The 71,617-nt window shown below is 34.5% G+C and overlaps 7 protein-coding genes across 20 annotated transcripts; 4 read left to right on the top strand and 3 right to left on the bottom strand.

The window, feature by feature from the left end:
• Positions 1 to 1,613: 1,613 nt before the first annotated feature.
• On the top strand, positions 1,614 to 3,002 carry LOC116105755 (flavonol sulfotransferase-like). 2 transcript variants are annotated; one of them, XM_031392176.1, is made up of 2 exons: positions 1,614 to 1,638; positions 1,931 to 3,002. In XM_031392176.1, the coding sequence occupies exon 2, from the start codon at positions 1,933 to 1,935 to the stop codon at positions 2,935 to 2,937; it is 1,005 nt and encodes a 334-aa protein (XP_031248036.1). In that variant the 5' UTR covers positions 1,614 to 1,638; positions 1,931 to 1,932; the 3' UTR covers positions 2,938 to 3,002. The 2 variants fall into 2 exon arrangements, with proteins under 2 accessions (XP_031248036.1, XP_031248035.1); XM_031392175.1 differs by lacking the exon at positions 1,614 to 1,638 and adding an exon at positions 1,717 to 1,789.
• Positions 3,003 to 7,703: 4,701 nt separating this feature from the next.
• Positions 7,704 to 8,693, top strand: LOC116105691. The gene has a single exon (XM_031392102.1). It carries the CDS (start codon positions 7,704 to 7,706, stop codon positions 8,691 to 8,693), a length of 990 nt encoding a protein of 329 aa, XP_031247962.1.
• Positions 8,694 to 23,631: 14,938 nt separating this feature from the next.
• Positions 23,632 to 24,346, top strand: LOC116105688 (protein DA1-related 5-like). Its single transcript, XM_031392101.1, has one exon. It carries the CDS (start codon positions 23,632 to 23,634, stop codon positions 24,268 to 24,270), a length of 639 nt encoding a protein of 212 aa, XP_031247961.1. The 3' UTR covers positions 24,271 to 24,346.
• A 3,315-nt stretch (positions 24,347 to 27,661) lies between these two features.
• LOC116105776 (transcription termination factor MTERF6, chloroplastic/mitochondrial-like) lies at positions 27,662 to 29,121 on the bottom strand. Its single transcript, XM_031392193.1, has one exon. The coding sequence runs from the start codon at positions 28,999 to 29,001 to the stop codon at positions 27,775 to 27,777; it is 1,227 nt and encodes a 408-aa protein (XP_031248053.1). The 5' UTR covers positions 29,002 to 29,121; the 3' UTR covers positions 27,662 to 27,774.
• A 1,600-nt stretch (positions 29,122 to 30,721) lies between these two features.
• Positions 30,722 to 37,069, bottom strand: LOC116105687 (probable manganese-transporting ATPase PDR2). Its single transcript, XM_031392100.1, has 8 exons — positions 37,028 to 37,069; positions 36,446 to 36,574; positions 34,315 to 34,380; positions 33,941 to 34,012; positions 33,662 to 33,813; positions 33,209 to 33,320; positions 33,012 to 33,128; positions 30,722 to 32,206 (listed from the first exon to the last, which is right to left on the bottom strand). Exons 1-8 carry the CDS (start codon positions 37,067 to 37,069, stop codon positions 31,121 to 31,123), a joined length of 1,776 nt encoding a protein of 591 aa, XP_031247960.1. The 3' UTR covers positions 30,722 to 31,120.
• A 6,593-nt stretch (positions 37,070 to 43,662) lies between these two features.
• Positions 43,663 to 54,457, top strand: LOC116105753 (probable helicase CHR10). Of its 13 annotated transcripts, none has more exons than XM_031392171.1 (7): positions 43,663 to 43,977; positions 45,705 to 46,214; positions 46,411 to 46,542; positions 46,912 to 47,092; positions 48,577 to 48,629; positions 49,386 to 49,491; positions 54,438 to 54,457. In XM_031392171.1, exons 2-6 carry the CDS (start codon positions 45,939 to 45,941, stop codon positions 49,479 to 49,481), a joined length of 738 nt encoding a protein of 245 aa, XP_031248031.1. In that variant the 5' UTR covers positions 43,663 to 43,977; positions 45,705 to 45,938; the 3' UTR covers positions 49,482 to 49,491; positions 54,438 to 54,457. The 13 variants fall into 13 exon arrangements, 7 of the variants coding, with proteins under 7 accessions (XP_031248031.1, XP_031248030.1, XP_031248029.1 ...); XM_031392170.1 differs by lacking the exon at positions 54,438 to 54,457 and adding an exon at positions 50,609 to 50,648; XM_031392169.1 differs by lacking the exon at positions 54,438 to 54,457 and adding an exon at positions 50,144 to 50,450.
• A 13,317-nt stretch (positions 54,458 to 67,774) lies between these two features.
• LOC116105686 (disease resistance-like protein DSC1) lies at positions 67,775 to 71,586 on the bottom strand. The gene is made up of 4 exons (XM_031392099.1): positions 71,485 to 71,586; positions 71,055 to 71,348; positions 70,095 to 70,961; positions 67,775 to 68,305 (listed from the first exon to the last, which is right to left on the bottom strand). Exons 1-4 carry the CDS (start codon positions 71,584 to 71,586, stop codon positions 67,775 to 67,777), a joined length of 1,794 nt encoding a protein of 597 aa, XP_031247959.1.
• Positions 71,587 to 71,617: the final 31 nt, after the last annotated feature.

Raw genomic sequence — 71,617 nt, 5'->3', positions numbered from 1 at the left:
AGAACGACTTATATGTACCCAAGGTTTATCGTAACGACAAGTTGGTACTTAAAAGATTTTGAAATGACAAATAGGTACTTTCCGTCATGTTCTGTTAGTGATTTCTGTTTATTACTGTTTATTAATAGTGAAAAGACTAAAATGCCCTTAAAAGTTTGAATTTTAGTTTTTTATAAATTTAAAATTTTTTAAAAAACCCCCTAAGTTTACAAATTTAACTAAATACCCCAATATATAAAAATTTTGTAAAATAACAAAAACACCCCCGCCACCTGCAGTGCCAGATTCCGGCCACCACCGCCGGAATCTGGCCGGAAAATTGCGTTACGACACAGACCCGTCGGATCTGTGTCGAAACGCGTCGATCTGGCCTTTTCCGGCCAGATCCGTGGCTGATCTGGCCGGAAAAGGCCAGATCTACGGCTAGATCTAGCCGTCGACGCCGCAAAACTCCATCTGCGGCGTCGACGGCCAGATCTGGCAGTAGATCTGGCCTTTTCCGGCCAGATCAGCCACGGATCTGGCCGGAAAAGGCCAGATCTGGCTGCTGCTTCGACGGCCAGATCTGGCCTTTTCCGGCCAGATCTAGCCTGAAAAGGCCACATCGGCCTTTACGACACAGATCCGATGGGGATCTGTGTCGTAATGCACTTTTCCGGCCAGATTCCGGCGATGGTGGCCGAAATCTGGCATTGGGGTGGTGGGGGTATTTTTGTCATTTAACAAACTTTTTATATATGGGGGTGTTTAATTAAATTAGCAAACCTAGGGGGTTTTTTAGATATTTTTAAATTTATAAAAAACTAAAATTGAAACTTTGAAGGGCATTTTAGTCTTTTCACTATTAATAAACAAAAATCACTAACAGAACATGACGGAAGGTACTTATTTATCGTTTTAAAACCTTTTGGGTATCAACTTGTCGTTACGATAAACCATGGGTATGCACAAGTCGTTCGACCTTATAACTATTAGTTACTCATGGGCTATGGGCTATGGGCTAACAACGGGAATTGAACCCGCGCATGGTGGATTCACAATCCACTGCCTTGATCCCCACATCTGCCCCTCTTAAAAAATTACTAAAAATCATCATTATCTATTTTTTATGGTACGTTTATACCCACAATGGTCGGCCATACTATTGCTATCAATAGGTAGAAAAAAAAAAAAAAAAACTGGAGATTGGAGGATAAAGGGTGACAATTGTATTAGAAAGAGAAATTATATATAAAAAAAATGGTATGATCTGACATAAAAAAAAGTAATACATACAAAATATCAGATCTTGTGTGATTTAAAGTTTAAACTATATAGAGAAAGATCTCTTTGTAAAAGTTATCAAATAATCGAAGGAGCAGGTTGATAATTATTCAAATCATTGTTCATCCATCTAACATTAGCCATTCACGGTCTAGTTTAGTGAGATTAAATTATATATTCATGATTTTCTTTTCATTTTTTATGCAAACAAATCATTCATGGTTGAATTCACATTCAACATGCAAAATAAATGATACAGAACGCATAAAATTAAATGCTAAAATTACATAGTGACTGTCGGTAGTACCATCTATAAATATAAGTTACCAAATTAGAAGATATTATATTTCTTATATACTATTTAATATAATTCAGGTACGACACTTCTCTTTCTTTCTCTTTTTCTTCTTTCATAAACTCTCAATTCTGGCCATAAATCTAACGCCACCGATTTCATCAATCTCTAATGTCCATACCCAGTTATCTGACACCTATCAATATTCTCTAATGTATAAATATATATACGGTCCGTTCATTTTCATTTATCCAGTCATAAGTATAACTTTAAAAAATATTACAATATCTCTTATCACCTTAGTGTTATATATATTTCTGGGAGCTGCATAAGGTAACTAATTAATTAGAGAAATGTATTTTCTTATTGCAGAAATGGAATCCCAACTGCCTGCTACGTCCAAACCGTCAAATGAAGAAGAAACCTCCCCTAAAACCCCAGAAACATACAGGAAAATCATTTCAACTCTTCCCAGAGAAGATGGCTGGAAGGCTCACGGCGATCTTTGCCTATACCAAAACTTTTGGTGCTATTCTTACTTTATAGAAGGCGCAATGCTCGCTCAAGATCACTACAACGCTCAACCCACCGATATTTTTCTTTGCAGTTTTCCGAAAAGTGGCACCACTTGGCTCAAGGCCCTCACCTTCTCCGTTGTAACTCGAACTCATTTCGACAATTCCACAACCCCATTGCTCTTCAAGGGTCCCCATAATTGCCTTCCCTTATTGGAGATAGATTTTTGCAGGAAAGGTATGAAGCCAGAGCCGGGATCTCTTCCACTTGTGGCCTCCCATTTGCCGTACGCTTCGTTGCCGAAATCTATAAATGATTCAGGATGTAAGATTGTTTACATTTGCAGAGAACCAAAGGATGCGTTCGTTTCTATGTGGCACTATACACGCAAGTTACCTCATGGAGTTCAGGAGCCGATGTCTTTGGAAGAGGCTTTTGAGTTATTTTGCAAAGGAGTTTCTGATTTTGGCCCTTATTGGGATCATGTATTGGGGTTCTGGAAAGCAAGCTTGGAACGACCTGAGAAAATATTGTTCTTGAAATATGAAGATATGATGAGGGAGACGTTGTTGTATGTGAAGCAAATGGCGGAGTTCATGGGATATCCTTTCTCCTTAGAGGAAGAGAACAAAGGGAAAATAAGGAGTATAGTTGAGTTTTGTAGTTTTGAGAATTTGAGCAATTTGGAGATTAATAAGACTGGAAAATATGCTCCAGATATTCCTGTTGAGAACAAATCATTCTTTCGGAAAGGTAAAGTTGGAGATTGGAAAAATTATCTTATGCGTGAGATGGCTGAGCATTTGGATGAAATAACAAAGCAGAAATTGGGTAGATTTGACTTATCATTTGATGATGTATAAGCGTAGACAATACTCTTGTAATAAAGGAAAATAAAAATGTTGTGTTTATGTAAGGATTTGTTTGATTTACATATGTGGGTACTCTCTTCACATTTTCAATTTATTTGTCAGAAGTTCGAGTTTGTATCGTGTCTTCTCTTCTCCCTTTGATTTCCTTTGATTTCCTCCTCTCCTTTCTTTCTTTCCTTTGTGGTTCTTCTCTACCTTTTCTATATTCTTTTTTCTCTCTCTCTCTCTCTCTCTCTCCTTCGCCTCATTTCCATGAGAAAAACTTACATAGACAGTCTTATCACCTCATCTTGATGACGTGGTGGGACCGTATAATAAAATGGTGATATATAGAGTTAGTTTTCATAACCATCAGGGTGGCGGGTGGTTAAAATAGTTATTGATCAGTTATACTAATAGGTGGATAAAATAAAAAATTTAGCATAAATGTGACAATACATACCACTATTTCATTATATGATCTCACCATCTAGATGAGGTGTAAGATGTCCTATAAGTATTTTTACATCTCCACCTCCTTATTTATATTGATTATAAACTTGGGCCTTTAGTCTATCAAATTCTTTTCATTGTTGTGTGGGCTTTAAGCCTTTAGAAAAGGATTCTATGCCCTTTTAGTTGGTCACCAAAACAAAAAAATTACATAGAAGTATTCTTATTCTTTCGATATATTTAACCATGTGTTGATCTTGGCCCAAAATTATAGTTTTTGGTAGCACATGGTGATCAAAGTTTTGAATTTCGAAACTTTAACTGCTTCTTACGGCCAATATAGAAGTCATTTGTTGATGATTTTTTTTTTATAATTCCCATGAGAGTTTGATGGTTGAATAGATCTAATGTTCTGAACATTTTCATATAAATTAGGGGTGTTCGGTTTCGGATACCCTACATTTTTTAAAAGAACCGGAACTGGAACCGATGGTTCCTTGAAATTTGGAACCAAAACTGGAATCGACAGTTCCGGTTCCTAGGTACCTAAAACCAGAACCTGTAACAATGGTTCCGATTCTGATTCTGGGTACCCTGTAAAATTCATGACCCCCCAAAAGTTTTTAAAATAGCAAAAAAACCCTTAAAAACTTACAAATACCCCCCCCACCTGGCACTTGTTAACAAAAATAAAATTTAAAATTTAAAATTTAAAATTACAAACTCCATTACTTTGTAAAAGTAGATTCTCAAAAGTCAAACCAACTTACTTTAAATGTTATGAAATATAAATATAAATGTATTCACATTATTTTTTCTACAAAAGTTTTTATTAACCCCCATAATCTTTAATTTTATTTTATATTAGTCTCGGTTCCTGGTTCCGGTTCCTAACTATAGGAATCGAAACCGCACAGTAACGGTTCCAAAAATTTGGAACCGGAACCTACCCATTGACAGTCGGTTCTGGATAGGAATCAAAACCAAATCCCGGGTACTCGCCGATTCCGGTTCCAACCGGTTCTTTTGAACACCCCTAATGTAAATGGTGTTGTTAGACTGACTCCGACAATGGTTGCTGATGACAATCAATGGATGGTGTGGACTTTTGATTTTTATTATTTTATTAAATCATTAATTCAAATAATCATAAATTTATTTATAAAATAATTTTATAGGTAAAATGTTATTATTACGTATATGTTAATTAAATTATATTAAAAGAAAAAAAGAAAAATGGGTAACTCACTATCTCGCAAATCCACCCAAATCTAATCCATTTTCAAATTTTAAATGATGGAGCGCGGGTGGGGTGGGTAAATTTTTTATTACTCGGGTGTTAAAGAGCTATGACTTTTTGAAACATTGGAAATCATTTTACTTTGGTTAACTCTTTGGGTGAAAGCAAGGTACGACTAGGACTTCATGAAGAGTCGATGTCTTTAGAAGAGAGTTTTTTGCTCTTTTGTAAAGGAGTCTCTAACTATGGCCCTTATTGGGAGCATATATTAGGGTATTGGAAAGCGACCTTGATATAGCCAAACAAAGTATTGTTCCTAAAACGTAAAGATGTGATTAAGGAAACCATTTTACGTGAAGAGAATGGTCATTCATGGGATATCCATTTTCATCTGAAGAAGAAAAAAGAAGGATAAGCTCAAGATATTATTCAAATTTGTAGTTTTAAACAATGTTTTGAAACTAAGACCAGAAGATGACTCGGTCAAGTGACCGGTTTCTGGTTTGGATGGTCCAACCGGTCTGATCGACAAGTCAGACCGGTGATATCATCAAATATAAACATATTTCCTCACATGTCATTTCATCTTCTCTCTCCTCTTTTCTCCTTTATATTTTTTTTTCCTCCCTCTTTCTTACCGTCCTCTCTTTCTTCTTTATATTTCTCACATGTCAGTACGTCACATCATCTTCTCTACTTCATCATTTTTTTCCCCCGCTCTTTCTCCCTGTCTCTTCTCTTTCTTCTTCACTTCTTTCATATTCTCCTCTTTTCTCACCTCCTCTTCTCTTTCTTCTTCTGCATCTTCAGGTCTTCTTCTTCATCTTATTTTTTTTCTCTCTTTCTCTCCGTCCTCTTCTCTTTCTTCTTTTGCTTCTTCAAATCTTCTCCTTTATCTTTCTTTTCTTTCACTTTCTAAGCCCGAATCTAACTGAAGATGAATAAAGGTGGAAGAGAAGATGAATGAAGTTGGATTGGAAGCCGGAGAAAGATGAAAAAACAAATGAAAGATTAAAGAAACGAACGCTGAAGCAAAAAAGGCAGGGATTTTGCCTTTTAAAACAATCACATCTGTTGGACCGGATTTTCATCGGATCCGGTTGGACCAGCGGTCTGACACTATTGTGGCGGTCTAATAACGGCCAGAAACAGTTTAAATAAAAATACCGGTTTTTAACTCTTAATGAACCAGAATCATTGACCAAACCCAATTGGACTAGTTGGACCGTCCGAACCGGTCCGAGTTTCAGAACATTGGTTTTAAAAGTATTCAATTATGTATACTTAGGCTGACGAATGAGTATTTTGTTTTCATGTTGATCTTAATTTTATGATTTTAAGTTTTATAAGCTCAATCCATTTTCTTATTATTTATTTCTTTTTTTCTTTTTTTATCAAGTTGAATATGAAGATTTGAACTTTAGATGTTTACCTTTAATAGTTTGTGTATGGGCCAAAAATCGTGTTGGGCCTGAGAGGCCCAACAGATAAGATAGACAGATTACAGCCCAACGCCTTAGCCCAATTCCAGTTGAGCCCACACTCCTTGCAAACTGCCCCTTTTATGAGTTGGGCTATCCTATAAGCTAAGCTGGGCTAAGCCCACTAGCCCACAACAGTCCATAACTAGGAAACAAAATCTTATTTTGTTTCCACTTCTGTCAAGATCTTAGATCGCATTCATAAATGTTAAGCTTAACCTGATAAAGAAAGAAGATCCAATCTTTTTCCTAAACTGCAACTACTTTACCTAGTAGGATTCAAAGTCCTACTAGAAGTCGAACCTCTTGGGTTCACTATATAAGTAGGGACAAATCCCCTCAATATTCATTCAGAAATCACCCACAACACCTAAGCTCTCAAAATTCTTGCTCCCAAGAACCACCGTATTATTGCGAATTCCTTCCCGCCTTTAGCCCTCACTAAAATACCTTCAGCCTCGCTAACTTGAGCATCGGAGTGTCTACAGTAGGCACACACCAATGCCTATCTAGCCTTCACATTCCCTTTTTACTCTTTCTGCAAGTACAACTGATTGTTAGTGGCTTACTTCATGTAGGAACAGTCCTTCTTAACTTGATCGTAAGTTTTACCATCTACAGTTTGGTGCCCACTGTGGGGTCCTAACAATCATTTGAGTCAAAGCAACCTGCTCTTTTTGTTCCTTTCTCTTCGTTCAGCCATCATGTCTGATAACACTAAAACCCTTGCGCTGACATGCTAACTTAGATTGCGACTCTCACCACACTGGTTCAAGAAAGCAATGACAAGTACCAAGCCCTGAAACTCAGAACGCTGCCATCTGTGTGGAGAATTAAGCTATTCAAGAAAAGGTACTTACTCTTTGGATTGGTCTTTGAATCAGCATCATGCATCCTTATCTCAGCTACCTATCCACCCCCGACAACTATTCGCCACCCCAGATCATGGCACCCTCTTGGAACCCCCCTTCCACACCATGGCTCCAACCACTAACATCCCCCAAACCGAGTTGAGCCACACTGATAGCACCCAACCCATTAACCTCTTAGCTGCCGAAACACATACACAAACTACCTTGTTCCAACAACTAAAGACTCCCTTTGCTCTTCCACTAATATATCCCATGCCTTTACTAGTTGGCGCCCCAGCCCAAACTATCCCGCTCGACTCAGCCATACACGTCAACTCCAATGTCTTCCCTCAATTCCTTAACAACTTATACAACCCAATACCAACCTCCCTTGAGCAAACATTAAACAAGCGGCTCGCCGAGTTAGAAGCCATCATCCAACACATTCTCTACATACCCACACCCCTTAAGAAGAGCCAACCCCAAAGTTATGTTGATTCACCCTTCGTAGACATCATAACAATCATGGAGATGCCATGTAAATTCACCTTCCCCAACATAAAGCTCTATGATGTGACCACAGACCCGGATGACCACATAGCATCCTATAAGCAATGAATGTTCACCACTGCCATACCTGGAGACCTCTAATAAGCATGCATGTGTAAGAGCTTTGGCCCTAACCTTGTGAGACCAACACTCCAACGGTACAATAACCTTTCTAACAACTCCATCGCATCTTTTGCCTAGCTCATGGACACTTTCATGGAGCAATTCACCAGTAGCAAAAAGTTAGAGAAGTTGTCGAGCAACCTTTACCGGATCCGCCAACACCAGAATGAGCCGCTTCGAGAATATGTGGAATGCTTCAACCATGAGAAAGTCTCTATCCCCTACTGCAACCAAGAGACCACGGTGAATGCCTTCAAGAAGGGACTCCTCCCTAATAGCGAGCTATACAAAGAACTCACCAAATTCAACTACACAACTATGGAAGATAAGCTGGCCCGCGTCTTGATAAAAATAAGGTGGGAAGAAAATGAGGTCCACCGAATCAAGCTTAGCAACGTCGATGACCACCACCCTCGTCAATCTAATAGATGCCATGACTCTAGACTAATCGAGTCATACCGAGTGAGGAGAGGTCCGATCCGCGATAATAAATGCCAACAAGAGCGTCACTCAGCTGGACACATTGATAGAGCACCTATCCAACCCTATAGATACAAGATGTCTGACTACAACCTGAACATCGAGCCCACAAAAGTAGTGGCATTGATGAAAGAGATGGGAAAGGTCGTCAAATGGCTAGCTAAGTTGCCATACTTTGGGGCTAGGCGAGATACTACTAAGTGGTGCGAATTCCATGGGGACCATGGCCATGTCACTACCGATTGTATCACTCTTTGCCTCGAGGTTGTGGAGTTACTAAAGAGAGGTCACTTACAAGACTTCCTAACAAATAAAGGGAAAGTCACCTTCGCAAATAAGAACCGCCAAGTTACACCCCCACTAAAAGCACCATCTACTGACAGGATGTATAGTGTGATCTCGAGAGGATTAGAGGTAAGTGAAGTGGGTTATTCCTCAGCCAAGCACCATGCAAGAGCCGCAGCCCATCCAATGTATCATTCTCACCAACCATTCATTCAAGAACCAACAAATCTGACAATCAAATTCGTTGACAATGAAGCGGCATCTCTCCTCAACCCCCACCATGATGCACTCATCATCACCCTATAGATAGCCAATATCCTCGTGAAGAGAATCCTCAGATCTCGGCTCTTTAGCAAACATTCTATTCCTCGACCCCTTCAAAGTTATGGACTTGGATGAATCCAACATCAATTGCCGCTTCACACTCCTCATTAGCTTCAGTTCAAAATAGAAATACACTATGGGTGAGAAAGCTTTGCCAGACTAACCGAGGGGAACAATCTCTAGACCACATTTATGATAGTGGACACCTTATCTCCGTACAATGTGATATTGGGCTAACCATGGATCCACAACATGTTGTCTATCCCATCCACCTTCTACCAGACCATTTGATTCCCTACCAAGTGAGGCATAAAAGAGATAAAAGGAGATCAAAAGGCTTCCAGAGATTGCTATCGGAACACCTTCAAGACTAAGTAGGGCACCATGTAGCAATTACAGTCTCACACAGTTGGGGGAGCCGAATAGGACCAACTAGCTATGGAGGAGCTGGATGAAGTACAAATACACCCCAATCGCCCAAATTGCAAGACTCAAATAGGAGCACAATTCCAACCTAACATCTGGGAGAAGCTGATGGACTTTCTCAAGCAAAACCAGGATTGCTTCGCTTGGTCCCATACAGATATGATGGGAATCAGTCTCGAGGCTATCGTTACCGATTAAACGCTGACATGGAGCATCCACCTGTGAAATAGAAGAGAAAAAAATTTGCTCCTAAGAGGAACAAGGTGATTAATGAAGAGGTAGAGAAGCTGTTGAGCAACAGCTTGGTACAGGAGTTCATTATCCAGACTGATTACCGAACATAGTGGTTGTTAGAAAGAAGAACGACAAGTGGAGAGTCTGCATCGATTTCACCAACCTGAACAAAGCTTGCCCTAAGGACTTTTTCCCTCTCCCCCACATAGACATGTTAGTAGATATGTAACGCCCTACTTGAGGTACGTAGTTAAGATTTGTTGTTTTGCTTGAATGTTCTTGGCTTGCCCTTAATTGAGTTTGTATGTTGTTAATATTGTTTTGTTGCCCCTTGGTTGAATTGGTGTGTTGGTTTAGGTTGAGTGTTTGCCCTGAAATTGGTTAAAACTTGGAGAATTTTAGAATTCCAATTTTCGTCGGGGCAAAGAAGAGTCTTCGTCGCGGCGACGTTTGCCCTGGATTTCCTCGTCGTGGCGACGTTTGCCCTGGATTTCTTCACCGCAGCGAAAAGCCGGCTGACTTTTGTATTGAATTTACTAGATATTTTTTCCTAAGGGCAAATTGACTATTCTACCCCTAATTAGCAAGAAAAGTGGGGAGTGAAATGTAAAGAAATTTCATGGAGAATATGTTAGTGTGGGGGTGTGAGTGTAAGGAATCAAAGGACAAGGATGAAATTTCAAGAAAGAGCAAGGGCATTATAGGAATGAATGAAGATAGTTTGAGCTAAAAAGGGATTAAGCTTTGTCACCCCTTTATTCTTCATCTTCCACCGCCTCTTCCATTCTCTATTTCCTCTCAAGTTTTCCTTCAATCTTTCAAGGATTCTAGAGGGCTTTTTGAGTAAATTTGGTAGAAAGTTAATCTAAAGCATCCTAAGGTAAGGATACTTGCTTTAGATGTGAATTTTACCTATTAATGAGTTGAAGTCTTATAGTTGGTTGATTGAGATTTTAGAGAAAAGACAAGTTACTAAAGGTAAAGAGAAGTGTTAGTGGAATCACTCCATCACAAGTAAGTAAATCCAATTCAAGCTAAAATTTAAGAAATCATTTGAGTAGAGATTTCTTTATGCTTGTATGTATTAAGCTTGTTGAGAAATTGAGTTGAGATGGGTATTTGCTTTGTGGTTGTTGAATACACTTCATTTATGAGAAGTGTTGAGATTGCATGATGTGTGATGAGTGAGATGAAATTGAAGGAGATTGAGAAATCTTTTTTAGAAGTGTTTATCCTTGACAGGAATTATAGCTATGTGAGGGAGTTTCCTCCCATTTTGGATGGTTAGAGAAAGAAGTATAGTTATTGTTAAAGTAGAGTTTTTATATGCACATGAGTTGTTTGATGAAATGCCTAAAGGAAGTATGAGCATGAATAGTAAACCTTAATTCTTACAACATTGCATATTGGCATTTCATTAGTACATTAATGAGCATGAACCATCCATAAGCATTAATTGTGCGTTGAGAAGTAGCTTGAGAAAGAGTAGAGAATTTTGAGTATAAGTTACTCTAAGAGTAATGAGAATGAGAAAACTCCAAGAGTAGAGTAAAAGAGAGAATAAGCACTAGAGAATAAAAGCAAGAGTAATGCTAAACAAGAGAATAGAGTAGATCGTGCGATGGATAACCTGTGAGTGATGAGTAGAATCGTCACGAATAGTGGGAGCTTTGTGATCTTCCAGCCGTGCCTCCGGTAAAATGAGGTTGTGACACTTGAGAGAGAGAGAGAGAGAGAGAGAGAATACGCTCACGTGGCCAAAGGTTCCGAATCCATGCATAACTGAGTCCGGTCGACAGAGAATGAGTTAAGGTCACGAGTAGTGGAAGCTTTGTGATCTTCCGACCATGCCTTCGGTAAGATGGGGCCGTGACACTTGAATAGTATGGGTCACACAGAGCGGGATTGAGTTCTTGGTCGTGCCTCCATTAAGACGGGGCCGTGACATATGAGTGAATAGAAGTCATGTAGAGTGGGCTAGAGTTCTCAGCCGTGCCTCCGATAAGATGAGGCCGTGACATTCAAGTGAGAAAAAATGAGCAAACATGAGAAAGAACGAAGAGAGAATGAGTAGAGTCACGAAGAGTGGGATGGTGCTTTGTGAACTCCACCCGACCGTGCCTTCAATAAGATGAGGTCGTGACATATAACAGAAGTTAATAGAACGAGCTATGTGAAAGAGAAACAAAAAGAGAAAAGTGTAAGGAAAGAATTAAGAGAAAGAGTTACAGGGATAGATGAAGAGGATTTACTTACTGAGCCTTTTTGTGCTCACCCCGTTGTTTCTATGTGTTTTGCAGGATCTAGGTGAGGACGCGGTCGGATGGGCGTCGGCAAGCAAAGAGAAATAGTTACACTGTCCACCATGTTTTTGATGACTTTTTGTATATGATACTTTATTTTGTGTAAAGTATATGTATATTTAATGAAAGAAAAATTTGGGCCCATCTAATTATGTTATTATACATGTATTTTATTATATGTATTTTTATGAGTATATGAGTAGGAAGGAGTCGTTACAAGATGCGACCTCCAGGCATGAGTTACTAAGCTTCATTGACGCTTTCTCGAGCTATAATCAAACATTGATGCACCCGAATGGCTAAGAGAAGACTGCTTCATTACTGAAAGAGGCATCTACTATTACAAGGTAATGCCGTTTGGCCTAAAGAATGTCGATGCCATTTATTAGCGCCTTGTGAACAAGATGTTAGCCAACTTGTTAGGGGACTTCATAGAAATGTACATCGATGATATGTTGGTAAAGTCATGGATCGCCGAGCAACACTTCGACCATCTTAGACAAAGCTTTTAAGGTGATACAGAAATACAACATGAAGCTGAACCTAGCCAAATGTTCATTCGACGTCTCATCCAAAAAGTTTCTCGACTACATAATAACACAACGGGGGATTAAAGCCAACCCCGATCAGATCAGGGCAGTCTTAAGCATCACATCTTTTACATGCATCAAAGATGTTCAACACCTCACTGGAAGAATAGTCGCGTTGAGCTGATTCATTTCTAAGTCAACGGAGAAGTGTCACTTCTTCTTCACTTCCCTCAAGAAGTTGAATAAGTTCGAATCGACCCTAGCATGTGAAAAAGCACTGGCTCACCTAAAAAGGTACTTAACATCACCTCTTTTGCTCTCTAAACCTAAAATATGGGAACAACTCTTCACATACTTAGTCGTGCTTGAGTGCGCCATCTTCTCTGTATGAATTCAAGAAGAGAAAAGGAAACAGTTACTAGTCTACTACGCCAGCAAGTCTTTGCTTGACATTGAGACGCGCTATAGCCAACTCGAGAAGCTCACACTCACTCTTATCACCATTGCGAGAAAATTGGGACCGTACTTCCAGTGCCACCCTATCGTGGTCTTGACTTTTTACCCCCTCAAAAAGGTCCTCCATAAGCCAGATATCTCGAGTTGGCTCATCCAGTGGATAGTAGAGCTGAGTGAGTTTGATATCTCCTTCTAACCCCGCACTGCTATTAAGTCACAAGTGCTAGCTGACTTCATCGTCGATTTAGCACCTAGTACTTCTATTCAGGCATAGGAGCTATTCAGGTAGAGAGGGAGCTCCTATACCTAACCGACAAAGGTTCATCTTAATGGATCCTCTCAATAGATGGATCAAGCAATAGTAACGACAACGGTCTAGGACTTGTCTTAACTACTCTTGAGGGGAACATCATACAATAGTCTATTCGGTGCGACTTCAAGGCAATCAGTAACGAAGCCGAATATAAGGCACTGATCTTTGATCTCTATCTCGCTAAAGAAATAGGGATAAAAAATTAGAAGTTAAATCTGACTCACAACTGGTGGTGAATACTCCAAAGGACCTACCAAGCTCAAAATGCCAAGATGACCTCCTCCCTCAATTTGGCCAAAGGGCTCCAGGCAGCATTCGAAGAGATCATCATCACTCAAGTCCCAAGTACCGAGAACACACATGTAGATTCTCTAGCAAACCTTGGATCTGCTTTTCAAACTCCATTACCAGCAAGGATACCTTTGGTTCATCTCCAAGCACTAGCCATCGCGGTCGGCTCGACCGAGGTCTTGCCAATTGGATAAGAAGAGTCTTGGATAACACCCATCCTTCACTACTTGGAGAATGACGAGTTCCCAATAGACAAGAACGAGGCACGTCGGGTGAAGGCCAAAGCAACTCGATTCACCATCCATGATGGCTGCCTACTCAAAAGATCCCAACCGCACCGGGGTAGCGAGTCTACATGCTCGCGGTTACTGACTACTTTGCCAAGTGGATAAAGGCCAAGGCCTTCATCAAAATCAGAGACTGGGAAGTGAAGAGCTTCATGTGGAAAAACATCATCTATCGGTTCAGTCTAACAAAGGAGATCATCACCAATAATAGCTCCCAATTCATAAGCTCTGGCTTTCAAGACTTCTGCAAGACATAGGGGGTCAAGCTAAGCCTCTCCACTCCATGCTACCCCCAACAAATGGCCAACCTAAATCGTTCAACAAGACCATCCTCCAAACAATTAAAAGAAGGCTCTAAAAAGCTAAGGGAGCTTAGACGAATAAGCTTCCAATGGTCTTATGGTCCTATCGCACCACAGCTCGGTCTCTCATCGAAGAAACACCTTTTTCTTTGTCTTATGGTTCATAATCAATAATCCCAATAAAAGTGTTAGTTCCCTCAACTCAGCTGCAATGGATGGACGAAGACACCAACGGAAAACAACTTTGTCACAACCTTGACACCACAAATGAGTTAAGGGATCAAACCCTTATCCGTAGTGCCGTCTACTAGCAAAAGATGACTCAACACTACAACAAGAATTTCTAAGCCAATGCCTTTAAGGTTGGTGATTGGGTCCTACGCCAAGTGTTTCAAAATACAAAAGAGTTAGGAGTCAGTAAGCTTGACCCCACGTGGGAGGGGTCCTATAAGATCACCAAGTTTATTGGGAAGGGAGCCTATTCGATATAATCACCAGAAGGCAAAAACATCACCAACAGTTGGAACGCAACCCACTTGAAAGTCTATCACTTTTGATAGGCTCAGCTCGGCCCTACCATCCATAAAACTTAGGAACTTATCAAACAGGGGTCAAGGTGGGCCCATCCACTCCCCCTAATTTCTTGACTTGAAATCTGCCCTGGAGCAGACTTGTTTTCTCTTTATTCATTAATAAATCGAGGTATTATTCAATATGTTCAAAGGGTTTAAATGTTTGCTTACAATAAATGCCACAAGGGTTGTAGGGAACATTCCCTTTACAAATGATCAAGGCCTCAAATGGTTAAATTACAAACATTCACAACACTTAAAAAATAAACTTCAAATGTCAAAAGAGGAAGCAAACAGGGCCGAGCCCCTATTATTGAAAATATAAAAGCCTCAAGGGCTGAATTCATCATCTAGTGCGCTCGGCACTTACAAAAACTAAAATAAAATTTGTTCTCAAAAATCAAAAAATTAAGCTAAGGCTCAATGTCTTCATTTGGTTTGTCAATCAGCTCGACGCCATCTCTGGTTGGCTGAGTCTACAACACGACCAACTCCTTATGTTGTTTCTTCAACCCATTTCCTTGCTTCCCTGGATGAGCCTCTGAAATAACAAGCTCAACACTACAACCATCCGACTTGGACCCAATCTCCTGTTCAGCAAGGAAGGCTTTGTACTCAAGTATATCTTCATCCGACAACCCCACTCTCCCTGCCTTCCTTCCTCGAAATCTTCCATCAGCTCCGAGCAAATCTTCAAGATCACCTCCGTAGATACAATTTCCAACCTCTTGAGCAAAAAAGCTTTCTCGGCTTCCCATTTGGCCCGGGCCTTCTGAAGCTAGAGTGTTAGATTCGCACAGATCTCCTAAAACTTTTTCCCCTTCCCCTACTCAATTGTAGCTTGCCCTTTAGTTGGGAAGTTGGATTCGGTAAGTTCCTTGTTGCTTCTTTCCAGGTCTTTATTCCTCATTTCCTTCAAGGTGACCAACTTTTGAAGATGGACACCCCTAGAAAGAGCCTGCGATCAAAAAGAAAAATTATACTAAAGGTATAAAAATAAGCAAGTATGAAAACCAAATAAGTCATCCGATACTTGGAAAAGATGAGTTGTGGTCCACTTTGCCGCTTACATCGCACTGATCCTGTTGAGTTGGCGTTCATCCTCGGGGAGGGGGAAAGACTCCAGTATTGCTCCAACAAAAGAAGTGTCAAAGTAGACCGAGGCCTTGGACAAAATGGCAATCTTCACGCTATCGTCATCAAGCACCATAACCGTCGGAGTCGGCTCCACCCTCTAAACATATGGAGTAACCTGGCTCGGACCAACATGGGCTACGACCAAATAAGATTCTCCCTGCTTGTTTCTCTTTCTCTTCCTCGTCGACTCAGCAAGGTGCTTCTCCCTAATTTCCTTCACGATCGGCACATGAAACGGTGATATCATCCTCTCCTCTACAAGGTATAATTCCTCGCGAGTTAGTGGCTGACAAATAGACCTACTAAAGACAATGAGGTTGCTGTACCGAGCCGACAAGATGTACAACAACAAGTTCCTAGGTGAAACCAAGGCACCTTGATGCACTTTGGAGACGTGTTCCCATAGGTGACTCTCCCCCAGATTTGCCTCATCCAATACTTGACGATAACTTCTCTCTTCTTCAGAGAGCGCAAGAATAGCTTGGCTCTTCTCCTCAGCATGAAGCATCGACAACGCCCGATTGTAGTTTAAATCTGCAAAAGAAAAAATAATGAGATTCAATACATCAACATTTATCAAAAACTAAGTTTACTCACTCCTTGTCTACCAAAAGAATGGGATGTTCTTGGCTCCACTCTCCGCAAAGACCAATTCACCCTTCACAAAAAAGTAGTCGTCCTTCCACTTCTTATCATAAATCTTCAGCCCTATCACCAAATGTTTGTGGCCATGTCATAACATAAAGAGGTATATGCCTCTTTCCTTATCATGTTCCTTTAAATAGTATGAGTAGAACAAATCCATGGCTTTGAATTCTATGTGGAGCCGCACGCTTAGACATTCAATGGACATGAGCAACCACCAAACGTTCGACATCAATTGGCTCGGAGAAATGATGTAGTGGTTCAGCACGTCACGTACCAACCTTGAGATAGGAAAACAGATCCTTTCTACTAGGGTCTGCTCACAGATGCTGACTCAATCTGGCACAGACCAGTCCACCCTTTCATGTCGGGTTGGCACTCTAATCTTCATCATCTCTCTCGACTCAAGCCTAGATGGTGGGTTATCAACAAGCATCCCCACTCATGGACGACTCTGCTTGTCCCCATGACCACCATTGGTCAAAGGAACTTCACTTTCATCCACACGATCCAATTCATCAGCATCTTCCGAGTCGGACCCAATATCTGAATCTTCATTGCTAGAGCCATCACCACTAGGATCTACACTATGGTCACTTGGCATGTGCCTCACATGAAAAATTACATTTACTCCTCCAGTTGGGGCCGTCTCACCACCTTCTGGAAGCACCACCATGGTGGGTGCATTTTCATATTCATCGCCCCCAGACAACTTTGCTCAGCTCAGCCTCCAAACCTCTTCCGGTGTTATCAAGAAAAGTTGGACTCTTCACACGACTTGGCGTTACTGTAAGACAAACCTCAACCTCAAATTTCTTATCTCCCATTTGGATCGGCTAGCCCAACACCAAGCAAATCCCCTAAAATACCAATGTACCCTCCCTTCTTCTCACTTCAAATCAAAACCATGAAACCACATTTCTCCTAAAAAACGACCAAAAGCTTCCCAAAAACCACTTTTTCTTTGAAACCTCAACTCTTAGACTCAACGTAGACCAAAACACTTCTAAAACAACGTCTAACGTCCAAAACTCGTCAAAAAACACAAATGGAAAGAAGAAGTAAAAATTGAAGAAGGAATGAGTATTTATTGTGCAGAATCGTTGGAAAATACCCAAAGCTCTCTAAACACAAAGAGTTTTTTGACCTTCTCTCTCTTTCAATGCAATAGAAATTGAAATGGGTCAAAATGAAAAGATGTCGCCTTAAATACGGTCATTCCATAGGGAGATAGGTGATAGGCTCTGATTGGAACTCAAAAGGCGAAAATTTTTCACTTCCCGCCTTTTGCACCCGCACGTACAACTCACGTGAGATGAAACACATGGCAATCTTTGTTGCCCTGCCTTACAGATTCATGATTTGCCACCACACGGTACAACTCAGCCAATCATCACTGTTCGTATCATTTGTGGATCTGAAACCCCTATTTTATTACTCTATAGGACTCAAATGGTATGTATGTGTATTCTGTATGGCACCGTTAATCATCAAATTTGCAACTCCTAGAATCTTATAGCTTCTCCATTTGGCTCAGCCACGGTTAGTCAGCGAGCCGCGCCATATCATTCAACCCCTCCAAGAGACGCCATCAACAATCTAGTAAGTTTGACATTTTTAAATACGAAGTCGTTTAGGTCATTTCAAGCAAATTGTTACCACACTGTTCGATTGTTTCTCTCACTCTCCACATGCACGGCCAATTCCAATTCTCCTCGTCCTGTAGAGGTGGCATCATTGTACGATCCTACTTTTAGGCATTCACATAAGTTGTTTCGTGCTTTGAATGACTCAGCCAACATAATTCCTCTGGGAAATGTATCTAAGTCGAATGACTGCCTAAATGGGCCATGACTGGTTCAATATCGGAAGATTCCTACGATCTTCATTTGGTTCCATTCGACCACTGTGGTCGAGCCGAACTGAACCGCCAATACCTTGGGAGCATTAGCAAACATTTTAAATCAAATCTTTGTACACAAATATCAGCTCGTTCGCATCCTGTATGTGACTAATTGAATATACTCTCCAAAGCTAAATAGCCGTTAACTTGAAGAGTGGAGGACAAACTATATTGACCAAAAATTGTGTTGGGCCTAACGAGGCCCAACAGATAAACAAATTACAGCCCAAGGCCTTAACCCAATTTTGGTTGGGTCTACGCTTAAATCCACCTTGCGAACTGCCCCGTCTATGAGTTGGGTTATTCTACAAGCTAAGCTAAACTGGTTCAAGCCCATAAGCCCACAACAGTGCATACTAGGAAACAAAATCCTATTCTATTTCCACTTCTGTCACGATCTCGAATCACATTCATAAATGTTAAGCTTAACCTAATAAGAAAAGGAGATCCAATCTTCCTAAACTGCAACTCCTCTACCTGGTAGGATTCGGAGTCTTACTAGGAGTCAAACCTTATGGGTTCACTATATAAGCAGGGGCAAACCTCCACAATATTTATTCAGAAATCACCTATAACACCTAAGCTCTCAAAGTTCTTGCTCCCAAGATCCACCACATTATTCCAGTATTCCTTCCCGCCCTTAGCCCTCACTAAAATACCTTCAGTCTCGCTGACTTAAGCGTCGGAGTGTCTACGGTAGGCACCATGTCAGAGTCTATCTAGCCTTCACGTTCCCTTTTTGCTCTTTGTGTAGGTACAACTGATTGTTAGTGGCTCACTTCATACAGGATTAGTCTTTCTCAACTTAAGCATAGATTTTACCGTCTACAATCTGTTAAGTTGTCATTCTATCTGAAAGCTTAAGCTTGTAGTTGATGACTTAACATTATACTGTATTAATTTAATAGTCTTTAAACAAAAAGAAAAAAAAATTGAATATTATTGTTATTTTCATTTATTGGATGACAAAGAAAAGCAATTTTTGATAAATTTATAACAATAATATGTTATATTTTCAAATTTTAACACAAACCCCTAAGGCATGTAGTATATATAATCACTCATATAAGATATTATGTGTCATTAAGCTATTATTTGGGTAGTAAAGTAGTATATATTTTAAAAGTTTGTTGGTAGGAAAGTGTCATTAAGCCATTATTTGGGTGGGAAAAAGTCGTTTACTCGAGTTTTTGTTTTTTTGTTCATAAAGTATATTAGGGTATTGGGAAGAAAGCTTGGAACAGTCAAAGAAAGTATTGTTCCTAAAATATGAAGATGTGATTAAGGAAACCCATTTTATGTTAAGAGAATGGTTGAGTTCATGGGATATCCTTTTCATTTGCAAAAGAAAAAAGAAGGAAAAACTCAAGATATTGTTCAAATTTGTAGTTTTAAAAGTATGATCAATTTTGAGGTGAATAAGAGTGGATCTTCTAATTATGTTAGTGTTGAGAACAAAATGTTCTTCAGCAAAGGTGAGTTGGAGATTGGAGAAATTATCTTACACTTGAAATGGCATATCATTTGGATCAAATAATGGAAAGAAACTGGGTGGATTTGGTTTGTCATTTTAATCCCCATAGCATTATTAAGCTGAAGATTATGTATGTAGATTATGTATGAGAGTGATCACCAACTTTTGTTATAAAGGAGAAAATAATTATTGTCATGTTCTTTTGGTAAGATTCACTGTGTATGCTTAGGCTGCCTGTTGATCTTAATTTTATGATTTTAAAGTATATAAGCTCAATCCGTTTACTTATTATTTATTTCTTTTTTCTTTTTTTTTTGAGTTGAACGTGGGGATTTGAACTTCAGACGTTTAGCTTTAATAGTCAGTTAAGTTGTTATTTCACCTAAAAGCTTAAGTTTGTAGTTGCAGGTATACTAATTTAATAGTCTTTAAACAAAACAAAACAAAAAAAAAATATTTTTGAATAGTACTATTCTTTTTATTTATTGGAAGAAAAATAAAAGTATTTTTGGATAAATTTATAACATTAATATTTTATATTTTCAAATTTTAACACAAACTCTTAAGGCACGCAATATATATAATCACTCGTATAATATATTATGTGTTAGCTCATATATCATTTTCTATAAGGCCGAATAACATTTTCCCACCCAAAGTTTGCCTTGAAGACAATTTCATACTCAAAAAGTTTGAAAATGACAATCACCCCTTGACCGCTAAGATTTGTTAGACAATTTTCCACCCTATTGTTAGTAAAATCGTTTTCAAGAATGAAAATAGCCTGAAGAAATGGCGCCGTTAAGAACTGTTAGTAAAATTCGTTTAAGGAAGTGTGCTGAATAAGAAGGTCACTGACTGCAACCTTTTATCGAGCAGGTTGCAGCGTGCTGAAAAACGTTGAAGGTGGCAGTGTTGAGGAGTGCCGGTGACCAAGAAAAAGCCAACACACAAGCAACAACACTTCTACAACAAGAATTCCAACTACAAACTCCAAATGAGCCCAAGATCATCAATAAAAAGTGCAGCCTGCTGAGTTGGTTGGGGACTTTCCACAAACAGTTAGAGGGTGGCCAAATAATGTGTGCTGGACGACAGACGGCGAGTGGGGGTGGTAGATGGAAGGTTGGGTTTTGAAGAGGGGTTGATGGGTATTTGAATGGTGGTGGAATGGTGGATTTCCAGTGTGAATATCGACCGGAATCCGGCCTCAAATATGGGTAGTCACGAGGAAGAACGATGGCCGAATTTTCGCGATTAATGGGTGCACTCGTGTCGGAATAGCTGGGTTTCAGTGAGAGAGGGCCAAGAGGGTAAATAAAGGTGGTTTTGGGTAGAAAAATGGCTGGAAAAATGACCAAAACGCCAGTGGCAATGCTTGCTAAAGTGCACCGCCAAATTGAAGAAGGGAGGAGTTAGGGTTATATATATATAGGTAAAATAATATAATAATTGCCCTTTCACTATTCTTGAATTTACCAAATTAACGGTCAAAATTAACAGTTGCTGAGTAATGGTCGTTTTCAATTTTTTGGATACGAAATTGTCTTTAAGGTAAACTTTGGGTGAGAGGATGTCATTCGGCCTTTTCTATAATTGTTGCTGTTGTAGGTAAATCCTATTTATATAAGTTCCATTTTATGCAAGACATGATATGTGTATTTAAAAAAGAGTAATATTAATTAGATATACAAACTAATGTAGCAATTCATTTATTTAAATTACCTTATTTTTAATTTTTAATCATTTTATCAGATTATAACACGTTAGATTATATGAATTAGTTTCTAAACCGAGTCTATTATTCTTACAAAATATATATATATATATATATATATATATATATTGTAAAGTTAAGATAGTCAGTTATCCTTAGAGTTTGATTTTCTAGTTCCTATATATTTTTGGAGGTAGAGAAAATATATTTTTGGAGTAGGTTGTGTCGGTGAGGATGACGAAAAAAGGGGAAAGTGACGTGGGATCAGGATTAAAAATCTTTTTTAATGGTTTTAATTATAAAATTTTTAATCATTTACTTATTTACCCTTTAACTGTTAAAACTAACCATAAATTAAATACTAAACAGCATAGGGTTGGGAGCTATTTCCGAAACCACAAGAGGCTTATGAGTTAAGATATACATTAGGGGATTAAAGTAATTTTCTCTTATTTATTTACGAAATTACATCTTATATCTACTTATTATTTTAAATTAGTTCTTTTATTTTTATTATTGTAAGTCCTTATTGGCTGATTCTGTCAGGCTGTTTTTTTTTTTTTAAATTATTATTTTCAATTATTTATGATATTACTATCATTTGAATCAACGAAAATCTCATTTACGTTTATTTAATTTCTGAATATTCCTAAAATCAACGAAGTTAAGTTATTTTTATCGTATGCATTATATTAATTTTATCCCTATCCACGTTGCATCAACTAGTCTATAAAATCTGTCATACATCACCATGAAACTTCATCAGAAGTTTCAATTAAGACTATAAACATGATTATAAATGTCATTTGAATAGTCAAAACCTTCATCAAAACTTTAGCCTGAATTTTCCTACTAACATTGTTGAGTCAATGCCCAAGTCTCCATCTGCATATTAATTAAGTCCGGGTCTTTGTATAAATGGTATCATCACTCCACCCCCTTGGGGTTTGTGATAGAATAAGACACCCTAAATGTTTGAATATCTCAACTCTGTTCGAAATTTAAACCTTAGGATTGATGAAAGTCTTTCTTTCAACCTTACGATGAAATTTACAAACGATTTTATTTATGTAGAAATACTTTACAAATCAAACAATAGAGAAAAATAGGAGATTTTGGAAGAAAGATGGGAGATTGTGTGCAACTAATTTAGTTTTAGAAGTCTTTGGCTCCACCATCACAATAATTCCACTCCAAGTCTTTTTCAATGTCTACTTGTTCTTTTAGTAAATTTCCATATTGTTCTTTTAGTAAATTTCCAAGCATAAGCCAATGTCATTGTACTAGCCTACAAAGTCCATGCACTCACCATGAAACTTCACCAAAGCTTTCTTAAAATCTTACGAAAATTTTATAAAAAGATGTATTTATGTAGAAATACTTTTCCAAATAAAAATATAAGATTTTGATTTATTAACATTGATATAAGAGGTTGATAGATGATAGATTGTCTATGACTGTCGTAGATAGTCTTCACCATTGATTTATTAACATTTATTTTCAATCATTACTGCAATTACAAGTGACAGTCTTCTGTTTGAATCTTCCTATTAACATTGTTGAGTCAATGCCCAAGTCTCTCCATCTCCATCTCCATCTCCATCCGCATAATAAGTCCAGAGTCTTTGTACAAATAGTATTATACCCCCAGCTTGCCATACAAAAAGACACCCGAAATGTTTGAATATCTCACCTCTCTTCACATTTCATGAATTCTCTATTGCCTCCTCTTCTCTCTATAAAGTGATCCTTGAAAATAATTAACCAATAATATTTTTATAAAAATAATTCAATGATCATTTTTTTATGATGAAATTTACAAACAATGTTATTTATGTAGAAATACTTTGCAAATCAAACAATAAGAAAAATATAGTGTTCTAGCTGTTAACAATATAGTGTATCGCACTTGATCGTCTTTGCTTTCTTTCCTGTCTTGCTGGATGCTACCTATATCATCATAGTTTAAAGGAAAACTTCTTATAACGTGTATTAATTGGAGTGAAAAAATATTTCGACGTAATTAATTACTTCCAAAGAACATAACAAAGCTTGAATGATTCCAGCACTTCCAGGATGACCAAGTATAATTAGCATTTGATAATAAAATTAATTAATGTCATCACATTCACCCCAAAACTTGGACCGGGTCGTATATAGGTAAGGTATTGCCAAATCTCTTATTATAAATTGCTGCCTCTTGAAGCCTTTTCCTTCATATTGAAATTCTATGCCAATCAATCAAATTAATATTTGAATGAATTAGCAGGAGTACCAGGTTTCGTTGCTTAAAGACTTTTTTTTTTTTTTTTTTTTGGTTGCCTTCACAAATGTCAGGAATCGAAGATCTCGTTGCAGGGGCTGCCCTCGGAGTTGCATTTCAACTGCTATGTGGTTTAATTAAAGACACCAAGGCTAAGTCCAAGAAATTCAAACCCATTCTAGAAAGACTGGAAAGCACTCTCAAATTACTAACTCCTAAGATCATTGAACTGGAGAAGTTTAATAAAGAGCTTATGGACAACTCAAGAGAGGAGATTCATTTATTACTTGGGACATTGAAGAAAGCAAGACAACTTGTTTTTACTTGCTCAGACATCCCACGGTGGAACAAGGTGAAGAAGTGCAGGTACGCAAAAAGGCTTAATCAACTGGATTCATCTCTATATAAGCTTTTAAATGTTGAGTTCCAGGCTGCACAATCGCTTGATATCTTGAGAATCTTAGCTGAGGTTACTGAAACGAACCAGAAATTGGATCGAATGAACCTGCATGACAAGAATAATTACGCACCATCAAAAGTAAAATCATCCAATTACACAGCTGGGATGCCAAGAGAGGACACAGAGGAGTACTCATCGGACTCAAGTGAGAACTCAAGTGAGGGTAAACCACAACCAAAGTTCGAACTAAAATACAAAAGTCAGAAGAAAAGAAGTAAAAGGTGTGTTAGAATTCGCATTAGGTGATCACAGAATCAAACATGTCTAAGAAAATGCATTTAATTTTCTTTTTATTTTGTTTCTCAAATATCAATGTATTTAGATCGGGTATAGTATTCGCCATTCTAATGTTGAAAAGGTATTATATATAATTAGTCATATAATTAATGTAAATGTTATTGTGAATAAGCAAATTGAGCTGAAAACAGTATGCACGAAGTTTAATTTACAAATTTGTAGAAGTAAATCTATCTCGATTTCATCTCACATGATAATTTTAATTGTGAATTTTACGAATGAGAAGAAGATTTCTTTCACATTATACAAAATCTCAAATTTCCAACTAAAATTTAACCTTAGGATGAATAAAGTCTTTCTTTCAATCTTATGATGAAATTTACAGATGATGTTATTTATGTAGAAATAATTTACAAATCAAACAATGAGAAAAATAAAAGGTTTTGGTTGAAGAAAGATGGGAGATTGCATGCAACTAGTATAGTTTTAAAAGCCTTAGGACCACTCCAAGTCTTTTTCAAAGTCAACTTGTTCTAGTAATTAAATTTCCAAGCATAAGCCAATGTCATTGTACTAGCCTACAGAGTCCATGCACTCCCCATGAAACTTCATCAAAACCTTCTTAAATCTTATGGAAATTTTATAAAAAGATGTTATTTACTTTTCCAAAAAAAAAAAAAAAAAAAAGATTTTTACCTTCGATTTTAAAGTCTTAGTTCCACGATTTTAAGTTTTTCCTTCCTAATGTTGTTTTATCTTTTAATTTCATTTGTGTTGATTAAAATTGATGATTAAATTAGCTTATTAACAATTGAATGACATAATTGGAAATTCAATTTGTTGAAAATTTCAAAAGGAAAATTTCCTTGAATCCCAATCCCACAAGTTTTGGGAGAAGTTCTTCAATCACCATATATGTGAAAATTTTGATATCTCAGCCCATCGATTTATATACGATTAAATCTTAAATTTTCATTTTCTTTTTAACCAAACATGCTTCATGTAACCAAGCAGATCCCATTACTTTCTTTCTATTTCCCATTAACTAAACAAATTGTTTAGAGTGTTTTGTTTTATGAATTTTGTGTTTTTGTTTTTTGTATTTTTGAAAATACTAAAAATGATTGAAATATTCAAAAAAGAAAACACATTCTACATGTCTATCTGAAAACAATTTTTGAGAATATAAAAAATGAAAACACTTCCAATATAGTTGTTTAAAAACATTAAGAAAGTAATGAAAAATAAGAAATTTTTCTCTTACTTAACCAATAAAACCCATTCAAAATACTTCTTATTTTGTCTGTCTTGAAAAACTAGCCTTCAATATATCAATTTTTTTTTTAATTCTTGTTTACAATATTGTGTTAAAAATTTTCATTTAAATGAACAATTTGTCGGCAGTAAAGCAAAATAGACATTTTTAAATGAAAAAACAAAACAGATTTTAAATTTTTTAACTGATATTTTTATATAGTAAAAAGAATACAAAATTACAAAGTAAAATAATGAAAAATTTAAAACTTTATGTTCATAATTTCTTAAAATGTATAAAAAAGTTCAAGAAATTTAGAAATATTTAAGAAGTTTTTAAGGATTTTATAATTTAAATATTTTTAATTTTTTTTTTTAGAGAAATTATATAGTTATATGATGAAGTATCAATATATATTTTACACAAAGATGATGTGTAATTTCTTAATACTATGAGATGATGAAATCCCAAATCCAACGAAATAGATATAATTCTTAGTTAACTTTTATTTTAATTTGTAAAAAGTAACTTACAGATAAACCCTCTGTTGTTTCAGAAATAACTCCTAACGCCCTGCTGTTTGCATTCTGATACTAGCACTGCAATCAAATACCATTTTTACCCCTTTTTATTCTTTTTAAAAATTAATTATTAGAAAAGTACAATCTCCCCCATCGTCTTCAACTACACACTACCCAACGCCCATCACCGACCACCATAGAAGTACCACTGTCACTCCACCATCAACATTAAACAAAACCCATTCACCATTATCCAGGAACAAACTCCAAACCACCAACCCAGTAACTTTTTCAGTCCTTGAGTTTGGACACTGTTTTATGTTGCGCCGACTAAACTTTGTTATTTGAAAAATCCAGGGTAGTGTGTACAGAAAAAACCCAAGAAAAATTTCTTCTACGGCTGAGGCATTACTTTATATTTGTTCCAGCAATACTACTGAATCACTTTGTTTCCTCATTTGGCTTACTCAATTTTCATAAATGATCCATCTTTCTTTGTGATGGATATCAGTTAATGAACTTCTACACTTTAATGGTGAGATCCAATACCGAAGCTATCAAAGTCTGTAAGAGGATAAAATTATTACTTATTAAGTGATCTATGGTTGTATATTTGCCTATGCATATCTATTGATGTTAACTTTGATTAATAGCTTCAATGGATTTCCATTTGATTCTTTTAGTTTTCTTATTCTTCAATCTCGTATAGTTTTTTTGTTCTATTACAGTTTCTTTGTTTTCTACCTTTTTTTCTTAATAAATGCTTTTTAGATTCTTTTATTGTTGATCATTGTAAACTGCACTGCCACATTTGTCTTGTGTTTATCTAAAGCGATCAGGTTAAACCTTGAGTGTGATACACTCCCATAAACAGCCATTATAAACAAAAATGAGAATAATTCTGTGGTATGCTCCACAGACTTCTTGCATTTATGGACATTCAATCTGCTGGTTGTCAGTGTCATTTGTAGATAGCTTGGACATCTATTGGAAGATTATTAATTTATTTTCAAAATATTATATTTAAACTTGCTTGTCAGTGTCATTTGTAGATAGCATCTATATCTGTTTGAATGCTAAGCAGATGGTTGTTGGAACACTTCGTTGGTTTGATTAGTTTATGAATCTTGTGGCAATGACAATACAGTGGTAGTGAGTTTCTATCTTTTCTTGCTTTTAGCATATAATCAACTTCCAATAGAGTAATGACATTGCAACAGTCTTTTCTAATTAATTTTTGTATATAAACTTTGATTTAAATCAGATGTCACCTGGGCCATTCTTTGAGTTAAAAAGCCTTTTATTCAATTTTGAGTCATGATACTTATCATCAATGGAAATGGGTTGAGTTAATGATTTTTCCTTCTTTTGTCCACACTGGTTTTGTGTCTGCTAAGTGTGACAGATGGTTGGGTGCCGGAGATGGCCAAATTCACACCAAAACTTACACCATCTCGTTCATGTTCTTCCTTCTTGAATAACCAAACTTGAATTACAACACTTTCATAGCTTAATGTTTAATTTCCAATTTTCATTTGGACTCAGAATTTGATATTCATGTTTAATCATTTACAACAATTTCATAGCTTAATGTTTAAGAACGTTATGTCAAAACATTCATCCTAGCGTAAAGAACTACACATCCAACACTTGGTGAATCAAAAATAGCTTAAATTAGCAACTACCACAAAAAACAAAAAAAATTATAATGAAAACATTTCAAGAGTTAAACCTGTTTCATTTCACATGCCTCTGAAATCCAGAGGCGGCATCCAAAAGATCGATTTCGCCCTGATATACATCTAATAATTCAGGAACTTCTTGAAATTTGATTACATACCTCTTAATAAATTTGCTCTGCACAAGACATAAGTAAGTGGATGGACATATATTTTCTTTGATTAATCCTTTGGAGAGCAGAACCTGAATAACCAAACACCTGGGAGCAATCCTCTTCTCCAAGCTGTAATTGAGAATTATTGGCATTTTGGAAATATCTCGCGACAGCCAACCCATTTTGTTTACAAGTAAGTCCATAGCTCTTGTAATCTTCTTCTCAGATAATTGCATACAATGTGGATGCCTTCTAAAAGCAGCAAGAATCTCATCCTCAGACCAACCCCACCTCCTATAAACCTCTAACTTAGATTCCCAAACTGATTCCTTCAATTGGTTGATTGCTCCAACTGCCATAACAAACACAGTTTGGGTGGGATTAAATCCCATTTCCTTAACCTTATTGACAACCTTGCAAAATTTAGAATGTTTGGAACATGCTGCGCCTGGGATATGAGTCACCAAAAAAGAAATTCGAGATTGAGGCACGCCAATATCTTTCAGAAGAGCTATATTTGGACCAAAATTTTTACCCCTTAAGTCCAGCGAAAATAGCCATAGCATGCGCTTCAAAACTTTGACAATTTTTTCGTCATGAATAACAACATTCTTGAGGAAATTGTAATTGGGGATAAGATGATTCTTTAAACTGCTAGATAGCAATTTTGGACTCCTAGCTATGACATCCGCTAGCTCATTCCTTGAAAGCCCTATTGAACGGAAAAACTCGATCTTGGGCGAAAGTGTCTTTGCAGGATCAATTGAAATGACTAGTGGGAACCCTCTCACAACTTTAGAGATCTGGGTTTTGGTGAAACCATGGTCGCTGAGAAATCTAAGGACTGAGTCCGCTCTTTCAGTGTTCTTCAACTGAATAAACTTGGAAGCAGAAACAGCAGATTTTAAAGACAACCCACATGAGTTTGTCAAGTATGAAACTGTCAAAGACTCTTTCTGTTCACTTTGTTTAGTTTCTAACGATCCCTTCTCTAAATGCGAAGATGATGAAAGCAACCTAAGGGGGAAAATCTTATTTTGTGAAAAACCCACTTGACTAGTTGTGAGATTCAGAGCTAAATCCTTCTCAGCAAATACTTTTCTTGTTGTTCTACAAAGAAAACGAAACATAATGAACTTAACTTACTCAACTTTAATCTGCATTCCCTAAACTCCTTCAATCCAAACTGCCAATGCCAAGACTACGAAAGCTGAAGCTGAGTATAGAGCGAACCGCCATTGTTTTGTAGTGTTACCTTAAGTGCTACGAAGCACAAGTGTACAGCCCTGCCATTTTATAAAGAGTGAATAACAATTCCCCGCCCAAGGTTTGTTGTAATTACATTGTCCCACCCAGAAACTTTGAGAAAACAATTTTCGAGCTATCGTTATTCGCTAAGATCCTAATTATTGGCTGTGCCTTAACTATACTTCTGGGCCGGAGTTGTTTGCTGACCATTGACCAAGGTGGTGTTTGTTCTAGATCTGGGCTCAAGTTGAATGATGTTATGATGAGTGATACTTCTATTGTTTGCAAATCTTTGACTATTGGGCAACGGTTCGGCTCCTCTCAACCAACTGGACCGATTGCTAGGAAGATTAGTTCTCCTGGATCTGGGCAGTTTACTGGTAGCCCTAATGGTGTGGGTCGGGTTTCCAACCCGGCTAAACCCTCGCATAATGCCCAAGGACAGATTGCTCCTTAGATGGTTCGTAAATCTTCTAGGGGTTCCTAGGAATGAAAAGGAAGTTGGGTCAGTGTTGCTGCAGAGCGTCCACATAGAGAGAAGATTTTGATGGAGTATCATGAACCGATTACAGATGGCTCTACTAAGAGTTGTCATATCAAAACATTCTCATATAATCCCTTTGAGATTAAAATCCAAATCAAAAGATTAGCTTCTTGTACTTATTTGTAAACCTTTGTGAATATTATTTTTATCGTGTGTTCAAGTCTAAGTTAAAAGAATTTTTCGCAAACTTCTTATCCAACACTTTGTGGGCAAAATCTTATAAAGTTAGAAGCGAAATCCTGTAAAAACTAATATAAAGGAGAAATCCGATTCTAATGAAACTTTCAAAGTAGTTTGCCTTGAAGAATTGGATATAGAAAGTTTATAGATAGGGCTTCGAACCACTATAAATCTCTGAGCATTTCTTTTCTCTCAACTCATTTACTTGAAACATTATTTTCATACACATATTTATTGCTCACATTCACGTATGTATCTCTCATTTATTGCTTATTATTGATTACCAATATTGTTTAAATCACTCTCATTTATTATTGATTACTCATGTTGTTTGAATCACTCTCATTCATTGTTTAGCATCATACACACTTATTACATAGATTTGTTAGTGTTAAGCGTATTCAACTTGATTAGGTTGGCGACAGTTTATTTCCGCGAATATTTTGAAAGCATCCTATGCACCCCTCCTCTAGGACTATTTTGCCATATATGATTTTACGACCATCATGTTCATGACTTCATGTACACACGTAGAATGCATATATGTCCAGAGCAAGGACTCTAAAAAATTAATGGATGTTACTTTTTCAAGTGTCCAAAGAGAAAAACTCATCACTCAAGCTTTATTTAAGTTTTGACGAATTTTATGATTATATTTAAAAAAAAAAAAAAAAAAAATCGACTGATGGCTCTCATAAATGAATAACAAGTTTTTATGTCAGACCTATCTCATAAAAGTTTAAAATACTGATTTATAAAAAGAAAAAAAAAAAAAACTAAAATTGGACCAAGTGAAAGATGCTAACCAGTAATAGAATCCATTCATTTTCTTGTATCAACGGCGAACCAGTGTTCTTCTTTTCACTGAAGTAACGATCTCAAAACCAAAAGAATCAAAGCAGCCCTAGATATCGACAACTTTAGAAATGTATTAATATTTTTACTAATTCTGGGATTTACAGTAGTTTCGAATGTCAACCATTAACTTTTCCTGTGCTAAAAAAACTTAAAATCACCAGATTTAGAAGCCGAAATTCCTAGAAGATTTCCCACCTCTTCAACAGCAAAATTTAGAATTAGCAAAAATTGCAACTAAATGAAGGGGCAGAACCCAGTAATTAATCAGGTAACTGATAAGTAACCCAAGTTACTGAAGCCATATATCCTTTGTAGTACTCTAGCGGCGTCGCGTTACTCACAACATCAACACCAATTATCATGGCCTTTACCAAAGGGCTCGACACGCCCGAAAATGCCACATATAAGGTTCTGGTGGTTCAAACATGCTTCTTATCCGAATTAGCTGCAACCACACGTTGTCGTTTCTTCCACTCTGGAACTCTACCTGGGAATGCCCACCTCAAAAATTTCTCCCATGAATAACAGCTCAAAAACATGAGAGAAGCCCAAATCAAAAGTTTATCCCTTAATCCCCATGGCAAAGGCACCAACTTCAACCAGTCATTTAAGTCCCTAAATAGATCAGATGTAATGATTGTGAAGAAACCAACGGAAGCTATCAGAGCATACAAAAATGGTTTGTTTTCGGAGATGCTCTGGTTGAAAGGACGGCCCATGTAGTTTACAGCAAAAGTGGCCACCTGGAGCATCATGCTCACCATATATGAAACTGTATTCATGAGATTGGGATGAAAATCTGAGTCTGGTTCAATGCATTCATCCGGCATGTACTTTTCTACCTCTTTCACAGAAGACATCAGGAAAAGCAAGTGAATTGCAAACTGTCCCATGAGAGAAAGGAAGACATATAGGCAGAAAATATTAGGATGGGGCCGTGCAGTTGACAGAGTAGGAAGAGGGCGGGCATGTGATATGAATAGGAAAAAAGCAGCTGTAAAGACACCGCTGATTGTAGCCTGGACATCACCGAGCTTGACACCATCCAAATACATAACACTCAACACATATGCTGTGGCAAGGCAATTTAGTCCGAGTATTTTGAACATCTGAAGGGTTGTCACAAGAGTACTACGTCCCTGACAAATTATGTCTGTTGTTGGAGCAACTGATGTATGCTTTGCTGTAAATGGTGACGCCATAGAGGCATCCCCAAGCTTGACAATCGGAGCAGCACGACCATCACCCTCCTCATTCATCTCATCCATCAGCTTCTTCAGCTTCTGTCGTTGCATCTCAACAGCCACCTGATGGTGTTTACCAGCGGTGTGGCCGGTAGAAGAGCCTTCTCCATTCTGACTGATAGGTCGGCTAGCAGCTTCTGATGCAGCCTTAGATTTCTTTGATTTACCTGACTTTGTGTTTTCATCTTTAGATGTTTCTGATGATGAGGCTTTGTCTTCAGTTGGAGGCACAGCATTCAACAAAGCAACCCCTATGTGTGCCTTACAAAGAAAGTATTAGATGTCTACTGCTGATATCTCTTATTACAGCAAAGCAAAAAGTCAACAACACAAATCTCTGATCATCGTGCCCGGAAACAACCCGAGGAAGTGTGCCTTGCACTACAATATTGACGAGTTCCATTTTAATTTCAGCAGAACCAATCAGAGAGAAAGATCCTCCCTGGGTATTATTCCATCATGTCTTCTTTATAGTATGGAGGAAAAAAAAAATGTAATAACATGCTTACTGGTCCTAGCCCTAAACAAGGCTGATTCAAATAAATACAGAACATTGGAGAGGGGAGAGGAGGGGAGGGGGGCATGATGGGCCTGGGTAAATTAGCAGCTATAATTTACAGATTGGCCAAGAGAAGAGTCATCGCTGACTTAAAAATGAGACTCCAATGTTCACAGAACAAGGCAAGGCCGCATGTACCACAAGACAACACTGAACTAAAGAAAATATTGCTCCCGGTAGAGCAGAATGGTGCAAAAATATTTCACCTTACCCCAGCTGATGCCATTGAATTCAGATTAACACTTGGTACACCGGATTAAATAAATACTCCTGTGAGATTATGCTGAAGATCGGGTTAAAATCTAGCTGGCAATGAAGTGATATTCTACTACATTAGGAAGGAAAAGCAAAATTTATCTTTGGACTTTGATTCCGGTAACTCTATAAATCCATGACATTTCAAAAGATAGACCAATAAACTTACATACAACACTCAAAGCACTGCACTTATCAGGATTGACAAATACAGACACTAACAGACATAAATAATCTTCAAAACCACATTACCTGCTTCAGAGCTCCAACATCATTAGTACCATCCACACACATCAATGTGATCCTTCCCACCGTTTTAAAAGTAGTCATGATTAGTTCTTTTTGCTTAGGAGCAACTCTCGCAAAAACCTGTACAAATATAGCATACATATTATCCAGATGAAGCTATCATCATAACTACATTGAAACAGATAGTATCGTTATAAAACCTTCACGTAAGGAATGACTCGTAGAGCAGCAGAAGTTTGTTGTAACATTTCAATGCAGTCACCTCCAATACAGAGATCATGAGTCTCTGATAAAGCTTCAACCTCTTTCTCACTGCAAACAAATCAAGTACATTCCCACTTTCCTTAGTTGATAAAGGAAAGCTTTTTCAATTATACTTTAATATAAAGAGGTTTTAAATTAAATTTAAAAAAAAAAAAAAAGTTCATTATATCAATGTTCCTTGTTTCAGCTCAATAAGAAACTCTATAGAAAAATGTAAACGCGTATTGACTCAACTATTTGAGGATAAAGCAAGTTACACAATTCTAAGTCCCAAGGCTTTTTCTTTTGGTAAAATGTGTGTGTTCGTTGCCATTAAAAACTAGTAAAAGATTAAAGGGTGATCTCAACAAATTGACAGATAAGGTAAATAACAACAGGTGAAACTTCACCTGTATGGAATGATCTCTGTTTCATCAGGCGATATCCATTCATATCCTCTACCATTCTTCGAGGGACTAAGAATTAGTGCTGGCCTTGAAACAATATGTACTTGGCTAGCAACATAGCAAGCTGTCAATGCTTGGTCACCAGTGATCATCGCCTATCATTAAAAAATTAAATCTTCAGCAGGCAATATTGCACAAACTAGGAGTCACAACTCCAGATTCAATGTTCACAACTTTCTAATATAAATAATCGCAAACAATATACACGAGCATGTTACTCACCAAGTCATGGGACGAATTCTTTAATTCAGACAAAATGGTGGCCGAATCTGCTCTAATAGGGCAATTAAATACCTGAAACTTATAGTACCAGCATTTACAGAACAAAATAAGAAAATGTAGTAGTAACAAGCATTCATTAAAGAATCTGGTTGTAATATCCAAGAAAAAGTGAATAATCAAAATATGCATTCATTAAAGAATCTGGTTGAAATATCCAAGAAACAGTGAATAATCAATGTATGCATTCATTAAAAAAACTGGTAGAATAATCAATGTATGCATTCATTAAAGAATCTGGTAGAAATATCCAAGAAAAAGGGAATAATAAAAAATATATAAGCAAATCACAAGAAATAAAAGTTTGCGCTAATTACCGCAAAACCAGCAAAAGTAAGGCCACTCTCCACAAAATCTCTATCCAAGCTTCTTGCTTCGCTAACCTTCACGTATTTGACATATAAAAGAAAACTCTTCAGCATAGAACTAGTAAAATAGGTCGATAAATTGACAGAAAATATTGAAGTACTGAATTTGTGTTATCTAAATAAACTATAATTAAATGTCCTAGCAAACATAATAGAGGATAGAACAAAGAGTAGAATGGGCCACAAGAGCTCCTGAGTCCAGAAGATATTTGCGAATTTCAACTTAATTGAAACAACCATTGAGTAACTAACAATAATTTAAAGCCTATTGTCAATAAATAACTACAAATAGTTATATGCCTATGGAAATGTAATGCAGATGGAACATGAAAAGCAACAACATCAGCAAAAAGCCATTTCTAAGATCTCTTTAAAAGCGGAGAAATTTGAGAAACAAAGAGTCAAATTTCTTCATAATTTGTTAGCATCCATACCCAAAAAAAAAAATAATAATAACAATAATGGAAAGAAAGAGCAGCAGTATGGCAGCCATTTGCTCCTCGTTTGTCCCACTTCACATGGTTTATGGTACATATTAATACAGCTAGCAAACATTATGGGTATTTTTGGATGATTTGCGATGAGTGAGAAGCATGCAGATTTACGCTTGAAGCAATAGAGACATCGTTCTTTTTTGGAATAGAATTTTTAGTTTCTGGCTTCCCAGCTAAAGAGAATATCATGATACTGCAATTCTCTTCATATACCTAAGTTGGGAGTGAGTTCTAGTGTGAACTGGGTGTTATGGTCAGCTACTCAGCTTTCCTTTTTCGTGCTTCTAACTTTGGACAGTGTTAGTACTTGTATAGGTCTCTGTTCCCTTGGGTTAGTCATTAATTTGTCAACAACTTGTTCATTTTGTTGGAAATCACCAAGCCTTTCGATCAAAGCATAAATAGACAAGCATATAAACCAGGGGACAAAATCCTAATGTGTGTGTATATATACAGATAAAATAACGTGGGTACTAGTCAATGCCCAGGAAGAAAACACATAATCAAAAGCAGAAGTTAAAAAAGGAGACTCAGACAAGGCTCTCACAAGGCTAAGAGTCACTACGGCCAAGTCCTATTTTTCTAATATGGGCCTCAATGGACTATAGTGTCTGGCAATAACATTTGTTCAGACTCCCAAAAACCAAATATCCATTTTCTTTTAATATTTCACATAAAAGCTAATCAGGTAAATCAATTGTGGAATTTCAATTTTACGAAAGTATCACTTGATAACTTGCCTACGAAGTACCTGTAACACAGTGCAAGCAACAATGTTTGCACCTGATAGGCCCTCTATTACTAAGGTTTATCAATACAAGGGGGCACAAAAGGGCAGGAGGGTGTGAAGAGTGTGAATAAACACTAATGGTTGTTACTAAAAGTTTGTTATGCCAGTGGGATACAGTTAGAGGAAATGCATGTGGCACGATTGTGTGTGGAGAGAATATGGGAAAATGTCACTAGTATATTAAGGCAGATAGAATCAGGAATATGAGATTATTTTTCTCAAAGATTGTCAATGGAGGCCCTAGCTTCTTGAATTGCTGGGACTATCCCTTCTTTGTTTTCGCTTTTGGTTGGGTCTGATTGAGGCTCACCAGAACTTGTTCTACTTTTGAATCAATATACATTTTGTTTATCACGTTTGTTCTTTGATTGTTGGGTGTGCTATGTGTGTATTTTGATTGAGTTTGCTGGGGTCCCATTAGCACCAAAATTACATGTAAAACCATATGATTATATTCTCACAACATGTGCAAATGAATTATAATTGCCAATCAAAATGCTCATAAAAGGCACAAGAATTTTAGACAGACTAGATATATGTCATCAAGGCGATCTAAGTGTCACAAGTACAATAACATGTGGAAATCAATTATAATTGCCAATCAAAAAGCTCATAAAAGGTACAAGAATTTTAGAGAGACTAGATATATGTCATCAAGGAGATCTAAGTGCTCACAAGTACAATAACATGTGGAAATGAATTATAATTGCCAATCAAAAAGCTCATAAAAGGTACAAGAATTTTAGAGAGACTAGATATATGTCATCAAGGAAAATTACATCCAGAGTAAACTTACTGTCATGTCTGGAAGGGACTTAAAAGCAAGGGCCAGGACACGAGACCCCTGACGTGTATATTTCTTGTAGGTTTCGATATACGATGGTGGCAAATCTGTGAGTCTACCCTGGATAGTTTCAGGAGCACCCTGTAATGAGATAATAGAATTACTTAATGAAGACAAGTTGACGGGTCCCTACCAAGAAACGAGCTGTCCTATAATGTAATTTCATAATTTCATATACTCTGCATAAATTTTCTATTTCAATTTGCTATGTGTACTTTATAATCAAACGAACAAAGCATAAACTTTTTTATTAACATTATCGTCCTATCATTGTTCTTTTTCTTGTCTGAGATATGAATTTACTAGAAATATAAATTTGGATTGTGCAAAAATGTTTGGTTATTAGGGGTACAACATTGGCAACTAAATGGGATTTTGGTGGGTAGGTTAGTCATTAAGATAATACCAAGATTAGCTTTCTTTTTGGTATTATTCCAAAAATCTCTGTTTTTTCTAATATCCATGTTTCCAGGGAGCATTCCCCAATTCCTTCGAGTTTCAGTAACTCTCTCATTTATGGGGCTTGTGCTTTACCTTCCATATACTATATGAACATTTTCTATAAGCTGACGCCATTTAACATTAATGAAAAATGCAATTAATGGAACTAGGCTGACTGTTTTAATCCTTGAGTTTGGGCACTGCTTTGTGTTACTAAAAGTAATGTGGAAAAATAACCACCCCACACCCACACTCTCCCCCCCCCCCCCCCCCCCCCCCCAAACGACCCCCTGTGGTTATGGAAAACCAGCCCGCCTCTTGGCCAAAAGGCTGGCCACCCTGCCAACTATGATGGCAATGGGCCGGCCGGATCGCGTACCCCTTGGCCCAGGCCCAACCCGACCTCATGACACAAGCCCAAGCCTGGTCTGAGTCCGCTACGGTTATGATAGGCAAAGCCCAAGCCCGGTCCACGGTTTTTTATAACCTAGGCCCGGCCTAATCCCGCCCTTTTTAATAATGTTATTTTTAAATATAATAATTTCAATTTTTTTTATATTTTTAATTTTAAAATAGTTTTTAAATATTAATTGAAGCTATTTCTGCAAATAATTTAAACAATAAGTGAGCAATTAAAACTCCATAATATTTGATTATGCTAACTTTTCGCTGTGCATAATATGTTATGGTGAAATCCACTTTTATAAGTTGAACCAAACCCATCTAACTTATTTAAAGGCAATTTTAAAATGTTAAACCTTCAATATGGTTGAAAATTGAGCTTAGGATTTGGGAAAATGGATATATATATATGTGTGTGGGTGTGGTAGATATTATTGTAATTAAATATATAGTATAAGGGTAAATTAATAAAATTATACTAAAATTTTCGGGACGGGCCGGGCCTAAAGTATACTCATGCCAGCCCATACCCGAGTCGGGCCTTAAATCAAGCCCAGGCCCAAGCCCACCCGCCGACCTCGGGTAAAGCCTGCTCTTTTTGGCCGGGCTGGGCCGGGTACCCGAAAATATCGCCCATTCCATCTCTACTGCCACCCCTAAGGGGCGGGTTTTTTGTGAGGTCGAGCCGGGCTAGCCCATAATTTTTTTAATTTTTAATTTTTTGTTTCTTAATTTTTTTTCTTTGTGTAATTGTTTTTAGTTAACTTTTCAAATATCAATAATTCAATTAAATTATTCTTTTTTTTGTTAACATTTCAAATATTAATTCAAATTTAATACTACGAAATTGTAATATAAGAAAAATTAGATTTATTCATTATCAAAAAAAAAAAAAATAAGAAATTATAACAATTATTACCTCGTTAAAAACCTTACCAAAAAAAAAAAAAAAACCAATTGTTAACAAAAACTTGGTAAGGAAAAAAGAATGCAATAATTGATAATTAATTTACAATTTTCAAAACAACTAATTTGGGGGTTGACTAGGACCTTCTCATCCATATAATCTATATTACAAAATTGAAATAATTCTATTAAAGTATCGTTGACTACCTTGTATTAATCCTGATGGCACGACCGTTCTCAATCTTGAAGACATGTGAGGACTTCAATCATTTTTTGTGAAAGTTTAGTCCTCATTTCATTTAAAATTCTTCCATTTGCACTAAATGTTTGTTCGGATGACACGGTTGAGAGAGGAATAGAGAAAACATCCAGGGCAAGTCTTGGTAATACTAGAAAAATACATTTTCTGGTTTCCAATATTCTAAGATATCAAAGTTGGCTCTTTGTTGTGAATCTGCTGGTAACACGTTGAGGGTTTCCAAATATTGGTGAGGCTTATTACTATGCAGCTGCATGAAGGACAGTACATTCATTGTTGATGCTTCTGAAGAGGAGGCTGTGCTTGGGGTTTGAGTCCTCTTCAGCCTATTAAGTGCACTCTAGTAGTCGAAGTCTTTATTTGTTTCTTCTGATGCTACTTCCTCGGTATTTCGCCTCTTTACTGGTTCCCATACATGTTTTTATAGTGTAAATATACCTTTGCAAGATACTCTCTTACCTCTCCTAGTTGATTGACATATGCTTCGTCTTGTAGATTTTTAGTTAATGTGTCTAAACCATTTTCTAAACGTGCTAATTTAATTCTAGGATCAAATATACCAGCTAAATAATAAAGAAAATGAATGAGTTTCTAATATTTTTTAAATTTTAATTTCATTGCCTCTATTGGTCTCGCTAAAATTTCATTGTGTCTATTTTTTCTAAATAAATCTGAATTTTTTATAATTGTATGTATTACTAATCGATTAGTAGGATAATACAAACTAGAAAGTTGTAAAGTGGATTGGTTAAAGATTTTAAGAAAAGAATGAATTTTTTTTAACTATATGCCAATAATTTTCTATCAAATAATGAGGACTTCTATTATTTGCTACAAAATAACTAATTAAATTTGCATAAGGTAAACATGAATCAAGTAATAAATAAGTACTATTCCATCTAACAGACATGTCTAATGCAAAAGTTCTAGGAGACATATTTGATTTTATACAAGCATCTTGAAATTCAGTATTTCTTCTATTACTACTAGTAATCCAAGCTAAAGAATCCCTAATTCTATCAATATTATTTCTAATTTTTTTAATACCACTTTTCACAATTAAATTAATAATGTGATATGCACAGTGTTGGTGAAAAAATTTCAAATTATCATAAAAAGGAAAATTAATTTAAAAAAAAATCTATAGTTATACTATTAGCACTTATATTATTCAAAGTTAAACTTATCACTTTATGAACAACATCATAATCTTTTAAAACTTTAACAATTTTATTGTAAATTTGTTAACCACCATGATCCACATCCATTAATCTAAATCCCATAAAGATTTATTTAATTTACATTCGTTATTAAAATAATGACTAGTCACACAAATATAATCTTGTTTAGCTCTACCAATCCAAATATTGGTGGTTAGAGCCACACAAATCATAAGAATCTCGTTTATGAGGAGCACCAAGTATAGATCTTAGACAGAAAGATTAAAGAGCTCCGAAACAAAAGTATTACACTCGTAAAAGTCATATGGAGGAATCATAAGGTAGAAGAAGCAACATGGGAGTTAGAGCAAGATATGTGGAACCGCCATCTTGAGTTGTTCGTTTGAATTTCAAGGACAAAATTCTTGTAAAGGGGGGAGAATTGTAACGTCCACATCAAGGTAAGTAGCTTTACTTATACCCTTAGTTGAATTTTGTTAAAGTTATCTTGAAAAAATGTGAAGAAAATCCTTTAAGTTGTCATTAGGGGTAAAATAGTCTTTTCAATCATAATTAGTTGAAAATGTGGGGAGTGAAAAGTAGTCGAATTTCATGGAGAATGCAATGGAGACGAGGGCATTATTGTAATTGACTAAAGGGAAAAAATGAAATTTTATAGAAAGTGCAAGGGTAAAATGGGATATATATATATATATATATATATATATATATATATATATTAAGAGTTGAAGAATGAAACCCTAGCCATTTCTTCTCCTCTTTCATGCCACCTTTATTTTCAAATTCTCTCAATTTTTTCGATTCTTTTTCAAAGGAAACTCATTGATTTTGGGTTATTTTTAGTGAAATTTCAATCTTAAGCATTCTTAGGTAAGATCCTTGCACTAAGAAATGAGTTTTAATTTTTAAAGTGTTGAATTCTTATGATTTGTGTTTATGTATTTTATTTTTTTAATTCTAATTTCATTTTCCCAAACAATTTATTAAATCATTTCTAGTTGTAGTTTTAGAATAACTTTTAAATCCTTGAAAAAATGAATTTTTAATAAATCTTTCAAAATATTTATCTTCAGCCATATTAAAAGGTTGATCAATTGCAACAATATATAAAACTAATTGTTCCCTATATACATCAGAATTATAACGCTAAGTAGTACCTATATTAGTTATATGAGTTTGATTGATTTCTCTATTTTCACATTGAATAATATGTTTATTAGCATGCCTTTTTAAAGTACTAGTACTATTACCTGCATTAGCTTTATAAATATTTTCATAATACTTGCATCTTGCTTTCTTCACTTGAACTCCATTTTCTGTGTCGTAAAACTTATCGAAATGTACCCAAACGTCTGATGTGTGCTTGTCGTTGGTTTCGACAGCAGTTGATGAACTTGCTTCTGCTTGAGATAAAATTGGACGAGGATGACGATTACAATGATGACTTCTAGAGCCACTGGGAGCTGTAGCAGCATGGGGAGAAAGGAGGGAATATTATAAGGTGTATCGGATTCTGAGAATGGGAAAGCATGACTATTTGAATCTACTGCGTTTATGTTAGTAAATTCAGGGGGACTAGGATAGTTTCTTTCATCATCGAAATTGATGGGATGGAAATATTTATCCATTGTATTTAAAAAAAAAAAAAAATTGGATACAGAAGAAATAAAAAATTAAAGAAGGAGAATTGGAATTTGAAAATATGAATTGAAAATTGCAAAAACTAATAAAAATTAAAATGAGAGCAAATTGACAACAAAAAGAAAAATTGAGAGATTTCAATAGAGATTTGAGAAAATGAGAGAATTTGGGATGTGAGAAAATATGAGAGTTTATGCCTATTTATAGAAAAAAAAAAAAAAAAAGGGGGAAATAAAATGACAAAAAATACCCCTCTAACGGCTATAAAATGACTATATTAAAAGGGGTATTTGAAAAAAAAAAAATTAATTTTTTTCGTCCAACCCATCAGGTTGGCGGTTGCCAACTTGTGGGTCAACCTGGCGTATTGGAGGTTTTTTTTTTTTTTGTTTTGAAAAAAAATATAATCCGCTGGGTTGACCTATGAAAGCCCAGCCTGCCGATGGGGTATATGTTGGTCGGGTTGAACCCAGCTTGCCTTTTAGGCGGTCTGGGTTGAACCTCTCTTGATGTGGGCCGGGTTAGGGTTGACCCGCCTAACCCGGCCTATTTGTTCCACCCCTAACTAAAAGTAACTGTCAACTAAACTTTTTTATTTGAAAATTTCGGGGAAGTCAATAAAGAAAAAACCCAAGATAATTTTCTTTTATGGTTGGGGCATTACTTTACATTTGTTCCAACAATATTACCGAGTCACTTTGTTTGCTCATTTTGCTGTCTCTATTTCATAAATGATGTATCTTTCTTTATTGTGGATATCTTCTGCTCCTCAATAGTGAGATCCAATATCAAAGCTAGTAAAGTCTACACGATGATTAAATTATTATCAATGTGTCATCTATGTCCTTATGACATAGTATTTTGCTTGGATTGACAAAGCGACATGTTTTAAAAAATTTCTATCTAATGCTGTCATGCATTATTACGTATTAAGTGATCTATGGTTGTATGCTTGCCTATGCATATCTATTGACTTTGGTGGATTTCCATTTGATTCATTCACATTATTTAATGCTCTTTAGTTTCTTGTTCTTCAATCTTGTATAGTTTTTTGTTGTAATACAGTTTCTTTGTTTTTTTTTTTTTTTTAATAAATGCTTTTTAGATCATTTATTGGTAATCATTGTAAGTTGCACTGCCACATTGGTCTTGTGCTTGTCTAAAGCGATCAGGTTAAACCCTGAATGTGATACACTCACATAAACACATTATAAACAAAATATAGAATAATTCTGAGGTATGTTATAAAGACTTGTTGCATTTATGGACAGTCAATATGTTGCTTGTCAGTGTCATTTGTAGATAGCATACATATATGTTGGAAGATTAGTATTTTATTTTTAAAATATTATAATATAACTTGCTTGTCAATGCCATTTGCAGATAACATCTACATCTGTTAGAAGATTATTAATTTTTTTAATATTAAAAATTAATTGGTATTTTGTATTGCAATCAAGCTGAAGGTTAACCAGATAGTTGTTGGAACAGTTCATTGGTTGATCAGTTTATGAATCTTGTGGTTGACAACACAGTGGAGGTGAATGTCATTAAGAAAACTGATATAGGATGGTAGTGAGTCTCTGTCTTTTCCTGCTGCTAGTAGATAATCAACTACGAATAAAGTAATGACATTGCAACAGTCTTTTCTAATTAATTTTTGTATATAAACTGTGACTTAAATCAGATGTCACTTAGGACATTCTATGAGTTAAAAAGCCTTTTATGAGTTAATGAATTTCCCTTCTTTTTTCCACACTGTTTTTTCGTTTGCTAAGTGTGACAAATGGTAGATTGTCGAGGATGGCCAAATTCACACCAAAACTTAAAGTCCTTAAATATATCGGTGAGAAATAACACGTCCATATTACGCGTAACAATGTTCAAGCAAGTAAAAAAGAAGTCTTCATCATTTAAGGTGAGTTTTTTTTCCTAGTATGTGGTATCACATATTGAATTTTTTAATGACCATCTCGCCCAAAAGAATTGCGAAAAGCCAAAAGCTTTAGCAGCTCTTTTATATATAATACTCATTTGAAATAATAAAAGCTTTTACGCTTTTTCAATATCTTGTCAAATCGAACAATAAAACGAACCCACTAGCAACATCATCGAGCCCGACCCGGACCATTGACTCACCGAGATCACCACTTATTTGAGGCTATTTCAACCCAGGCCAATGACTCTTCAAGCCCATCTAAGAATGGCCCAAGCCTAACAATCCCATATAGAAGAAAGTTGAATCGTCCTAAGCCCAACCCAAAATAAGAGTCCATCTCTTGCACTTTCTCATCTACCACTATCCTTTCAAGTTCTGCTCGTCTTCTTGACGGCTTAATGTTAAATGTCTTCAAAAGAGAAAAAATAAAGAGACCAAATTATCCCTTTTTGAAGCATCATCAGATTCAGACCACCATGCTAATCAGAAAGCCATTTCAACTCATTCAGAAGTTTTATTTATTTATTATTATTTTAAAAACTTTTACTTTTTCAATTATCGACTCCAACGGCTCTTCATTAACAAGTGCATTACAAGACCCAGAGTTTGAGTTCCATATTTCCGGTTACACCAAATGGAAGGAATCAGTTTTATTCTTGGTTAGGGTTTCCTTTTCAAAATAAATGAATAAATCATTATACATTTTGAAGATGAGGTATGAAATTCTCTTAGTTAATTGCACTGGCTCTCTATTTTATTTGTTATGTTTTATTTCATCGTTGATTTAGATTTCTTGTTTAGTTCACTGTTATGATTGTGTTTTTGGGTTTCTGGTAAATTGATTATTGTGTTTTTCTCGTTGGGGTTATTTTTTAGTTTGTTGTAATGGTGGTTGTTTAAATCAGGTAGTATTTGGGTTTTTGGTAAATTTATTATATTGTTTTCTTGTTGGGATTATGTTATGATTATATTAATCTTTCTCAAATGTTTGGTTCAGTTTATCTATGGATGTCAGATTATAAAATCCTATTAACATTTCTGATATGTTGTCTCCATTCAATTTATACTGTTCTTGAGATCCTGTTATGGGTTCCATAGAACTGAACTATTTCTTAGACTTCTTGGATATTCCATTGTACATCCATGAGAGTTTCCGTTTTGATTTTCTAATTTCATGTACTCTGCATAAATTTCCTATTTCAATTTTCTATGTGTATTTTATATATTATCATTGTTTTTTTTTAGATTGAAATATGAAATTACCAGAAATAGAAATTTGGATTGTGCAAAAATGTTTGGCTATTGGGGGAATAACATCGGTACTAAATGGGATTTTTGGTGGGTAGTTTAGTCATTAAGACAGTATCAAGATTGCCTTTCTTTTTGGTTTTATTCCAAAAATCTCTGTTTTTCGTAATATCTAGGTTTCTAAGGAGCATTCCCCAATTCCTTCCACTTTCAGCAACTTTCTTATTTATGGGGCTTGTGCTTTTAGCTTCCATATGTACATTTTCTATAAGTTGAAGCTATGTAAAATTAATGAAAGATGCAATTAATGGAACCAGGCTGACTTTTTTAGTCCTTGAGTTTGGGCACTATTTTGTGTTACTTTTAGTAACGCTCGACTAAACTTTGTTATTTGTTAAATATGGGGAAGTGAGTAAAGAAAAAACCTAAGATAATTTTCTTCTATGGCGGGGGCATTACTTTACATTTGTTCCAACAATACTACTGAATCACTTTGTTTGCTCATTTTGCTGACTCAAGAATAAAATTATTATAAATGTGGCATCTATGTCCTTATCATTTTTTTTTTTTTTTTGGCTTCGATTGAAAAATTGACATTTTTTAAAAGAATATTGTTTGCTTTTTTCATGCGTTATTACTTATTAAGTGATCTATGGTTGTATATTTACCTATGCATATCTATTTATGTTAACTTTGATGCATATCTTCTGTGGATTTCCATTTGATTCTTTCAAAGTATTTATGCTTTTCTAGTTTCTTTTTCTTCAATCTTATATAGTTTTTGTTCTATTACAGTTTCTCTGTTTTCTACCTTCTTTCTTTTTAATAAATGCTTTTTAGATTCTTTTATTGGTAATCATTGTAAGCTGCACTGCCACATTTGTCTTGTGCCTGTCTAAAGTGATTAGGTTAAACCTTGAATGTGATACACTCCCATAAACAACCATTATAAACAAAAAATGAGAATAATTATGGGGTATGTTCCATAGACTTGTTGCATTGATAGACATTCAATCTATTGCTTGTAACTGTCATTTGTAGATTGCATGGACATCTGTTGGAAGATTAGTAATTTATTTTTAAAATATTATAATTCAACTTGCTTGTCAGTGCCATTTGTAGATAGCATCTATCTGTTGGAAGATTATTAATTTCTTTTTAATATTAAAAATCAACTGGTATTTTGTACTGCAGTCAAGCTAAATGCTAGCCGGACAGTTGTTGGAACACTTCGTTGGTTTGATCAGTTTATGAATCTTGCGGTTGACAACATAGTGGAGGTGAATGGCAATGAGAAACTGATATAGGGATGGTAGTGAGTCTTTGTCTTTTCCTGTTGTTAGCAGATAATCAACTTCTAATAGAGTAATGACACTGCAACAATCTTTTCTAATTAATTTCTGTATACAAACTGTTGAGTTAAATTAGATGTCACCTAGGCCATTCTGTGAGTTAAAAAAAGCCTTTTATTCAATTTTGAGTCATGATACTTATCATCAATGGAAATGGTTTGTGTTAATGATTTTCCCTTCTTTTTTCCGCATTGCTTTTTTGTCTGCCAAGTGTGATAGATGGTTGGCTGTTGGAGTGGCCAAATTCACACCAAAACTTAAAGTTCTTAAATATGTGGGTGAGAAAGTACACCGGTGCAGTTTACACAAAATAATGTATGAACAAGTAAAAGAGAAGTCCTCATCATTTGATGTGAGTTTTTGTTCCTAGTATGTGGTGTTACAAATTGAATTTTTTATGGTTGGAATTATATGTTAACTTAAGTGCATTATGGAAAGTTTTTCTCTTTGTTGGTTCCCAAGTCTTTATTATGGTTTACTGATTTCATTTGTAAATATTCTCTTGTGTCTGTTTTAATAGTTTATTGTAACTTAAAATTCTTTTGCAGGTATCATCATCACCTTTTGATATACTGTTGACCGCATGTGCTATAGCCTTGATGGTTCAGGACTTTCAATCTCAAATACCTTGGTACTATGCCATAATTGATGAATCCCAAAGACTTGAAAACCCTTCCAGTGTACATTTGAGATTAATATATTCAGTAACATATATTTTTGCGGTAGCAATTGTTTGCTGGCAAATTACTTTTACTTTTAACAAATGTAGGAGATGCTACTGTCAATCATCAGATATGACAAATATATAATGAATGTAATGATAGTAAGACAACTGCATGTTTGTAAATTCTTGATCTGTTCTCTCTATTCTTCTCCTTTCTTTTCTCAGCTATACAGGGTGATTACTAGTGTGAAATCTGAGTAAATTTCTGCTAGTTGTGTAAAAGACAACTAGATCTGAGTAGGTGAAAAGTAATATTTTAATGCAAACATTTTTTTTTTCCTATGATTTTCTCATTCAAAAGACTTCAATGATTGAACCACAACAGATTCTATATAAAGTCCTCAGAGAGCGGTTTGTCATGCCGAGAAGATTGTTGATGACTGGCACACCTATTCAAAATAATCTTTACCAACTTTTGGCTTTGATTCATTTTTGTGTGCCTTCAATGTTTTGGATACTGGAAGAGTTCCTTTCTACTTTTAATGAAGCAGGACCCTGTTTATCAGGTTATTTTCTTACTTCATGAATAGGTTGTGCAACATTGATGAAAAATGTCTTTAATTTTTCCTATTGTAATTCTGGTATGGGTTATTTCACCAGTTGTCCTTTTTTTAAAAATAAAAAAAACAAAAAAAACCTCTATAACCCCATGATGCAATTACAATCGGAAACAAGACATCTTAGAAATGAACTTATTTACACAAAAATAATATTATGTATTGGATATTGAAATCAGGGTTCTATTACATTGTTCATTTTATATTTCTGTACCCTGAGGCTCAAATTAGTAGATTGATGCATATGCTTTTTAATTACTCTTTTTTCCTAAATTAGATCACTGAACTTACCATGTACTTGTTCCTTTTTATTCTGCTTCTTCTCGGGAAGCTGGGCATTCGCTTGTTTTTTTGTGCAACAAAATCTATGAATTATATTGTTACCTTATTTATGCAAGGACAAGATCAGTGCTTGTGTAATCATGTAATCTTGGGCGTGATAAGGGTAGTATAAGTAATGCTCTTTAATCAATGGCTTTTGCTTTTGTGCAATCATATAATCCTGGGCGTGAAGTCCCTTGGAGTCATATATCTATTCATGACCTGGAATGTTGTTTATCAAATGAGTCATTCTCAGAACTCTAGTTATTCATTGCGCACTTGGTTAAGTTTGACTTGAATTGAATATGTGTTCATTTATCTTGATGACTGATTAGATGGCCTAGTTTCTTCATGTTTGTAGAAGCAAGCTATGGTCTTCCTTTAAATATTTTGTCTTAGTGCTGAATTTTCAGAGATAGGTAGATTCTCACTGGATGTCATTGCTTCATTGTAGACACTATATTTTTTCAAGATACCTCATTTATTTTCAGGGCTATTTTAGTAATTTTGTGACTGCTTTTAATCCATTCTTTTCACATCAGCAGGTAGTTGAGTAGAGGATCTCTAATCTCACTAGACTTGATATGTGATTTTTCTTTTCTTGTACACTAAATTGTTTATTTAATGTTTGTGAGAAAGGCTTCTTTTATCATCTCAGGTTGTGGTAAAAGTATGGACTATTGGAAGCATGCATCTTCTGGTGCATTCTTCCCTCTGAGTAAAGCACACCTTTTAATTTTTCTAACACAGGGTAGGAGATGGGTCAGTTGTTTAAACAAGATAGACTCACCAGTCAGGCTGTTGATACTGAAGTAGCTAGAGACATTAGAGAAGTTTACTTGATTTAGAGATTCCAATTATTTGTCATTAGAATTTTAATTTGCTAAATTATTTTGCTTAAGTGGCTCACTCCTTTATTATTGAACTCTTGGTGGTTCTATGTTTTGAATTATCCTCCTTTTAAACCTATGATTGAAATGAGTGCTGGGATATAGGAGAACAATATTTTAGAATGTAAGTTTCTAATTCCCAAAGCTCTCTTCATTGTTGGCCTAAATTTCTTCACTTTGTATTGATTTTCTTTTTTTCCGCATATCCCTTTCTACTTACAGGAGGGCACACCTATGGGGAACTACGAAATAGGATGCTTCAAGTTGACCATAAGTTAAGTATAGAAATGATTTTTTCCCCTTTTCTTGCTTTTAGTTTATTGGCAGTCTACTCTTGTTTGATTATATTGGTTGAAATTTATACACGTTTTATTTCTGGGAATTTCTTTCATCCTCATAGAAGGGTTAAAGTTGATTTCTTTATTAAAGTTTGAGATTATTATACATACATGATTTACTTAACTTTGCTATTCGGTTTTGTCTTCCATTGGTGATGACATAGACTGTGGTGTTTGCTTTTGTACTAAGGGTTTCTCAAGAAAACTACCTTGGTAGTGATGTAAGATGATTTCCATTGTTGTGTTTTTGTGAGCGGCACTCATACAGTGTAGGAATCACGTATCAAGATTTATTGTGTTGATAGGTGTGCTTCTTGCTAGCTGACTGATTTTATGTCATATCTCTTTTCATGTTCTCACTTAATGCACCTTGTTTCTCTCCTTTTTGGATATCAAATGCCTTAATTTTTTAATCTTTATATCTTCTTTCTATGTTGAAATAATACAAGGATTCTTACCTCTTTCTTAGTATTGAGCCTGAACCATTTAAGAAGGTAAACACCTAGTCAGATATCCTTCTCATCTAAGTTTTGTAGACAAAGGATGTGGATATCTGGACTCTACGTGTTCCTTTTGCCTGGAAAAGGAAAAAACTTTGCTGCTTTTGTTTGCCTGCAATTTGTATATTCCTTACTGCCTTCTTACATTGTTTCCTTCTAAACTAAATGTTGTTTCAATTGACTTCCTGATCAGGCTAATGGTAAAGTTGTAATTTTGGACCAACTGCTTAAGAAGTTGAATGTTTCTAGGCCTTGTGTTCTTCTTTTCGCTCAGATGACCCATACTTGATATCTTACAGGTTTGCTTTCCAAATCTTAATGATGTTAAAATTTCCATCTTCAGATTGAGTGCTGAAATTGATTTTGACAACTATGGTTACTACTTTTCACATACGAAGTAGGAGTTTTTGCAGTTACAAAAATATTCTTAAGGAGCACCCTCATTATAATATGCACCGAACTTGGTTGATATCTGATGATGATTTGTTTTGAATGGTTTGTGACTTATTGTTTGGTGCTGATAATTAAGTATGTTTCAATTGAAGCACAAATAAATTAAAGATCTTCTACTTTATAGAGTTATTTTTGTACCCATGTGTTAGTAATATGTATACTCAGGCCTCCTTCAAAGACTTAATTTTGATAGTAAGTTATTTGGTTGTTTGGATATTACATATTTATCAATTACTGTTGGTTAGGTGTCAGTTTAATAAAATTTGAGTATAACTTAGTTCTCTTTGATTTATTTCTATATGAACAATAGTGTAATGGTAAACATTTTGTTATTACTTTGGCATACAGTACTTGAACTGATTTTTGTGTTAATTGTTGTCATGCATTATCCATGAACAATGTCCTATATGCTTGATACCAGAATATATTGGACGGTTCAATATAAAATCTTTGATATATTTGTGGGGCTAATGCATACCCGTTATTTATGCAATGAAGTTTATATAAGGGCGTCTTCAAAGGGATGAGCATTTACTATTAGGGAGGTCATTGCTTCATTCATTGGCTAACCCTTAAGGATATAAGACATTGTAACTTCCTTGTTCAGATGTTAAGCCACTTATGTAGGTAGCAACAGTATATACATGTAAAAATTGTGGTTCTGAATAGGTAACTGAGTACAGGACCTCTGATCTCACTAAACTTGGATATGATTTATCTTTTCTTCTACACTTATTTTTTTCTTTAATATTTGTCAAATAGGAAGTAATTGCACACATTTGAGTGCCCATCCAAATGTTGTTAGATAAATATAGCAGCGGGGAAAGATATCCCTAAACTCAGATTATCAAAGTTTCTAAAGTTTCTAGAGTTTTCAATTTAATATGGTTTTAATCTTAGGATAGAATCATAACAAGCAAGAATATTTTGAGCATGATTAGGTAATATTAGATGATTTTTCAGGCTAAGAAAGAGTTGGCTACATATGTTCCAAAAGGTCACATCTCTCAGACTATGGTTTGTCATTTAAAAGAACTCATAGGAAAGGTTAGTACCTGTGCCTAATTTCCTAAAAACTCTGGAGGCTATATCTTATATTTCATTTGTGTATGAGAATAGCACCTAAACCTCAATAGCTAATGTTAATATGCACCAAGAATCAGTTTTACTGTAGTCTGATTCATATAAAAAACTTTGGATGAAGCCATAAACTCATGTTTGATGAAAAAGGGGCATTACAAAACCAATTCAACCCCTCATAAATCTCTCTCAACTAAAAGAGATTGGGAAGAGAATGTTTCTTAATGGGTTTAAAGTGAATAGTTGAGTGGTGTGAATATTCACAACTTGCAACTAGAGCCGGCGATGGGTTGTGCTAGCCCATGGCATGACACGGCTCGGTACGAAAAAAGCATGGACGACAAGACATGGCTTGGCATGAAAATATGCAAGTCGTGCCGTGGGTCTTAAAAAAACCCCTGGGCTGGGCCGGCACGACAAAAAAAAAATAAAATTAACAGTTATTTTTTAAATGTGCTGTTGAAGCCATTATGTGTGTGAATAAAGGTGAAAAAGTAACCCGCTTGGCTCGACCCGGCCCGGCCAACGACAGGTTACGAACTTTGGCGGGTCGGGCCTAACCTGCCCGCCAACAAAGGCAGGTCGGGTTAGGCCCGCCATTTTGGGGGAAATGGCTAGCCCAACCCGGCCTGCCAACCCTAACCCGCCGAGTTAGCCCGATTTTTTTATTTTTGTTTTTTTATTTAACTTTTCAAATAAAATAATTAACAATTTATAAATGAATCAATTATAAATGTAATTGTTTTTAATTAACTTTTTAAATATCAATAATTCAATTCAATTAATTTTTTTTTTTTTGTTAATATTTCCAATATTAATTCAATTTTAATATAATAAAATTGTAATATAAGAAAAATTAGACTTATTCATTTATCAAAAAATAAAATAAGAAATTACAACAATTATTGTTTTGTTAAAAACCTCACCAAGAAAAACCCAATGGGGGAAAAACTTGATAAAGAAAAAAGAGTGCAATAATTGATAATTAATTTACAAATTACATTTTACAAAACAACTAATTTGGGATTAGTTCACTAGGACCTCCCTCATTGACAATTATTCATTCAATTGATGAAACTTTAGCATAAGAATGAATTATATTTTATACAAAACATGAAAATTTGAGAATAAGATTTCAGTATTTAATTTTTTTTATATTTTATGTACCATAAAAAATAATAATAACAATGTGTCAAATATTACGAAATTTTATACATTTTAATATTTATGATTTATAAGTATAGTTTAATATTATTGTGTAAAATTATTTGTAAGAGTTCAATCATAATAGTTTAATTAAAAGAACTAAAAAAATGGGAGAAACTTGAAAAAAAATAATTAATTTTTTAATTTTTTTAATTTTTTTGGGCCAACCCGGCCCAACCCGATGGGTTGACTATTGCAAAAAAAAAAAAGCAACCCACCAACCCATATAGCAACTCGGCCCGCTTGGGGTTTGCTGGCGGGTTGGGTTCAACTCGGCCTACCATATGGGCGGTCCGGGTTGAACCCTCTTCATTGCGGGCCACGTTAGGGTTGACCCGCCTAACTCGGCCCATTTGTTTCACCTCTATGTGTGAAAGATTAGGTGGCGGTAGATTTTAAGTTTCAAAATCGTGTTGCTGAATATATAATATAAGATTTTAAGAATTTAGAAATTAATGAAAATAAAGATGTATAATAATTCTTAATCTTAATAATTCTTAATCCTAATTTCTAAGTTTATATTTATAATTTATAATTATAACTTATAAGTAATAAAAAGTATTGAAATTCAATTAATATTTCAATGTTTCATTATTTTATTATATTTTATAGTGATTATATATTTTTAAATAATATAAATACAAAATGTCACTAAATATAACATATAAAATATTTTTAAAATAATTATTAATAATAAATCAAAATTACCATTATTTATAAATATTAAAATTAAATATTTTTACAAAGCATGTGGATCGGCCCATGGCACGGCCCAAAGCATGGCATGATATTAATGAGCCGTGTCGTGGCCCTTTAAATTTTATGGGTCAGCATAACACGATAGGATATGAAACGGTGCGTCTTGGCATGGCCCACGAAACGATGGGCCTTGAATTTTTAGGCATGGCATAGCCCACTGCCACATCTACTTGCAACTGGTTCTTACTGTGTATATTCTTTAATTGTTTCAAAAATTGCATTCTTACAGATGGTTCATCATCTTATCTCGACCAAAGTTGTAAATCTTCATCTTTGATTTTACCACTCTGGTTCTGTCTGTTCATAGGTAGCTCAAAGTGATGTTGAATTATTTGAAATCTTTGTTACTATTTCGTACTCTAGTTTTAGAACACTTTGTTCGGCTTAGTAGCAGATACGTACTTGGAGGCCATGTCTAGCACTCATTTCAAGAAAAATAAGACGTGTAACCCATCTCCAGTACTTAATTACCATTAATGAGCATGTGAACAGATAGAGAAATAATGCTTGTTTCTTAAACCTAGTTTGAAGAAACATGCACGCTTGTATTGTGGCAAAGTATCTAACAAGGAGTAGCTTTCTGATTGGTCACCTGTTGGGATTTTTAAAAGAAGTACATAATTGTTTGGTTGATTAGCCCAATTGTATTGTAGCTTTAAACTCAGAGGAAATGAGGAAGAACATGTTGCTTATTTTGGCAGGGTATGGTGATACCTACAATAAGTTGGCACAGTCATGAGCTATCACCAAGGCCGTCTCAAGAATATTTGTGACCCTAGGCAAAAATTACTTTGGGGCTCTTTTAATAATATAAGCATATATTAAAAAATTATTTCAAATTTATTTTTCTTGCCTTTTGAGATGCAAAATCACTAATTAAATTTTTATATTCAAGTTTAGAAACCAAATCTTTTTCAATTGATAATATAGCCAAATTACCTGATCTTTCTTATAAGGGCAAGAGGTGGACGATGATCGGTAGGCTACTGGAATCAGTTAAGTGAGGGGTTTTGGAGAGGGGGCTGAGGGGATGAAGATGATGGTGTTGGGGAAGGTCAATGACAGCGGATATGTGCCGGAAATGGCTGTCACACGCAGTGAAGAATGAAAATGGGTTGTGAAAACCAACAAAAATTGGCCAAATTGGGGGTTATCAAGGCTAGGAAAGCATTTGGGTGGGAAATGATTAAGTGATGAATTCAGTTGATTTTGGTGAGAAAATTGACCAGAATCATCACTTTAACGCCGACAGCAGCACTATGGCAGTGTAGAGGGGTGGAGATGCAATATTTTCATCATTTTAGGGATTGAATAGGTGTTTTGGAATTTTAGACATTTAAATAACTATTTTAGTTAATTTAGGGGTGTGAATAGAAAATATGAAACATGGTTTTTTTGTACATTTATCAACTCATTTATGTAAAAAAATTATAATGAATTTGGGCCTTTTCAGCTTTTTTGGGGCCCTTTAGACTAGTTTGGATAAAAAATTATAAACTTTTTTAGGCCTAATGGTATTTCTGTAAATCTATTTTAAAAAATCTTAAAATAATTTTAGACGCCTTTTTGAGGCTTTTTTTTTGGGGGCCTTAGACAGGTGCCTCACCTGCCTACCCCTTGGGCCGGCCTTGGCTATCACGAGGTCTTTTTGTAAACTCAACTCTCATTACCTATGATTCCAATTTCTTTCTTTTTTATTTAATGAAAAAACATATGATGTTAAAACTAATAATTTTCTTTGTACAAGAATTTTTCAACATTCCAAGAAGTTGTATTTGTTATCAAAAGTGAAGTTCCAAGGTTGTTTAATTTTCGAAGTACTGGAGCTGCAAAAGATGAATTTCATAAGCCAGGAACAGTGATGGAAGAACCCAAATCCAGAAGATGTTCATCTTTGATTATGACGAAGAGAATGATGAACCAATCCCCAAAACATTGGAATTTCAAACTCTCGTACATGGAAAATATAGCTCAAGGTAATTGTTAACTATTTCTCCTATATTCCTTCTTCTTTTATAATTTTATGTATGATTTCATTTTGGTGTCAACTATATCATTTATATGTTCTACATGTTCATATAACTTAAAAGAAATCTAAGTTTGATATTGAAAAAAATTTAAACTAAACTTAATTTGTTATTAATATTTAAAATGAAATGAAAATCTCAATCAAATATTACTATTGTTATTGGTGATGACCATTTGTCAAAAAAAATTTAAATTAATGGTCAAAAAAAATTTAAAAAACTTAGATAGTGTGATGAACTTAACTTTGAAGATATTGTTCAAATTTCCATTTTGATTGAAGTAAACTAAGATGGCGTTTGTTCTTTCATTTAGAGCTGAATGTATATGATTGTTGAATATGTCTAAATATGTTTGTTTTTTTTTTCTTTGTTTGATTAAAATGATTGAGTTGTTTGTTTTTATATATTATAAACATCTAGATAACTGGTGTTTTGACACATATATCCTTATTAAGTTAATTTTATATTTTGTACTCTTATGATTGAACCTTCTCGGAGGATGAGTATGAAATTGAGAAGCTTGAGAGAGAGTTTTTGTAACATGAGATAGTGTTTGCAGTAATAAGGATCCTAAGTAATAATGTACAAGCAAAAGACATAAATAACTATTGAAAAGTAGTTTTTTTGTCTAAGTTCAAAAGAATCAGACTTGGGCTAGATTACAAGGTATTGTCCTGACAGTTTGAGGAAAACTGATATAACATATAACAAGGAAACTAATGTATACTAGAATTAAAAACCTATAAATATCTTTTTATTGTTTGAAAATAAATAGAGTCAAGTTAGTAAAGCAAAATAAACCTGAAAAATTCTAAAAGTTCTTGTATTGGGTTTTTCAATAAATAAAACTATTATTCATCAAATTTAAATTATCAAACATAAGAAAATTTAAAAAAAAATGTATATAAATTAAAGATAATTATGTAATTATATTGTTGATGTAATTTTAAAAATTTATTATAATAAAAAAATAAAAAAAATACTAAAAATACATAATGCATAAGAGTTATGTCAAAATTGGAATTATATAAAATTAATAAAGGTATTGTTGACAAAGTAATTTTTTTTTTTTTTTAATTGATTAAGATGTTTTTAGATTCTATTAAAGGTAAATATTTTAGCTTTTTAGTTATATTAGATAAAGAGACATAAACCAAAAAATAAACAAACCTAAAACCATCTTAATCTACTAAAATTAGTTACATTCAAACTTAAGATAATAAAACCAATAGGCCTTTGGTTGATCCTTTTTTAAAAAGTCAAATTAAGAAATTAAGAAAGTCAAAACTTAAGATAATTTGTCTGAGCTTATGAAAATTAGCTACTAAGTTTAGCTTATAAGCATTTGAAATTTTAAGCAATTATGTGTTTGGTTAAAATATTTATAAGTGAATGATAAGTAGTTGACATGTTTGGTAAAATGTGGCTTACAAGTATATTTTATTATAAAATGACTAAAGATGGTACTACATTAAACAAGAGTATACTATGAAATTTTAAAATTAAACAAAGATAATGTGGTAATATACTTGATCAAACTAAAAAAAAAAAAAAAGTACCTCTCTCCAACTTCTTTTTTTTTTTTTTTTTGCTTATAAGCTCAAAAAAATTATAAACAAACATGTCAATTTAATTTTAGAACTTATAAGCTAGTTTAATCAGCTTATAAGCTTAGACAAACACCCCCAATATAGCTTAAGCAAGATCTCTCATAAGATTTTTGGACACTTCTATCCCTGTCTCTCACAATTAATAACATGAATACCATTGCTTCCATAAATATGAATAAAAACTTTTGATTTATGAATGAAATGTATAAATTATTGTTTTTTGAAACAATATGGTATCAAAAGATATATAAAATGTTGCAAGTATGTTTGACGAAAAAAAAAATTATGCTAATTCAAATTAGATTGAAAATTCAATTTTTTTGGAAATTCGATGAAGTAACTTGGATTGTTTGAATGCAAAAACTCGAGTTGCTCAAGTTCGATTGCTCGAGTGAGGTATAAAATATTAACCTCGCTCAAATGGACCTTTTTGATACTTTATATAAGTGGTATTGATATCAATTATGTAAAATATCAATACCACCTATTATGTAAATATCAATACCACCTATATGAAATATCAAAAAGATATACTCGAGCGAGGTAAATATCATCATACCCCACTCAAGAAAAGAAGAAATTGGGTAGTTTAGAAATTAACTAACCGCCATTAAGCATATTATAAGCCACATGAATGATAAAAAGTTGAAAAAAAAAAAAAAAAAAAAGCCAAACATTTTTCAAACTATAGGTTTGGTTAAAAAAAAGAAAAAAAGGTAATTTTGTATCTAATTTGAGTTTGTTGGTTATAAAGGTATAGGGTACATAATTTTATATTTTTTGGGCCTTTCAACCAATTTGACCGAAATTTTTCTCTAACTGACCCATTATTATATTAATGCTTCTGAAAATTACTCAAACAATCATTTATGTATAACACAATCAAAAGTAATGGCAGGGTGTAACTGTAAGTGATTTAAAATAATGGGTTCCAAGATTCCTTATAATTGAGGTCTATTGGTGTTAGTCTAAATTTTTTACTGAAATTTAAAAACAAAAATAATTATTCAAAATATATTTTAATGCCTAAAGAATAATCTCGAATAATTTTCCAAATTTCAATATATTTTAATACTAACATTTCTACACAAGTTAAAAAAAAAAAAAGTCAAGAAGTCTCAAAAGTATTGGAGTTGGGGTTAATTCTAATCTTTTTATACTAGGAGAAAATATGCAAGAAGTTCCAAAAGAAATTGGAGTTGGAGTTTAGGTATCTCTAAAATGCGATATCCTTTTGGATGCAATAGAACATATAAGTACTAAGGGGGAAGATAAGCTCGGTTGTCGCATTGAAGAAGTGATGCAAATTGTAGAAGGAATTCCTGAATTCTGTTATTGATGATGAGCTATTTATGAAAGCTGCCGATATCTTAACTTACAGGGAGATGTTTGTTGCACTAAAGCAACAAAACAAACAAATTATGCGGCTTAAGCGTAAGAAATTAAGTTTTGATATCTCTTCAATGGTTATTATGTATGTGGCATTTTTTTTTTTTTTTATCATTACTGTCTATTTTTTAATATTTATAATATTTCAAATTACAAAAATATTTTATATTAAAAAATAATTAATTAATTAAATCAATTATTAAATAATTTTTTCAAATGAATTAAAAAATTGCACAACGAACAGTGAGAGTAACACATCCAAGTCACCAAAATCGATGTGGGAAAGTCTACGTATACTCGGTGAAATTGCCATGATTTATGGTAGTAGAATCTCATACACTACTAAAACAAGTATTATAAATGCACTTGTTAATTATATATCCAAGAGTGAAGTAAGTCCTATGACAAATATTACTCTAAATATGTTTCAAGGCCTACTTTAGAAATGATCTAAAATAATAAACTTTACTTAACTCTAATTGAAATAAATTTGGAGAAATAAACCTTTAACGAAGCTTATTAACAATCTAATTAATTAATGCGGTGTAACAAACGGGAAAGGTGAAAACTCACACCCTCTATCATTCAGCTTTATTAAAGTATCTTTACTTTATTATATTTGAAAAGCTACCTAGATTACTTTATTATCATTCAATAATCAATACCTCTCCTGTCATTTGGTGTGATACTGTAAATGCAAGAGCCTTGGCAACTAATTCAGTGTTCCATGTCAGGATTAAACATATAGAAATAGATGCCATTATATAAGAGAGCATGTGTTAGCCAAAAAAGTGGTTATTCAATATGTGCCATCCAAACTGCAAATAGCTGATCTTCTAACTAAAGCATTATCTGTTGCTTAATTTATTTAGTGGAGAAGCAAGTTAAATGTCATCAGCAAAGAGGAAATGAATTGAAGTTGATTAAAAGTTGGTTTTGTTTTACAGAATGATTAGTTTGATGATTTGAGATTAGAAAATTGAAGCTAATTTGAAGTCAGAGTTGAGGAAGATGTTTTGAGATGAGTAACTTGAAGTTAGTTTGCTTAGTTAAGGAAGCTGAATGCAGAAATATTGAAGCCAAGTTGCTAATTTGAGATTAGTGAATTAAAGTCAGTTTGCTGGTTTGAGATGAAACTGAAGATTAGTCTTTGCTTGCAGAATTGAAGTTTAGTTTGCTACTTTGAGCAGAATTGAAGATTAGTTTTTGCTTGCAGTATTGAAGATTAGTTTTTGCTTGCAGTACTGAAGATTAGTCTGCTGCTTTGAGAAATTTGATTTTTGCTGATATAAGATTGATGTTTCTGGTGTACGATGGTCAATTCATCAGAGTTAATTGAAGTACTGAAGCAAATGAGCAAGTTCAGATTAAACTATGCTGAAGGAAATGTAAAGCTGACAAAGAAAGAGTTACCTAGTCTAGTTTAAGCGGGAATGTTAGTATGTATAAGTCAAAGGGTTAGTTTGTCAGTTATCAAACTAATATGATTCAGCTTGTAATATTGATGAACGATGTCGTTTTTTATAAAGCTGTTAGAAGTCAGTTATATTAATTATTTCATCAGTAAGCTGTTTTACTCTTTGCTCTTATGTATAAAAGAGTACTGTAACAATTGACAAAGTAATAAATTCCTCAAGCGATACGTTGCTCTTAATACGATACCGAAAAAGAATTGGAGTTCTTATGTACAATTTGTTGATGTTGCAACCCTGTGGAAAAGAACTAAAAGAAACCCCTTTCGTATTATTTACTTTATCATAAGTTTGTGCTTGGAGTCTTCATCATAGGTTTGGTCGAGGTTGTAGTCTTTCATCATAGTTTCACTGGGGTAGTTCCTCCAAATGATGAAGATCAAAATATTCCAAATCTTCTTTGTACAATAGATGAATCCCACAACTTTTCAATATAGTATTCTTGCCAGTCATAGCACGAAAAGTAGCATCAACATATGCAAAATCAGTTATTTCAAAAAATCGTTCATTAATTGCCTTACGTAACAAAAAGCACAGCCAAATATGATGGGACTCAACGACTTTGAAACTAGGGATGCAAAAATCAAAAAGAAAAGAACCTTTTTGAAACCTTACTCAACGTTCAATGACCAGTAGTTCATCATCATCCGACTGATCACCGATATCAAATACTACGGCGAATGCAAGCCAATGTGGAGATTAAGATGTGGGACCAATAGAAAAGAAGGCACGTAAAACACCAACGCAAACATAGGACTTAGTAAAATATGATAATGAAAATTAAATAAATTTGCTTGTAGGGAGTAGGATGAGAGCAAAATCATAGTAAAATAGCAAAGTTCACACATCTTCGTAATATTACATAGTCCATCTCTAAATGTGGACTTCGATGTTGTAATAAACCTTGCTGCATAATGTTACTTACAAGCCATCCTAGTCTTCTCATTTAGAACAAACCATTGCTTGCTCCATCCATGTGTTTTTGCACTTTCCTTCAATAAAAAAATTAAACACTATAAAAGTCAAAAACTTCTAAACCAAAAAAAATGATAACGGGGTCAAGTTGATGGGGGGTTTTGGAGAGCAGATGTTGGAGAAGCGATGGGTGGTGAAACAGGTAATTTAATGTCCGCATTGGCCAGAAAAGGCTTGAGAAGTCGCAACCCAAAAGGTATCAGTGGCCGATGATTGACGGAGTAAACGGATGAGGTATGATAGGGATTTTGGTGAGAGGGTTGAAGGGAGGAAGATGGTGGTGTCGGGGAAGGCCAACAACGTCGGGTACATGCTGAAAAGGCCAAAAATGGCTATCATGCGTGGTGGAGTTGGGTTATGAGATTCGTAAAAAAATCGGTTAAATCGAGGGCTATCAAGGCTGGAAAAACACTTAGAAAATGATAAAGTGATGATTCCGGTCAATTTGGGTGAGAAAATCAATCGAAATCAGCTCCAAACGGCTGGCCGTGGAAGAAGGGTGGAGATGATTTATGTGAATGTCAGATTTTGGGATGGAATTGGGGTTGAGTAATTTGAGATATGTAAATGACTATTTTAGCCTTTTATTGTTAAAAGAAATTAGAATGTGTTAATTTAAGGGTGTAAATTGAAATATATAAAACTAGAGGTACAAACTTGCCATTTTATGAAACTTTGGGTGGAAATATATGCAAAAAGTTTATAGTAAATTTGGGTCTTTTAGGCTTTTTTTTCCCCCTTGGTCTGGATAAAAAATCATACACCATTTTCTTTTTTGTAATATATTAAAAAAAATTATAAAAAATTTGGACCTCTATTTTTGAGAGGTCCTAGGCAGGTGAGGCCCTTGAGCCGGGGCCTGTTTGGTACCATAGTGAGGAAATTACAATCCAAAATTTTAAGCTAATAAGAAGAAACCCAAACAGTGGCATTTAAACTCCTCTGCATGGATTCACAATTATTATTACACATGATATTTCAACCAAACAGATTTGAGAATATAACTGAAGATAGAGACTGAGGATCCATCAACAAGTTAGAAAGAAGTTAAATTTTGGTCAAAACATAGACATTCAATCCCTTAAATGGACTTCGAAGCACATGGTACTATGTAACTCTTCAACAAAAGACATGATGGTACCCTCGCAAGCTCTAGGACACCTTTTATCAGAGGTCCCAAACCCTTTTCAGGGAATATGAGATATATGGTTCATGACCATCTGCTTCTAACACAATCTGATAGAAAATGAACATAATGTCCATCCAAAGGAAGCTGAATTGGAATAAGCAGCAGCTCATGGTTCTCTAACTATAAATATAGATTTAAAAAATAACAACTTAGGATTATGGTTTTGGTGTTACCAGAAAATGTTATAGAAAATAACAAATACTCTCATGACATTATTGATGTCAAAATGTCCATCCAAAGGAAGCTGTTCGATCTTGTTCAGAAAGTACCCTCAAAACAGGCAAAAATTTTCCTAGCAAAACCCTGAAACAAAAAATTGCTATCACAATTGAGATTTTTGAACCCAAGAACTTTATATATCTAAATCTGATGTATTTAGATTTACATGCTTTTGAACATACAAGGGGAGAAAAAGGAAAAAATGGAAAAGGAACATAATAGATAACAAACACTGAAGTCTCATTCAAAACTACTTTCATCACACCGATCTAAATCAGATAATGAGCTTCCTAGTTACAAGTATTTGATCATTTTCCATTAAATGTCAGGCAAAACCACCCCGTACGTATCATTCACGAGGTACACTCATCAATGGTTTTAGAGATTTTTGTATTATAAGCATAAAACTAAGAAATAACAACTTAGGATTACTTTTTCTATTACCAAAAAATGTTGCATAAAATACACGTACCATATCCTTATTTTGACACCTATTATTCTTTTGATCACCAGGAAATATCACTCAGCAGCTGCACCTATTGAACATTAACGAACATAATTACCTTATGATACATCTAAACTGTAACTAAACTGTAAGCAATTTAACTGAAGACATAGAAATCGTGAGCAAAATTAGATAGAATAGGGTTAGAAAGAAGATCAGAATTACCTCTATACACACACACACACAACAAAGTACAAGATATAGATTTTTCCCATTAGAAGGTCAATTGATTTCTTCAAGTTATTAAAGTTGTGGTTCACCTTCATCATCAGAAGTAGTCACTTCATGGTTAACAGGGCTTTGTGTAGTTGTGGCAATGACATCCATTGTTGAACCATTAAAAGTTTGAGGGAATTCATTAGTAATTGGATTGAACTCTTCCACTTCTTTCTCATTTAGCAGAGGCACCTCAGACCTTTTACACATAAAATTAATTCCAAAATGGGAAAACAGATATTAAAGTCTAAGTTGAACTAAATGTGGAGAAATAAACCTTTAACGAAGCTTATTAACAACTAATTATTAATGCGGTGTAACAAAAGGGAAAGGTGAAAACTCACACCCTCTATCATTCAGCTTTATTAAGTATCTTTACTTTATTATATTTGAAAAGTACCTAGATTACTTTATTATCATTCAATAATCAATACCTCTCTGTCATTTGGTGTGATACTGTAAATGCAAGAGCTTGGCAACTAATTCAGTGTTCCATGTCAGGATAAACATATAGAAATAGATGCCATTATATAAGGAGCATGTGTTAGCCAAAAAAGTGGTTATTCAATATGTGCATCCAAACTGCAAAAGTGTCTTCTAACTAAAGCATTATCTGTTGCTTAATTATTTAGGGAGAAGCAAGTTAAATGTCATCAGCAAAGAGGAATGAATTGAAGTGATTAAAAGTTGGTTTTGTTTACAGAATGATTAGTTTGATGATTTGAGTAGAAAATTGAAGATATTGAAGTCAGAGTTGGGAAGATGTTTTGAGATGAGTAACTTGAAGTTAGTTTGCTTAGTTAAGGAAGCTGAATGCAGAAATATTGAAGCCAAGTTGCTAATTTGAGATTAGTGAAATAAAGTCAGTTTGCTGGTTTGAGATGAAACTGAAGATTAGTCTTGCTTGCAGAATTGAAGTTTGTTTGCTACTTTGAGCAGAATTGAAGATTAGTTTTTGCTTGCAGTATTGAAGATTAGTTTTGGTGCAGTATGAAGATTAGTCTCGCTGTTGAGAAATTTGATTTTGCTGATATAAGATTGATGTTTCTGGTGTACGATGGTCAATCACAGAGTTAATGAAGTACTGAAGCAAATGAGCAAGTTCAGATTAACTATGCTGAAGGAAATGTAAAGCTGACAAAGAAAGAGTTACCTGTCTAGTTTTAGCGGGAATGTTAGTAGTGTCAAAGGGTTAGTTTGTCAGTTATCAAACTAATATGATTCCGTTGTAATATTGATGAACGATGTCGTTTTTTTAAAGCTGTTAGAAGTCAGTTATATAATTATTTCATAGTAAGCTGTTTTACTCTTTGCTCTTATGTAAAAGAGTCTGTAACAATTGACAAAGTAATAATTCTCAAGCCTACGTTGCTCTTAATACGATACGAAAAAGAATTGGAGTTCTATGTACAATTTGTTGATGTTGCAACCCTGTGGAAAGAACAAAAGAAACCCCTTGTATTATTACTTTATCTAAGTTGTGCTTGGAGTCTCATCATAGGTTTGGTCGAGGTTGTAGTCTTTCATCATAGTTTCACTGGGGTAGTTCCTCCAAATGATGAAGATCAAAATATTCCAAATTTCTTTGTACATAGATGAATCCCACAACTTTCAATATAGTATTCTTGCCAGTCATAGCACGAAAGTAGCATCAACATATGCAAAATCAGTTATTTCAAAAAATCGTTCATTAATTGCCTTACGAACAAAAGCAAAGCACAATATGATGGGACTCAACGACTTTGAAACTAGGGATGCAAAAATCAAAAAGAAAAGAACCTTTTTGAAACCTTACTCAACGTTCCATGACCAGTGTTCATCATCATCCGACGATCACCGATTCAAATCTACGGCGATGCAAGCCAAAGTGGAGATAGATGTGGACCAATAGAAAAGAAGGCACGTTAACACCACGCAAACATAGGAATGGATAGTAAAATATGATAATAAAAATAAATAATTTTGTAGGAGTAGGATGAGAGCAAAATCATGTAAATAGCAAAGTTCAATCTTGTCTCTGAAGTAAGTCCTACGACAAATATTACTGTACATATGATTCAAGACATACTTTAGAAATGATCTAAAGTAATAAACTATATGAGCCAAAATTCGTATTGGACCTAACGAGGTCCAATCGCAACAATAATGAATGACGGCCCAAAGCCTTGGCCTAATCGCGATTGGGCCCACACTAAGAACACCTTGGGAACTGTTTGCTCTATGAGTTGGGTCATCCCCTTAGTTAAGCTGAACTAGGTCCAGCTCATTCGCCCACAGTAGTCCATAACGAGGATCAAAATCCTAACCAAACTCCTCTACTGACAAAACCTCGACAGATAGGCAAAGAATCTAATCTCTTCCCAAAAAGAGAGTCCCCTTACCAAATAGGACTCAGAGTCCTACTAGGATTCAAGCCCCCGTTGTTCATATATAAGCTAAGGTCAGCCCATCGTAAAAGGGATCATCAAAAAACCATACTACCCACATCGCCGAATCCATAACCTACTTCAATCTCTTGGCATTGCTTGGACTCCCTGAGAGACGCTAGGAGGCATCCCGTAGGTCCACCAAGGTCGTCAGTGGCTCGCTTCACATGATTCATTCTTCAACTCGATTATAAATTTTAGCATTTACATAAACTTTATTTAACTCTAATTGAAATAAATTTTTAGAAATAAACCTTTTAACATTATCCTTGTTGACAATTTAATTAATTAGAAAAATTAAAGAGCTCTGGAACAAGAGTATTCCTTTAGTGAAAGTCCTCTAGAGAAATCATAAAGTTCAAGAAGCTACATGGGAGACAGAGCAAGAAATGCAGAACCATTACCCAGAGTCGTTCGCTTGAATTTCGATCTAGGATGAGTCAGTCTTTGCATTTGTTATATCATTATTTTTAATTATTATATGTCGTTAAAAATATTTTTAAATTAAAATTTTCTTTTCTCTGATTAAAGTACTTATTATTTTAATTTTGTTGGATAAAAAATATTTTTTGTGAAATTACTTTTTGGTTTTTTATATTTATTATATCTAATTCTTGTTTTCATCAGATAAAAAAAAGTTTTTTTTTTTTTAGTCAAATTTGGTGTGTTAGATAATAGATTAGATTAACGACAATTATCTTTTAAAGTTCTGCTGATGATAATTAGTCAAGAAATGCAATTATAAATTTATAACTTCAGCTTTAGCTTTTCTTTTTTTTCTTGCTTTTCTTCATCACTGACAGTAGAATTTTTTGTTAGCTTTCCAACAATCAATATGTGAAAGCATTTTTTAATTAAATAATCACCAAGAAACTTCACCCAAGCTTCTTGGTATTATCTCTACCATTTGCTCTATAGAATTCTTTTTAAGGCTTTTAAAAAGAAGCAGTCACCCAATTAACACATACACACACACACACAAATATTAATAATAATATTTTTCTTCTATATGTTTATTAATATATATAGCGCATTTTAAAAGAATATTATATCATAAAACCATTATAATAATTGTGAAATTAACACATGCAAGCGCGCGCACGCGCACACACACACATATGTAATGATAATTGATAATTATAGATAAGAGCCATGCAACGTAATTAGTTTTTTTATCTTTCAAATCACTCTTTCTTATCTTGAAAATACAAATGTACAAAATATAAAAATTATTAGAGAAGACAATTAGGATAAAGATTTACAAGTTTTAAATTTTTTGTTTTGGTCTTTTATTCTAAGTTTCAATTCTGTCTATACACTAAACCTATGTGGTGGTTGATTTGACAACTCTCTCCCTAGATGATGAGATAATTGAAATAATTTGACAAAGCAATTGTCATATGAGCTACTATCGAGGTCACCAAAATTGATGTGAGAAAATCTACATGTACGCGGTGAAATTGCCATGATTTATGGCATTTGAATCTCATACATTGCTTATGGCTAAAACATGTATTACAAACGCACTTGTTATTAATTATATATCTAGNTATATATATATATATATAGCCAACTGTGTATATTTACACTAACAAGATTGCTTTATTGTAAATTACAAGATCTTTATATTTACACTAACAAGATTGCTTTATTGTAAATTACAAGATCTTTCCCATATTCAAAATTTCGAAACCGTACATTAGAAAAAGAAAGAAAAGGATCAGAATCAACTCTGTAGTCTTCATATGAGTACATTTTGATGACACATTTTTGCATAAGTCAAAACAAAAATTAAATTTCTCTGACAATTAATTTAGAAATACACAATATATAATGTTTTCTAATAGAACTTCAGTACATAGTAGCGGCACGTTTGGTTTGTTGTTTTGTATTGTACTAATTAGTTTTTATTATTTTTCCAAAAAACTTTAAATAATATTAATTAACTAATTAATTAAGAGGATAAAATATGAGATTTGCTAAATAATATAACATAACCTAAATTCACCTTTCCACATTGCATTGGTTTATGTATATTAACTACATATACTTTCAATTAGTAAATACAATGCAAAAATTTGACCATACCATATGTATTGGATTATTTAGTACTATAAGCATACCATTTGTGGCCTAAGTATAATTAATAGAACACAAATTTTCAATTAATTAAGGCAAATTAGTTTTTTCTTTTTTTCTTTTAGTGCACATAGTCAAGTACGAATATTATGAATTATCTAGAGAGACTCAATTAATTTGTATATAAATTCAAATTACATAAAAGATGCAAATTAAAAGTTTTATAATAATTAAAAGTTTTAAATTTGATAAATAATTTGAAATCCATGTTATTTGATATAGAAAAATGTTTTCTCTTTGATAATAATGACCAGAAAGATTTTTCCTCTTGATTTCAACTATAACACAAGTAAATATACAAATTTAAATGCAAATGAATATTAAGCATTTTAATTATAATTTGCTAGTTAAAATTGCGACTAAAAGAAAGATAATCACCATAACAGAGAAAATTGAGAATTATACAAAATAAAAGAATGACAATGACAATACATAAAAAAATCACCATAACATTAACGAATAATGTATTATTATCATTAATATTTAGTTAAATTTAATATTTTCTCTTAGTTTGAGTAATCGAAACATCTAAGCCTGTCATATTGTCAGCATCAAATCAATAACAATAGCAATGTCTGATTGAGATTTATTATCTTTTTATTATCTTTTTAATATGAATAATGCATTACATCTACTTGAATTTTACTCTATGGACCTTAGATTTCCCAAGTCATATAAACACATAGATTAAATGATATTTGAACCAAATATATAATCATTCAGAAAATTAAAGAGAAAAATATCCATTTAGGTCACAAAAACCATAGAATTCACTAAGCAAAGCGAAAGGTAAAATATATTCTTTACCTCATGCTGGATTCACCCATACTGAAATTGGAAGATTTTAGTCCCTTGGAGATTGGCTCCTCATAATTAGAGATGATGCATCTCCTGGATCTTGATCCTTCCACTGCCTTCTACACCTGGGGTGGTTCCTCCAAATGATGACGATCAAAATATTCCAGATCTTCTTTGTACAATAGATGAATCCCAAAGCTTTTCACCTTAGGATTTCCATTTTTAATTCTAATTTTAGCGTGAACATATGTAGAATCACTTATTTCGAAACTTGCTTCGTCAAGTTGCTCACGTAAGAAAAACCACAGCAAAACATGATCAGACTTGCGGACATCATGAGGGAGGAGGAAAAGGGAATGTAAAGAACCTTTATCAAAATGTAGGTCATATTTGTAACAATAAACCAAATCAGAGATATCAAATACTTCGGCGAATGCAATTCCCATGAGTTTATTATTGAGCCAATGTGGAGGCAATCCGATTTTTATTGAAGGAGTATTACTCTTATGAATGAACCACTTTGGAATTTTACTTCCCGGAAGATACATGATAAAGGGATGAGCTCCATGAGAGATAAAGGGACGAGCTCCACGAAAGATAAAGGGACGAGCTCCAGGAGAGATAAAGGGACGAGCTCCAGGAGAGTGTATCTGTAACATGAGATCGTGTTTGCAATAATAAGGACCCTAAGTAATAATGTATAAGCAAAAGACTTAAAAAAGCTGTTGGAAAGTAATTCGTTATCTAAGCCCAAAAGAATCACACTTGGGCTAGAAAGATTACAAGGTCTAGTCCTGAGACTGATGTAACAAGGAAACTAATGCATCTAGAGTCAAATGCCTATAAATATCTTTTTATTGTTTGAAAATAAATATATCAAAAACAAATAGAGTCAAGTTAGTAAAGCAAAATAAACCTGAAAAATTCTAAAAGTTCTTGTATTGGGTTTTTCAATCAATAAAAGTATTATTCCTCAAATTTAATTTTTCAAGTGCAAAACATTCTTACAAAAGAAATCATACCTTGCTTTCTTGCTCTCAAGAAAAGCACACACTATTTGAACCCCAAATATTCTATTTAAGAACAGGTCAAAACAAATTTATTTGAAAAAAAAAAAAAAATTGTGAAACAATACTGTAGCAAACGGATTTAAAAGTAGATAAATTTACTTAGGTGACATTTGTTTTAGTCTGAAGTCTGAATGTACAAGTTTGATCAACATGCTTTTTTTTTTTTTTTTCAATGTATGATTATAAATATTAAATTGTATGTTTTAATATAGTGTAAGGATCTTAAAACTAGTGTTTTGACATATATGTCCTTATAAATTATAATATAGTTTCATATTTTACATCTTTTAAACAAATTTAAATTATCAAATATATGAAAATAAAATAAAAAAATATATAAATTAAAGATAATTATGTTATTATATTGTTTGATGTAATTTTTAAAATTTATTATAACAATAAAAATTAAAATAATACGAAAAATACATAATGCATAAGAGTTTGTCAAAATTGGAATCATATAAAACTAATAAGGGTACTGTTGACATAAGGTTTTTATTGATTAAGATGTTTTTATATTTTGATATCTTAATCCACTAAAATTAATTACATTCAAACTTAAGAACATAGAACAAATAGGCCCTTAGTTGACCCTTTTTAAAAAGTCATATTAAAAAAATTAATTACATTCTATCCCTATCTTTCACAATTAATCACATGGATATCATTGCTTCCATGAAAATGAAAAAGTAACGCCCAACAATCCCCTCCCTCCCTCCCCCCCTAAGGAGGAGAAAGAAGATAAAAGAAGAGAAAGAAAGAAGTGAAGTAAATTGAAAGAGAAGGGAAACTTATGCTGCTTCGTGCGGTTAATTCAACTCCAAGGGAAGTGGAAAAGTGATTCCATACATATGGATTGTTTTTTTATATTTTTGAAGAAATATCATGTAAGACGAAAAAGAACAATTTATCGAAGAGAAAAGATCAACTGAAGGGATAGAAAAGACCAATTGTCCTCTGCAACTTGTTAACTTACTCTATTAACCAACAAATTATTGAATTTGGTAATTTAGAAATTTAACTAACCGCCATTGAGCACATTTTAAGCCACATGAATCATTAATAGCTTAAAAAAAATGTCAAAAACATTTTTCAAACGACAATTTTGCGTTGTCAAAAACATTTTTCAAAGGGTAATTTTGTATTTAATTTGAGTTTGTTGGTTATAATTATAGAGATGGGCATTTTCCCCGTATCGTCGGTAATTTTTCCCTGCAAAATCCCCGTAATCCGAGTTGGGCAAGACGGGGACAGAGTATGGGATCCCTGGCCCCGTCTCACCCCTAGGCCCTAACTAAGACTATATCAACATATATGCTACTCATATTAATCAATTCACAGACTCACAAGAGAGATAAAGAAGGAGAACCTGGAGCCAAAGTTTCAGCATCATAATTGCCAAGTGGCTGCCGTAACTCTCAACCAGTTTGAAGCAATTATCAAAAGCCAGGAAAGTATATGAGGAAGTGCTCTGTTCTGGTGGCGATATTCTTTCAAGTGAAGTACAATCATCTGCGTAAAGAGCACCTATTGCTGGTGGAAGCTCTGGCAATAACTGAAGCTTCTTGCAACTTTGCACGCGAAGAACATCAAGTTTCATAAGTTGATTGATGCTTGGAGGCAAGGTATCAAAGTTGTTTCTGTTTAAATTCAGTACCTCCAACGAGCATAAGGAGCCAATATCATTGGGGATATGCAAAAGATCACAGTCACTAAGATTTAATTTTTTGAGAGTAATTAAACCTGAGAGAGGTGGCATCAACAAACACATGGAATCTGGATTTTTGTTCGGTAACAACAATGACAAGAAGAAAGTGAACCAGGTTTCGGGTCGTTGTCCATTACATCCATGAAGAGAGAGTTTGTCGAGCCTTTTCAATTGTACTATGGAGGATGATACTTGTCTTATTGCCGTCCTACTTATATCTAGTTCTACCAAACATTCAGCTTCCCCTATGTTTTCAGGCAGCTTGTCTAATTTTAAGCAGCCACAGAGATTAAGAATCTTGAGAGACTTCAAACCATGGATATCGCTTGGAAAACTAGAAAGATTTCTACAATCCTTCAAGACAAATACAGTTAGCTTTGTGAGAACTGCAACAGATGGGTGAACCTCACGCAATTTCGTACAGCCTTCAAGATCTAGCGTCTCAAGATTTGGAACCCCAGTAAAGTCTGGAGTTGTTATCAGGTTGCAGGAATGACTGAGATTAATGGTTTTCAACTTCAAAAAGGACTGTAAGAAACAGAATAAAGTCAAGAAAATAACTCGATTGCAAGGACTTCACATACGTTGTAATAAAAGTAATAATGAATAAAGAAATAATACCTTCATGCCCTCCCAAAGATATTCAATGCAGCTGTTGCACATAATTAGTTCAAAGAGATTCTCCGTGTGGAAACATAAGGGCAAGGACTTTAAAGGGTATCCATTCCATTCGAAAATACGTAACTCACTTGAGAGATATTCGAGGTTCTCGGAAAGGTGAACATTACTGATGCTGAGTAACCTTAAATTGGTCATGGCTGAAAAAGATTTACCATGCAGGCCCATGATTCCTCGTTCATGAATATCTCTCGAATGAGTTACATCAACCACTATACCTTCAATTGCTTCTGTTCCCTAATAAACAAGAAAGAAAAAACTAATACATAGTTAATATAGAGAGACGTTACCAACTTGAACTGTCATTAATGATATTGATTTTAGTGAAATAATAATGTATATATGTATGTGTTTGTATTTAAAAAAATCTTACCTTTATTTTTGTCAAAACTTTGTAGATATCCTCATATACCCATAACCTACTCCATTTGCCAGGCTCATTACGGTGTTGTTCTCGAACAATCTCCCAGCCCATTTCTTGTAATAACTGATGCATCCATAATCGG

The sequence above is a fragment of the Pistacia vera genome, unplaced genomic scaffold, assembly GCF_008641045.1.
Source record: "Pistacia vera cultivar Batoury unplaced genomic scaffold, PisVer_v2 Contig503, whole genome shotgun sequence".
Lineage (NCBI taxonomy): Eukaryota > Viridiplantae > Streptophyta > Magnoliopsida > Sapindales > Anacardiaceae > Pistacia > Pistacia vera.
This window is presented reverse-complemented; position numbering and strand designations above follow the sequence as displayed.

Excerpts from the sequence above, each read along its gene's own strand:
- LOC116105691 (XM_031392102.1), top strand. The coding sequence starts at position 7,704 with ATGGACACTTTCATGGAGCAATTCACCAGTAGCAAAAAGTTAGAGAAG.
- LOC116105686 (XM_031392099.1), bottom strand. The coding sequence starts at position 71,586 with ATGGGCTGGGAGATTGTTCGAGAACAACACCGTAATGAGCCTGGCAAA. Across the intron at positions 70,962-71,054 it reads ATCTTTGGGAGGGCATGAAG|TCCTTTTTGAAGTTGAAAAC; the intron begins GTATTATTTCTT and ends TGTTTCTTACAG. Across the intron at positions 68,306-70,094 it reads TGCTGAAACTTTGGCTCCAG|ATACACTCTCCTGGAGCTCG; the intron begins GTTCTCCTTCTT and ends CTCATGTTACAG.
- LOC116105688 (XM_031392101.1), top strand. The coding sequence starts at position 23,632 with ATGTCAGGAATCGAAGATCTCGTTGCAGGGGCTGCCCTCGGAGTTGCA.
- LOC116105776 (XM_031392193.1), bottom strand. The coding sequence starts at position 29,001 with ATGTTTCGTTTTCTTTGTAGAACAACAAGAAAAGTATTTGCTGAGAAG.
- LOC116105753 (XM_031392167.1), top strand. The coding sequence starts at position 45,939 with ATGTCACCTAGGCCATTCTGTGAGTTAAAAAAAGCCTTTTATTCAATT. Across the intron at positions 46,215-46,410 it reads AGAAGTCCTCATCATTTGAT|GTATCATCATCACCTTTTGA; the intron begins GTGAGTTTTTGT and ends ATTCTTTTGCAG. Across the intron at positions 46,543-46,911 it reads GACTTGAAAACCCTTCCAGT|ATTCTATATAAAGTCCTCAG; the intron begins GTACATTTGAGA and ends GAACCACAACAG.
- LOC116105687 (XM_031392100.1), bottom strand. The coding sequence starts at position 37,069 with ATGGCGTCAGCTTATAGAAAATGTTCATATAGTATATGGAAG. Across the intron at positions 34,381-36,445 it reads AGTCCCTTCCAGACATGACA|GTTAGCGAAGCAAGAAGCTT; the intron begins GTAAGTTTACTC and ends AAATACGTGAAG. Across the intron at positions 34,013-34,314 it reads TTACTTTTGCTGGTTTTGCG|GTATTTAATTGCCCTATTAG; the intron begins GTAATTAGCGCA and ends TATAAGTTTCAG.